This window comes from Lathyrus oleraceus, chromosome 1 (genome assembly GCF_024323335.1).
Source record: "Lathyrus oleraceus cultivar Zhongwan6 chromosome 1, CAAS_Psat_ZW6_1.0, whole genome shotgun sequence".
Classification (NCBI taxonomy): domain Eukaryota; kingdom Viridiplantae; phylum Streptophyta; class Magnoliopsida; order Fabales; family Fabaceae; genus Lathyrus; species Lathyrus oleraceus.
Window position 1 is genome coordinate 40,904,937 of NC_066579.1, and position 72,089 is coordinate 40,977,025.

General features: G+C 35.5%; 1 protein-coding gene across 2 annotated transcripts; it reads right to left on the reverse strand.

The window, feature by feature from the left end:
• Window positions 1-14,126: 14,126 nt before the first annotated feature.
• On the reverse strand, window positions 14,127-46,327 carry LOC127093078 (nuclear pore complex protein NUP205). Of its 2 annotated transcripts, none has more exons than XM_051032073.1 (45): window positions 45,993-46,327; window positions 45,799-45,894; window positions 44,286-44,360; window positions 42,916-43,020; window positions 42,711-42,821; window positions 41,951-42,110; window positions 41,720-41,805; window positions 41,186-41,308; window positions 40,862-41,089; window positions 39,016-39,105; window positions 38,047-38,208; window positions 37,646-37,762; window positions 37,347-37,553; window positions 36,134-36,235; window positions 35,862-36,002; window positions 34,450-34,580; window positions 33,555-33,674; window positions 32,880-33,003; window positions 32,398-32,595; window positions 31,987-32,105; window positions 31,402-31,564; window positions 31,196-31,308; window positions 31,036-31,117; window positions 28,746-28,832; window positions 28,537-28,614; window positions 26,698-26,901; window positions 25,862-25,954; window positions 25,518-25,631; window positions 24,871-25,017; window positions 24,708-24,763; window positions 24,514-24,586; window positions 23,195-23,385; window positions 22,981-23,107; window positions 22,809-22,886; window positions 22,160-22,324; window positions 19,880-20,044; window positions 19,664-19,801; window positions 19,046-19,189; window positions 18,000-18,128; window positions 17,816-17,911; window positions 17,550-17,687; window positions 17,335-17,435; window positions 15,578-15,697; window positions 15,232-15,364; window positions 14,127-14,472 (listed from the first exon to the last, which is right to left on the reverse strand). In XM_051032073.1, the coding sequence occupies exons 1-45, from the start codon at window positions 46,131-46,133 to the stop codon at window positions 14,392-14,394; spliced, it is 5,652 nt and encodes a 1,883-aa protein (XP_050888030.1). In that variant the 5' UTR covers window positions 46,134-46,327; the 3' UTR covers window positions 14,127-14,391. The 2 variants fall into 2 exon arrangements, with proteins under 2 accessions (XP_050888030.1, XP_050887965.1); XM_051032008.1 differs by having other exon boundaries at window positions 24,871-25,041.
• Between the last annotated feature and the right edge of the window lie 25,762 nt (window positions 46,328-72,089).

A 72,089-nucleotide genomic window follows, 5' to 3' on the forward strand; every position in this document is an offset into this window, starting at 1 on the left:
TAACGGTTTAAAAACAAGTTTCACATCACAGTCTTCTTTAATAAAACTCGTCCTCTTGATTTTAACTCTTTTAAGCTTATATCTTCACCACAATATTGAATCTCTTGATATGTCTACGCAAAAACAAATAAAGAAAATTAAATTGTAATAGATCTCGTTCATGTATACATAACATAACAATAATTACATCAACAGATTGGGGTATATGAGCATCTTGTGTACTATTAACTGTTGGTTCATCATTTTTATTCGAGAGGAGTGTGTAAAATACATATATTGTAATTAATATTTAAATAAAAAATGAAATAAATAAAAATTTAAAAGACAAAATAAAACATAAAAATCAAATATAAAATTCAGGATTAAATATACTCTGATAATTTGGACGTTGAATTTTCAATTGCTAATTAGACATGGTTAATTATTTATTTATTTATTTATTTATTTTAAATCCACATGCTTTTTTTTTGTTTTTTTATTCTATAATAGATTTTTATTTTTTTTAATAATAAAAATTGAAAAAACAGAAAAAATAGTCTCAATGGGTTTCAATTCTAGAACTATAGTTTCCTCAGCAACGCCTACCACAAGACAACTGTTTCGGCTTGTAAAACTTTCTCTCAAAACATGTATTCAACATAGAATTGGTTCACTGTATTTATTATTTCATATTTAACTATTTAATAAACTATTATTAATATACTTATTATTTAATAAATTATTAATAATTATTTAATATTTACTATACTATTAAATAATTGTTACTTATTTATTAAATGATTATTCAATAATATTAGTTTAATGTAATATTATTATAACTTATTAATTTAATTTATCAAATGTAATATTATTAAATAAATATTTAATAATATTAACTTAATGTAATATTATTATAACTTATTAATTTAATTTATCAAATGTAATATTATTGAATAATTATTTAATAATATTAATTTAATATATATTATTATACCTTATTAATTTAATTAATCAAATGTAATATCATTTAATAATTATTTAATAATATTAATTGAATGTAATATTATTTTTACTTATTAATTTAATTTATCAAATTTAATATTATTAAATGATTATATTTTAATTTATAAGTAATAATAATATTATATTAAATTAATATTATTAAATAATTATTAAATAACTTAATATTAGTAAATATAAATAATTATTTAATAGTATATTAAATGTTAAATATTTTTTAATAATTTATTAAATAATAAGTATATTTATAATAGTTTATCAAATAAATCACTAAATCTGAAATAATAAGTAATAATTATAGTGCAATAATAATATGTTAAATATATGTTTTGATGGAAGACTTGAGAAGTTGAAGTAGTTGGTCTAGTGTTAGCCGGTATTTTTGATTGGACTAAAATTTCAACACAATAAAAGAGATTTAAATGATTGAAAGGATAGAAGGTCATTTCGACATAGAAGTCTCGATATGGAAAATATAGATGGGGAGTTAGTATTTTCTGAAATGAGATAGCTCGTCCATCATTTCGATGGTGATTTGGTTCAAGGTTTTTGGCGTTAACACGACACGTCGATATATAGTATTTAGCATGAAAGAATATTTTCAAAATGAGTAACTACTTTATAATCTTATCCAAAAAGACACGTGGAAGAGACTTCAAAAGCGAAAAGCATGCAGAAATCTACGTGTCAGAGGCTGAAGAGAATAATGTTACAAAATAGTTATCTTACACTTGTATAAGTAGGAATTCTAGTTTTATGATTCTAGGTGTTTTGTTGAATTCACTACAAAACTCATAAAACTCAAAGTATCCAGCGTAGTGAGAAATGAGTTTCATTAAGCAAAATGTATGATTTCTAAAACACCATTTAAATTAAATGCACAATTCTTTGCTTCAATTTACTTGCTTTGCTCTTTTGCTTTCATCCCTTTATTAATTTCTGATCATTTTACGCTGTCTTTTTACAAACCTTTTACCTTTTTATTATTGTCGAAATTCCTTACACTTTCTAGACACTCCACTTTTTCCACACTATTTCATCTAAAGGTTTCGATCAAGTCAAAATCATTCACTTGTGCATACAAAAATCCAGAATTTTTTTAGCACATTGTCCTAGGATTAACTTGTCGATCCTGCAAGTAACTTTTAATAAAAAAACTAGCGTTTGTTTACCAAATTTTCAAGTAAATAAATTGGCACACTCAGTGGGACCCGTGATAAACTCTTAATAATACTATATATTTTAAAGTTTTTGTTTATAAAAGTGTTTTGCGTACATTAAATGTTCTGAATGTATGCATGCATTTAAGAAGTGGAAAATCTTTATAAAAAAAGATGCGTCATTCTATGGATAATTCTAATTCACATAAAAACTCTCAAAATGTAGTAGAACAATCAGTCGCATCGACGGTTGAAGAAGAAGTTATTTCAACGCCGGTAATAACAACTGCTCCTGCAGTATCAACAATGCCAATTGCACTGATACCGTCGCAAGGGGTCATACCTCCACCACAAATAGGAAGTTCCCTTTTTAATCTGCAGTTGTAAGACCTTTGTTTGGTTTTTCAATGCCAGTGAACAATAGAGAATACCTGTATGGCATGCCAACGTCGATGATGGTTGACCTTCATACTAACATGTCAACTTATAATGACAATGCAATGACCATTGGATCGTCATATAATCACCATAATTCCTCTACTGCGACCATAAACAATATGATTCAATTAAGAGGGAATGGTTATATCCCTCAAGTGACGCCATCATTAAATACTATGTCTAAAATGACTATGAGGCACTAGATGGATGAAAGCAATCTTGAAATGGTTAATACATTGATCCAACAAATGGGTACAATATTCAATCCTTTGATTATGAATACTAACCAAACATATGAATTATTAGCTAATCAAATGGGTCCAAAAGACGAATTTTTAGGCACGCCTCAAGTTCAGGCTCGACCAACCTCTAAGATATCAAATGTTTGGCAGGTCAAAACGCTTGAAAATGGGGTAGCCCGTGTAAAAGTAGGCCAAAATCTAGAATTTCGACCACTAGAACCTGCCTCAAATAGGGAAGATGAAGAATACATAGGTCATCATAACCCTAGGCCTGTAATGGTACAAAGAAATCAGGATGCTTATCAAGTGCTTTGGCATGTCCAACAAAATAACTTAATGGGGCATAATAACATAGCTAATATGGTCGAGCAAATTCTAGCCCAAAATGGCCTCAATATGGGTCTCCATAGACCCAATTTCATATCCCATTTGTCGGAATACGTTGGACAAACAGAACTCCATAGGGGCTGGAAAAGTTTCAAGTTCGTTGGTGACACTAGTGAGTTTATAGTCAAATATGTCGTCAGAAAGCAAACTAAGGCTGACGACATAACAACCAATGAGAATTTAAAAATGAAGTATTTTCCCAATTTTCTAACTAAAAATGATTTCACTTGGTTTACCACACTCCGTACAAACTTGGAGTCAATTGGAAAGATTGTTACATAAACAATTCTATACGGGTCAGTCAAAAATAAGTCTTAAGGAGTTGGCTAGTGTTAGGCGCAAATAACCTGAGTCAATTGATGACTATTTGAACATGTTTAAACTTCTTAAATCAAGGTACTTCACACAAGTCCCCGAACACTAGTTAATCAAAATGGCTACAGAAGGCCTAGATTATTCCATTGGGAAAAACTAGACATCTAATACCTTAGGGACATGACAAAATTGGCAGATAGGGTTCGCCAAGTTGAATGCTTGAAGGTCGAGAAAGCCAGAACAAATAAGTACCATAAAAAAGAAAATGTCGCATATGTCGAGACACATCGGTATCTCTCAGATTTAGGCGACAAATATGCAAAAGCAAGTGAGGTCAATGTGGAAGAACTTAAGTCATGACCTCCACATGTATGTAAATTGCTAAAACCATCGAACATAAAGAATCTTGTCAAACCTAGGAAGAATGGTAAATTCATCACAAAAACATATTTTTTCAATATAACTAAATGTGACGAAATATTTTATTTGTTAGTTACTGATAGGCATATTATAATGCCTCCAGGCTTGAAAACTCTCTTTTAGAACAAAGGAAAAAGATAGGCTTTTGTAAGTACCACAATTTTCCAAGTCATAAAACTTCTTAATGTGTGCTTTTCAGGGATTTGGTGTAGAAGGATTTTCAGGACTCTTTGAGAATGGTAGTCCCTAGTTGTCCTTAGTGGAGCGCATGGTGTCATCCGCCAGACCCTTCCCTCTTCTTCCTTCTTCATTTTCTGAAACGTTCTTTAAAAAGCCTCATTTAAGCTTTGATTGTCCCAACCATTGAAGCATCTCTTCATTGCTTTGAAGCATCAATAGAGCTCTTTATCCTCTTTTCAAGCATCTCATAACACCCAAGCTTATCCTTTTCATCAATCAATTTCATTTGGTAAGTTTTTCAAATTTTGTTTTCTTTTTATGTTTAGATTTTTAGTTAGTTTTTAAAGTTACATTACCTGTTTTAGGCAATTAGGTAGTAGTTTAAACGAAACAGTTAGACTAGAAGAACATGCATTGAGTATATTTGGGACTAGTAAGGCAGAAAAGGGGTTTCTTCCATAGGAGGAAAATTGTAGGTTTTTCCGGATTTGCTCTAAACTGTTTTCGAAGATGCATCTCTGGATTGTACTCAGTCAAAAAATTGGGTGATTTTGTGGATTTTATGAATTTCTTTGGACATCTTGTTTATATATGTCTTTATTTATAACGCAAGTACAATGGAGGAAGACAGCACTGGTTAGATTAGGATCAACCATGTATCCCATGAGGCCACGAGTTGCTGATAACTCATTTGATTTTCCATCTACTTTACGGCCCCGACCATCTGGTTCTCATATCATTGCATTGAGGTGTTACCTCTTGTTCTTGGTTAGCACATCCATGTTTATGGACAAAAGTGTAACATACATCTATGTGGTCTACCTTAAGTACTTCACATACCTGAGTGTTATTCACGAGTACAATTGGGGCATGCATGTTTGGTCTACTTGTATTCGAAGTTGGGCGAAGCTGGTCTTTGGAAGACAAAAAAGATGATGGGGTGCTACATGTTGCTTACAGTAATTTCTTGTAACTAATATTTTCATAATTAATTTGTTATACTTGTTATTAATATTGTATCCGAACCATTTTCAAGGATGGATCATCTTCACTACCCTCGCATCATCGGGTTTTAAGTTGCACCTGACTACACAAAGAATTGGCCTCGTGCAATGGTTTTTGTTTCGTACGTGGGGAATGGTGTGGTCGAACCATTTATAGTCTCTCTTGATCATATGGTACCAGATGACGCTTGCTTGTGCCCATACGAAGGTCACCGCCAAACACGTCAGTTGACGTTATTTTCTTATACTTCGAATGTCTGGGATGTGGGGCATTTATTATGTACCCATATCTTCTCGGGCAAGTGATGTGCCAGTTTGCCTACTTGCTGATTATTCTGAGATCTCCCCATGAGTATGTTCCTCCCGGCGTCCGCCACAGTGATCTACAAGCGATACTAGATAATTTTGAGAGTCGCTTGGTACTAGAGGAGTGGCGTCGGGAGCCAGCTCATGTACATTGGGCATGTATTTAGGGTTACTTGACATGGTTCTACATGGTCACACCCTATCGTGACACCAGGCGTTCCCGGAAGACCATCTAGGCCAGCTAACCAGGAGCTACTTGAGGTTAGGGATGAGCTGACAGAGAGCGTGATGGCGGTATGTCGACGTGTTACAGAGATGGATAGAGCACTCATAGAGTCAGGATTTTTTGAGGATGAAAATTCCCAGTTGTCCTTTGTGGAGCGCATGGTTTGCGAGTTACGGAATATCGTGCAGTGCAGGTGGAAGAGGAGGCGGCGGTTAGACATACCCACTAGTTTATATTTGAATGTATTTTTTTGTGTATTTTTGGACAAATACTATGTATGAATTTTATTGACTTTTTTTATTAATGTGTGAATTTTTACTTTCTATTAAACTTCATTTTACTTTGATTTTACGTTAATTTAAGTTAATATAAGTTGGTCTCATAAAAATTAAATGTTTGGACATTGGTCTTGTTCTAATATGATTCAGGGATGATTTCGAAGATGCATTTCTGAAATAGTTTCTCCTTTGTATTTTCCATGCTTTGAACAACTTTCAGGAAACATTTTGGAGATGTATTTCCGAATATATCAAATATCGTATGTATCTCCCGACAATATTTTTGTTCAAAATGAGATGGATCTCAGAATAGCGTATTTTATTTGTGATTTGAATGCACGTGAAAATACATCTTCAAATGCATAAAGAACAATTTTATATTTTCAAAAATATGATATACTTGTATTGTATAAGGATCTAATGAATAATCAACTATAAAATCAACCATTATATTTTTTTTCAAAAACAACATTTTTTTAGAAGATTAATTTTATATAATTCTGATTGGTAATATCATAAGAAAATGAACGTTATAATTTTCTCATTATTTTTAATTATGAAATCAGATATTAAATGTCGAATTTAAAGGATTCTTTTAGTTAAATCATTAACTGCTTAATTCTATTTATTGATATTCATAAGTATTTTCAGACAATTAGTTATACATTTTAAACCACTTTTAAGTAAATTAACTATTTCCAAAACAAAAAATTGATAATTTGTAATGATTAAAATCTACATAATGTATTAGTTGTATTTTAAAACTTTTTGAATTTCATCGTTTGTAGAAAAAACAATTCAGTAGATAGCCTTGTTTAGTTTGCATACCAAATCAGTATTTGAACTTTCAAACCCCTTAGGCTGGACCATGTAGACTTCCTCATCTAGTAATCCCTTCAGAAAAGAATTATTCACATCAAGTTGCTGAATGGACCACTTGTATGTAACTGCAATAGATAGAATGATCCTGATGAAGATATGTTTAACTACAAGAGAGAAGGTCTCATTGAAGTAAAACCATTCTCTATAATGGAATCCCTTGGCTACAAGCCTGGCCTTGTATCTATTGACTTATCCATCAAGATTTTCTTTCATTTTGACAACCCATTTGCTTCCAATTACATGTATTTTAGGAGGAGGAGGGACCAGGGTCCATGTATTGTTGCTCATGAGAGCATCATACTCTGCTTGCATGTCTACCTTCCACTACAAGTCAGAGAGTGTCTGCGTAACATTCTTAGGTTTAGAGAGAGTCGATAATAATTTTGGTTCCAGCCTAGGTTGAGAAAAGCCAATTTTTGCTCTATTCTTCATAGCATGACTATTGAGAGGACTAACATCAACTGGAATAGCCTTAGAAGGGATAACAACAAGGGTGTTGGAATCTGAATTAGGGGAGCTAGTAGACTCAGTATGAGACATAGAGGTGGGGCCAGAAGATTTAGACGTAGAGACTAAAGGACTATAGACATTAGTTGTATTAGTAAATATATTAGTGGAAGATGATAAAGAACTAAGAATGTCATTATTTAAACTGGAAGAGGCTTTAGCATGACTTGAGGACTCATGTGAATTGATGCACCTGCAGTCGGAGTTATAGAATTGTTCTGAGTAGAGTTGGAAGTTGAACTGGAACCTGGGACTGAAGGAAGACAAGTGAAAAACAGCAGGGGAGAAAGAGAGACAACAGGAGAGGAACTTTGTGTGACAGTTGTTGTGGGAGACTGAAATAACTCAATATAAGGAAACATTCACTCATTAAACAACACGTATTTGGAAATGTAGAGGATACCACTAGGGGATATGCATCTATAGCCTTTGTGAGAAGTAGAGTAACCAAGAAAAATACACTCTTGAGACCTAAAGTCAAGTTTATGGTTGGAAAATGGTCTAAACAAAAAGAAGCAAGTACACCTAAACACTTTGAGAAATGAGTAGTCAGACCTAATGTTAAACAATAGAGAGTAAGGAACTTGAAATATAATGGAAGTTAAGGGAAGTATATTGATGAGATAAACTGCAGTAGAGAAGGCAAAATCCAGTAAGTGAGAGGCAAGGAATCTTTGCTAAGCAGAGTGAGGATGTGTCCACTATGTGCTTATGTTTCCTTTCTACCACACCATTTTGATGGTATGTATGAGTACAAATGACCCTATGAAAAATACCTAACTCAGAGAGATACTTGTTGAAGGGTGTGAACTCCCCACCCCAATCAGATTGAAAAGCTTTAATAGGCAGACCATGTTGTAACTCAACCATGGTCTTAAATTGTTTGAAAGTAAATAAGGCACCAGACTTGTTTTTAAGGAAATAAATCCAAGTGAACTTAGTGGAAGCATCAAAAAAAGACATATAATACTTGAATCCTAAGGTAGACACATTAGGAGAATGTCCCCATAGATCACCATAAATTAATTCCAATGGCTTGTAGTTTGATGGCGAGGATGAAATTCTGTGAGATTTTCCTACACAACAATTGGACAAAATGAAGCACAATCTTTATTATCGAATGAAATTATCAGATCTCGAAAAATACAACCTCACGAGCATTCGTGCGCTCGCCGAAATGATTGAACAAAGTCGTCACCGAACTTTATTTATTCCAAAGAAGGAAAGGAAAAATATCAATAAAACCCTTAAAAGAAAAAGAAGATCGTCGTCGCAACTAAACTCGGGTTCGGGAGTCAATTACCCAGGGGGGTATTAACACCCCTCACGTCTGTTGTACTCAACGGGTAACCATTTAGTTAAATTTGTGAAATGTTAGCTTATGTTAATTGTTTTCTTCAGGTGATCAAAAGTGTAGAAAGGAAAAGAAAATGGGTCGCAAAAAAGTTTTTATTAGGGTGCTTGACGAGATTGCAGGTCTCGCTCATATGAATTCTTGGGTAGAATAAGGAATTCAAAGCTACTTAGTTCTTCGTAGAAAATAACGTATTGGTTAGTTTGTTTTATTGAACGATTGTTTAGGTCGTGCTCTAGCGGTTAAAAGTTTTGCTTGAATGCTCGTGGGGGAGGCTTAAGCGCTTGTTTGTATCGCGGTAAAATAGACTAAACAATATCCTTTTTGAAAAGGTTACCAATCTCGCGGGGGCGAGAAAATAGGTTTAATGTGTTTTGAGTATTTTTGAGTGATTGATGAATATTCAAATAGTAGGCTAGTTATGGCCATCACATGAACATTTAGGGAAAAGAGAAGAAATTACTTTTGCCACAAACTTTTTTCAATCGAATTATTTATGAAATTTCTTTGGAGAATCAAGTCATGTTTCTTTAACGAACGAAAAGTATTTGAATGGTAGACTAATTACGGTCATCACACGAACACTCAGAAAAAGTGTTTTAATGTGATTGATGAATGTTCAAAGGGTAGGCTAACTTCAACCATCACATGAACATTCGGGGAAATGAGAAGAAATTACTTCCGCCCCCAAATCCTTTTTCAATCGATTAATTATTGCAAAAAAAAAAGTATTTTCACTATTTCGGATAAGCGGAAAAGAAATTGGTGTTGACCAAGTTTGTGGTTTGAAACTGACTGATTTTATTGGATGAATGTTAAGTGAATGATTAGGGTTAATAAATGTTTTGGTTTTGAAAATTCTCTTTGATGTTGATCAAATATTTTGATTTGGAAAGATTGATTTTAGGTGATCCAGTTATTTAGTTAATTCAACTAACCTAACTAACCAAAAAATGAATCAAAACGAAAATGCTACGAGAAGTTACACTCAAGAGATGGTGGTACATTTTTATCATGCGGATATAATGAAACAAATAACAATTAAAGAAAAGGATTAATGTTTAATTGGCAAATTAATTGATTAAAATTTGATTAAGTTAATTAAAATTAATTTCTATAACTATTTGATTTAAAAGTTAATTCAATCATATAGTTAAGTTAATTAAATTTAATTAATAAAATTAACTAACCAAAGCAAATTTAATTAATTAATTTAAATAAAAAACAAATGCAAAATGATGGGGTGCAGAAAATAAAACATGTGTGTATGTCTCTACAAAAGAAATTGAAGAATGCATATGTGTCTGACACAAAGGCTCAAAGGAATTTGAAACTCAAACCAAATGTGGGTGCTCTGGAGATTGTAGGGATGGTTGCTGACTTCGAACTGGGCCCAAGGTGATGACACAATTAGTCTTTAAATTAAAAAGTGCATGGGGTTGCGTTGGCAGGAAAAGGGGTCAGTCTGCTGAAATGGGTTAGGCCCAATGTCGGAAAGAGCTTGGGGATTTTGCTCCACAATGTCGATTGCAGCCAACAGGTGTAGTCGGGATTAACAACACCAGAAGCATGAGCTTCATCATCAACAAATTGAGGTGGAATGCGTGAGCATACGACAAACTCCGTGAGGTTGTGAGCGTTAATGTATTGTTCAATCTCTTTGTGCCACAAGTGAAAGTTCTTTTCATCTAGTTTTGCACGATTCTGAGCAAAAAATGAAGGTGATTGGAATCATCTAAGAATTTCAACGTTGACGGCACAATCGTACCGAAGATCTGGACGGAAGGTGACGATGTAGGCATCAATGACATTTGTTCCGTTATCGCATAACCTACATCGATAGTTTAACGGATACCCTGTTAGAAACCAACATAGATGAAGATATATTTTATTATTTCATACTGTGAATTTTTTACTTAAATAACTCATTTTTTCAAACAAAAAAATCTCAAAATAACCCTCATTTCGGATAATTTCCCAAAATAATCCACTTTGAAGAACCGGTGTCAGATGAATTGGCGCTTGCTCTCTAAGTTAAAGAGGTGGCACCAATTGGATTGGCTTATGCATCTAGCGCTGTCAATCCAATTTGAGCCTATGTATTAGGTTTAAGAGGAGGCACCAATTGATCTGGCACTTATGTGTGTTGTGTAATTTTTTTTTAAAGAATGTACATTTTATATAAAAGTCAAAATCATATCAATTGGTATTAATATTAATATGTGTTTACATACGAATATCAAAAAGACTAATGTCGTTGATCGGGATGACCTAACCGACCTCCGGTACCACATTCCGTAGTTACCCGAATGTGTGGCCCTAACCCATGTTGGTGATTCATCCCAGGTGTTTGAGGATTTGATGGGATAGGAACATCACCACCATCTGCAGGAGATTCCCTAAGATATTCAGACAAATTCGCGTAGCTCTGTGTATGCAATGAAGCGCTACCGCCATAGCTGAGTTTGTGACCCATGACAGAGTAGTTGGGTTATGTTTGAGTTATTGGAGGACGACCGAGACGATTTAAGGGCGAAATTGGTGTGAATGATGCGTCGAGGAAAGGTTGAAATGGTTATTGTGGTGTTTGGTAGACATGTGGTTGTTGCATTTTGGTTTTGTGATATTTGGGCTTCTTGGCTATAGTAGGAGGAGGGACGACTGGTGTTAAATGATCGCTGAGTGTTTTGGCTAAGGCGGCTATGATAGGGTGATGTGTTGGGTGCATAGCGATGTTGGTGTCTTGATGATGATCTTCTTGTTGGTGGTGGTACGGGGTATGCTCTTGGTATTGTGGTTGGGTGTTTGGCATGTTAAGGTCGTAGGTTTGTCTATTTGTGGGCCGATAATTTTGATGGGTAAGGGGTTTTGAGTAATCGGTATGGAAATGTTGTGGGGGTTAGATGTTGAACTTTCTTGTGTGTAAGTTTTCTGGCATAGGTCGTATAGGTACATATCCTCGGCGAGGAACTCAAATCCAATCGATATGTACCAAGCCATATAATTACGAGTTAGTTTTTTTTCGATTGGCATCACAGTATTAGTTAAGACATGGTCTTTTTGGTGCTTCCATTTTCGACACTTAGATCTAGTGAAGCTTTGCAAAGGGTTAAAGTTCCTTAGTCATCTCAGAACACTTGTCGCTCCACAAGTCAATCTCTATTTGATTTCAGATAGACATACTCCTATTGAGAGTGCTTACAATAACTATGATAACAAATGGCATAATCCTCCTTCTATCCATGTTTATTGCATTAGACATATCGCACAAAACCTCATGCGGGCAATCAAAGACAAGAACGTTCGTAAAAAAAGTGGTGAATGCAGGTGTAGGAAGGTGGGTGGATAACATACCATTAGAGCAGTGGACAAGGGCATTTGACAGAGGATGTCGATGGGGTCACATGATAAAAAACTTTGTGGAATGCATGAACGAAGTCTTCAAATGCATTAGAAATCTACAAATAACCGCATTGGTGAGAACAACCTATTTTAGGTTGGCATCGACTTCTGCAACCAGAGGCGAAAGATGGAGTGCAGTGTTAATGTCAAGTCAATTATTCAATGAATGATGTATGAAAGTGATAAAAGATGAAACTATCAAAGTTAGCACACACGTGGTTACAATATTTGATCGTCATAGGCAAAATTTCAGTGTACAAGAAACAATGGACCACAATGAGGGGAGGCCAAATTTATCCTATGTTGTCAGACTAAACAAAAGTTGGTGCAACTGTGGCAAATTCCAGACCTTATGTATACCTTGTTCTCATGTCATTGCGGCATGCGCACATACTCGCCTGGACGCTTACAGCCATCTATCTGATGTTTACAAGACCATTACCGCCATGAATGTCTATAATGAAAGCTTCTCAGTTCTAGCAATGGAGGAATATTGACCTCCATATCAAGGGTACATAGTTTGCACAACGATGAGATGCGAAGAAAGAAAAAAGAACGGTCAAACAACACGCGTATTAGAACAGAAATAAATATAGTTGATAAAATGATAAGATTATGTAGTATATGTCGTCAACCCGGACACAATAAGAAAAAATGTCTCAATCTCGGATCAACCTCTACATCATAATTTCGTAACTCCTTTCAATTTTTATAACCTTTGATTTTGATATATTAATAACTTTTTGTTACAACAAGGTTAACAACAAACATCACTCCAACTTAAACACACTTAAAATGAATAGGTCTGAATAAACAACACAAACAACAGATATCAAAACACATAAAAATACTTAACCACAACATTTAAAAACAACATTTCTAACTGATTACAACAATTAAAGTGATATCATTTGATACAAAAATCATTTCCCTCGCATCCTTATCATTTTTGACTCGCACTCACCCACGTACGGTATCGTGTCTCTCAATACTTCTAATTTTTTCGCCTTCATATATATTTTCGTCTAACCAACTCCCTTTGTAGTTGCTCGAAATGACATATATTCCAGAAGAGCATCTTCATTGGAGGCTTTTCTTTCGAATAAATCACTTTCTAAATTCGGGGACGAAGACGAACCAAATTTGCAATATAATAAAAAGAAATGTGGAAAATAAATCACACAACATTTATATTTATACACAAAAAAAAAATACACAATACACACATGAGTCAGACTAATTCAGTTGGTATCTCCTCTTTAAATTTAAGGACATGCGCCAATTCATCTAACTCCTATGTATTGACGTTTTTTCTTTTTAAAAAGTGGAATGGTTTGGAAATTGATCTGAAATATGGATTGTGTTAAGAATTTCTTTTAAAAACTAAATTATTTGAATAAAAATTTCACTCACAGTCATTTGCAAAATGTTAGTTACAAGACTTAAAGACACCTTATTACTTATAAGAGTAATGAGGTGACCTGCTATATATCTCCTAGACTAATCTCTATTAACTACTCTAGTTTAATTTGTAATGATTAAAATCTACATAATATATTAGTGGCATTTTAAAACTTTTTGAATTACATCGTTTGTAGAAAAACCATTCAGTATATTGAGGAAAAGGTGAAACACTAGCAAAAAGACTATCACGTTAATTACAAAATCAAAGTAACAAGCCTTAATTATGGTTTGCTCCAGGAAAACAGACCAACTTAATTTTTGTCTTTGTAATTTGGTTACTTTCCTTTTATTTTCTTATGCAATTTCTATATAAAACAATTTTGGTTCCTTATTAGTTTGACATCGCAAAGACAAACAGTGCCGACACGAACTTGGTGCTACAATTAGATTAGAAAACAAGAGAAACTAATATAGACCAAAATTATTCTTTTCGGAGATGGATGGAACAAATAATCTTTTCTCAGAATTTAATATCAAAATACAATACATTTGCAGACATCAAAAACATAATTAAGGCAAGTAACAATTGTTGCTACCACTGGCATTTCTTCTGAGAAAACGCTGTACAAATATTATGAGATTTTCCATTATCTGATGGGTTTAGACAATTTGCCAGCATTTGATGAATAATGACACTTTACATTATAGGTAAATAATACAACATTTAAATACAAATTTTCACTAATACCTTACAAAAACCCCCTCGCATACGTACTGCAAGTGTTAAGTTGTAGCTTACTCGTTAAACTCAAATGTGTGAGACAACTACAACATACATGGAGTTAATCCAGGCAATTAATTGAATCTGTAAGAATACTTCAAATATACTAAATCATCTTCTGGATTGCGATCTCTTTGGCAGAAGTTGCTAAGCGGCTGAATACTTTGAGATTATGTCCTAATTTTTCCTGAGAAAACAAGCAAACGCAATGTAAGATCATGAAAATGCATTCCTTTAACGACAATTCAGGAGTATGAAAATACAGTCCTAAACCCCTTACATATAAAGCAAATAAACTGCCTTCTAAGGGAGAGCTTTAACACAATAAATAAATCACAAACTCATTTATTTGATGAATCTGATCGCACAATTTCAGTATTATGTCATTTTGCAGGTCAGACCATGGTCGTTAAAATCAAGTGTTAACTCTTAAAAATTATTTTTAAAATATAGATTTCGAGTTAAATCACTTGAAAAAACTAATTTGAGTAAAATCGAAGTTGAATCCCATTTTATGAGTCAACATGTAGTAAACTCAATGATGATTTACTATGGTGATTTAGTATATTTTTACTTTATAATTATTGAAATATTGATGCATTTATTGTATTATATAAATATATAACTCATACAATAATTTAAATAATTTTTGACAGACAAGTAAATCGAATTGAAGTAAAAACTCATGTTTGACAGACAACCTTGAATCACACACAATGGAGTCTAAGATTAAGATACAGCTTAATACAACAAGCTGAGAAAATGAGCATCATCATATCTTCTATGTAAATTTTTCAAGGATCTACATAATACTAAAACTATGTTTCTACTTTATATACATGTAAATCTTGGAGACGGGCATATTAATGATCAAAATTTCAATAACAAATATAAAACTATTAGAATGTTATCATGGATCATTCAATAGTTTCTATGAAACCCGTACCTCATTCAACAACTCGAGTCGCTCAAGGGTTGGAACTAACTGTCCACATAACAAAGCAAAATCCTGTTGTGGATCATACTTTGCACCATATGTAATTGTTTTTGTGGCCGTGGTAGATTCAAATGCATCAGAGCTGCCAAAACATACAACAAAAATTAGCCTAGAGAAAGAGAAAGTAAACAAAGGATACTTTCTATGACAACATCTAATTCTTTACATTACAACATCAGACTCTTCTATTTTTTCTTCAGTTTAGATCAAACCATAAAACAACATAAAATTGTATATGGATTTTAGATTAATTTACAAGAACACTCTTCTTATCTCCTGAAACTTAATGCCTTACCAATCCTGAAGGTGGATAAGGATGATATTTAGAACATGCTCAGAGAGCGGGAGCAATAAAACAATTAGCTGATCCGTGCAAGAGACAACTCGACACATCTCTACCATTGCAATGTATCTCCTGTAAAACATGTTTTAAGTATCAGAGTGAATGCTATCAAAAGAGAAGATGTGAGGAATTCGGGGAACTGCATAATACAGTTAATAGCTAATATGCAAAACAGAAGGTCACTCTGCTCTAAAATTGAAGCCTTTAAACAAACAAATGAAATGACCATTAATTATAATCAGCTAAGATCCTTGAGATGGATGAACTAACAACCAAATCTTCGCATCCAATTCAAACTAAAATTTAGCTATTAATTCTCCATGCAGTGAGAACTGAGAACTTCCCAAAATATTAGAAAGAGTGTAATTGCTACAGGTTTCTCTTGAGAATGGAGATTCTGAAGACTATATAGTAGATAGACCCCATCATTTGAATCAGACTACGTTATTTATGTCAATGAGCCCTTTGGGCATAAAGGCTAGATAACCTTCTGGCTCATCGAGGTTTTTAGAAAATGAGGGCAGAATCAAACTTCTAAACACGTGGGCTTCAATACTCAGCTACTATATCGAGAATCAATTCTCTGGCCTCATATTGTTTCATATTTAACAATTAACAACTCAGATGTAACAGCCAGATGAACCAATTACCTCAGCAGAATAATCGTGCGGAAAATTAGAAGGACAAGTAAACCATCAAATTCAAGTTGTGGTTGAAAAGGACGGGCGTCTCAGGTGTTTTATGTGATACAAAAGTACCGCTTAGACAGTTGAAAGACTGACGATGTTGTACGGGATAGAATGTTTGGCGGTAAGGAACCAACACGAGAATAAACTAAGTGGAGCAGAGATCAGGATGTTGCGTTAAAATGTGGTAAAACTAGAAGAGATAAGATTAGAAATGAAATATTAAAGAGAATGTTGGGGAGTGGGTGGCACCTAGTGTAAAAAAAGTGGTGGAAAATAGGCTTGGATGGTTTGGGCATGTAGAGAAAAGACATGGGGATTTTGTAGTAAAGAGAGTATATCAAATGGAGACTAATCAAACAGCTAGAGGTCGAGGAAGACTTAAAAAAACTATAAGAGAAACTATTAACAAAATCTCGAGATTAACGAGTTAGATAGAAACAGTCTATGATAGAACATTATGGCTTAATTTGGTCCATGTAGTTCACTAAGTGGGATAAGACTTAGTTGTTGTTGTAATAATCATGTGGAGAACTTTAATGTAAATAAAAACAACTATTTATAAAATGATAGCTATATATAATAACATTTTAATTAAAAGAACATATTAAAATTCTCAGGTTCAAGACCATGAGAACTGTAGGGCCGACATAAAAAGCTTAATTTAAGAGTTATGTTGGAAAAAAGAAGTACATCATAATCAACTATTCAAATGCAGACCAAGTTTGCAGGGAAAAAGAAGTACACCATAACCAAGTCTTTTTATTTTATTTAGACAAACATATTAATGTTTCCTTCTAATTTTACTTAATCACGGACAACATTTAGAAGTTCAAATTCAAGTAAGCAAACATCACTTAAACAATTCATTTAGCACGTTTGAATTTTAAAATGCTAATACTTCTTATAATCATTTTCATAAGACACTAATTAATTCTTATTGTTTTATAGGCCAACACCATTTCAATTTCAGTGCCAGTATGTTTAAGTTTATATTACTAGAAAAGCAGTTTTATGATCAACCTTCTTTGTATGTTATCGGAAGATGAAACAGATTCTTGCTGGACACACATACTGATGATTTCATCCACCTCCTGCCTTGACAGTTCATTTATGTCTCGGATCTGTAAAAACAAATGTGTTATGTTAACTTATAAATCAATATTAATATTAAATATCTGACAATATAAACCAAAGTACCACCAAGGTACAGAGACAAATTAGTTTTCAACTTTCACCTTGTTCAGTAATAAGGATTTCTCCTCAGCTGCCCTTTCAAGTGCAGTTGTAGCTGAACTGAGAATAGAATTGAGCAAGTTTAATGTAGGCTGTTGAAGTTCAACGGAAGTAGGGTAATTGGAGGCGGCATCGGAAGACTGAGACATTATGTGACAAGAAAAATATTAATTTAAAAATCGGAAAGAAAAGAAATAGATAGACAAAATGAAGAGGAAAAACTGGTCAAAATCATTATTAAACTACCTTCTTTATATGCAAAATATACCTGTAATCTCAAGGATTTCTTCGTGACGAGAAAATATAAGTAAGAACTCAGGCTGAAGCACAACTTAAATATCTGTAGTTCTGAACTTCTCTGATTCTGTACACCAGAATATTAGAATTATGATATGCATAATGCCAGAACATCTATTTTCCATAAATGTAAATTCATAAAACTGCAAACTCACCTCAGGAGACACTTTTGATCGAGCAAAACCTAGAACCTTTGAGCTTGAGTCATGAGAAAAAAGAACATGCATCAAACCAAAAAGTCCTTGAACAAAACCATGCTCATCACTCTCTTCATATGGCCAAACCTATCACATAAAAATCAAAATGTAAAGCAACAAAGTTAAAAAATAAATAAATAAATAAATAAAAATAAAAAAACAAGTTTAATTAGTAGCAAAGAGCATGCATCAAACGAAAACCCGTTGTGGAGAACCAACTCATCATTCTCTTCATATGCAATGGATGCCTCAAAAGCCTTCTTTCTGCATTGGAAGCAGCAATACAACCCCATGGTGCACAAATTGAAAAGTAATGTTCAAGTTCATGAAATGTAAATTCCCAAAACTTTTTTTTGTTGGAAACCCCATAATTAGAACATTTTCCATCCCAATGAGCTCATGAAATGTAAATTCCCAATGCATTTTTTGTAGGAAATCCCATAATTAAGACATTTTCCATCCCAATGCCTCCAAAGATTATCCACACAACCTTAGTTCTTTTGGACCTAACATGAGACTAATCTATGTTCACATGCTTGGATCGCAACTAAAGGCTCTTTGCCCCTCCTCAAGAGTGTATACGGAACAAATGAACCGCAGTCCACCTCCAAAGATTATCACTTGTCTGCAGCTAGACCTACAGAACATAGAGAAGCTAGCTTCTCAAAGCAAGTAAAAAGATGATAGGGGCTCGGAAATTATAGGATATCGAAAACCCAGGTCGAGATGTATGAGATACTTGGTGAAAATTTAAGTGGCTCGATTCTTTCCCCTTAAAGGATATCTCCCCAAGTGCTTGGATGCTAATCAATTGGGATCCAACTGGTTGTCAGTCGCTCGGAAAGGGCTGACCAAAAAGGCCAAGTAAATTTGTAGCCGCCGAGACGTCACTATCAGGAATTCAATTATATTGGGGTGCCCAACTCCCAGATTGAGAAATATATGATACTTGAAGGAGCATCTAAGTATTTTAAAAACAAAGAAATGACTGAACTAAACAATACCTTGCTTAGAATACCAACAACAAGATTGATCTGCTCCATTCTTAACTCATCTGCTTCAGCAATTTCTAAACGGAGAATTTGATCGAAGAGTGATTGATGCCCTTTGACAAAGTCAATCACTTCACGAACAATTTTATTTTTCATCTGTAGTTTAAAAAAGAAAACAGAAACATGTACACAATATTCATCAATGAAACAACTTTCAAACAGTAGCATGAGGTCAATTAAAGATTGAAACAGGCTGTTGGAACAAAAACAACCCAAACAAAGTAGACTACAACCCAAGAAACATGTATAATTATCAGCAAGAAGTAATTCTATTCGGAAATATCCTCTTTCACTTCTAATTTTAAAGGCAGGGGACATGTGAATGCAGTATAGCCAGAGTAGCAACCTCAAAAGAGTTTACTATCATACTAAAACATGTGTCGTATAATAGAATTACATCAGAATTGAAATAACCAAAAAACCAATAAGGTATCTACTCTAAATACTAATACACAGTAGAATTCCATCACAGTTTAAATAACCATAAACCAATAAAGGTCTATCAGGAGAGGAAGAAAATTTAATAGAAGATACTATAATTGAAATATTGAAAAAGGAGCACAAGCCAACCTCCATAAAATCTGATGTATCAATCAAGGAAGTTAATGAGAAGACTAATCTCAAGACCGGAGTTATAATCATCCGTTGTCTATCAACATCGACAGCCATATCTCTTCTAAGTCGTGTATCAACCCACCTTAATCTTCCCTGCAATTCTTAAGCTTCAGTAAAGGTCAGGTGAAATGAAAATCAAACGTGACAGTCTCAAGGAAAATAATTAGTCACCTGTGAATTGCTTGACCTGCCTGATGACAGATGCTCTAATATGCCCATGGTAAATAGCACCTGTGCTCCAGATTTCCCATATTTGTGACTAATTCTTAGTAGTACAGCCAGTTCAGCCTCAAAGGTACAAGCCCTCTGCAAAGAGTCCAGTGAAAGACCACCATCCTGTTATCAAACAAATAAATTAAATCTGTGTCATATACATGAGATAGAAAACTTTAATGAATAGAAACATAAACATTAACATACGAGACCCATTTCTAAAGTATGGGACCTACATTAATTTCACCCAATTAGAGAGTGAGTGTTAGGTTGTTAATCTCGAATAGCAGCGCGAAACGCCGAACCACTAAAATGATATAGCAGCAGAGCGGATAGCGGGATGACCACTATTGCGAAGACTAAAAAACAATGTATATTGTAAAACATAAATTCCAACAACATACATAAATACTTTAAAATTAAAATTGCAACAGCATATCCCATCAAAATGTTCCCATCAAAATCAAATTATAAAAGTATTTCTGCACAACATAATCATCTTCCTCGTTGATGTTAACCGCAGACAAATACACATCAGTAGCATCTTGCTTTCTATCATAACTCTCTTGCAGTATTTGTTAAATATCATCCGTTATTTTCCTGCAAGATGTTACTTCTTCCCTTATCGCCAACTGATGCTTCTTAGCTCTTGATATTCCTCAGGTTGAATGGTGCTCACAAAAATCACAAACAATCGTATTCTTGCTCTGGTCTTTATAAGAACTCCACTGGCCGCCAATATCAAGATTGTCAATAGATTTAAATTAACCTTCATTGTTGGAGGTTGGTGTTACTCTTGCAATGACAGAGGATGACGAGGCCATGGTTATCAAAAGAGAAACAAGGCAAGGCAAACATAACAGAGGTTGTAGGAGTGAAACCGAGCAAGGAGAAGAGGTGAAGCAGAACAAAGATACAAAAGAGAACGACAGAGCAGAGGCAAACAATGAAGAAGCAAAAGAGAATGGTGAAAAAACAGATGAAAACGACAAAGAATGCGAAAAACACGGTGGAAAACATCGCATGGGAGAAGGCAAGGGAGAACGATGCAGAAAAAGAAAAAAAAAACGGTGGAACTTAAGAGGCATAACACATGGTGTTAAATATTAAACCAATAAAAGGGTGGGAAAGACCAACATACCCTTAAAAAAATTAAAAATTACATTTCAAAATATTAGCACTTACTATTTTTCCCCAAATTGAGAATAGCGGCCATCAAACCGCAATGACACTGCTATTGCACCGCTACTAAAGTGCTATTAGCGGACACTGTGATTGCTATGGTCAATAGCGCTTCGCAGGCCAATAGTGTAGCGGTGAGGGAATCAATTTTACGAATGAAACACAGGTGTTGTGAGGTCTTATTCTTTTGCAAGAAAGACGAAGAACAAAGATGAGAACAATATGCAGAACACTTCTAAGATTGTGCCCAATTCCTTCCGATTGGCACTCATGGGGGGATGAAACACTTGATGAAGGGAAATATTGAAAAACTTTGAGTGGATAGGCCATATAAAGTGCTCATTAGAACGATCACATTGTACTTATGGAGCAAAAGCCTATGTTAACATTGAAAATTATGCAACCCTGAATGATTGAATGAATTTTCTAGAAGAGCTTTGAGTGTGCAGATGAAGGAAGAGGAAGCCGATGACGAGAAGATTCAACCATTCAAGAACAGTGAAGATGAAAAGTATTCTTCTGAATGAGAATTAACACTGGTGGTTGGGAGAGCAAGCTAGTAAAGATCACAAGCTGACAGGTAGGATCTATCCTTTCACTAGCTTGTAAAGATCACAAGCTGACGGGTAGGATCTATCCTTTCACTAGCTTGTGGAGGGAAACATTGTAAAAATTAACACAGTCAGACTATTTGATTTTTCCAATATAATAACTAATTTATCTCTATAATTACTGTAATCAGCATGTGATTTATACAGTTTTTATTTCAGATTTTATTTCCTTGTAACTCCTCAATCAGGACAAATTTGATAGATCTTATGTCTTGGTTATCAATATCTAAAGCTTTGAAATAAAGAGAAATGCATGTAGGCATTCCTCTTCATCTTTACTTCCCATTTCAAGTGATAGTATCATCAACCGAAAGAAACATAAATGATTATATGATATGGAAAATATATTGTATACCATTACAAACTATCCACAACTTTGAAACAAAAAAAACGACAAAGTAATTTCAAAATAGAAGGAATTGTTTGTGGTGGACAGAACAAACACCTGATTGGAAATATTGCTTATGGCAGTAAGGCAAGACCTTAAAAATCCCCTGCTTTGAAGTTGGCTCAAGAAATATCGCTCATGGTCTATACAAATCAACGCATCAAGAACATAGAGTGATATAGTTTTTCCAGGTTCACTGCCATGAGTTGCATCCTTTATAACCTACCATTCCAAATTATGTAAAATTGTAATTAATTGGCATACCGATATTCATAAATATATATAAAGAAATGTATTAAATGAATCTGATAATTAGTGAAAAACAAACCCAACAATAACATGGATAGCACCTGGAAACAACAAGACCATAACATCTCGTGGATAAGGTAGATTTAATGAAGACTTTAATTTTTTTCTAGCCTAACGTGAGAATTAGATTATTAACCCACAATTAAGCAAGCCACTTCACCACACAGAAAACCAAAGCATCTCACTTATATTTATGTCAATTAAATCAAGATCATATGCATGTAAATGCTATTCTGACCAGTAGTAAACAATTCTTACAACATGCTCCTCCCAAAATAATTAGTTGGAAACTAAAACAACCGTTAATATCCCTATTAGGCATAAGCATAAGCACATAAAAGAACCACATGCTGATAAGTAATGCACGTAAAACGCGTAGTAAGAGTTCGCAAATAACCAAATCCAATATGCTCTGAGCCTCTTTCCTCAAAGTAGAAAAATTTGCACGAGCCAGTTCTGCCTGTTCTTTGTCAATCTGGGGGATATAGAGAAAATTGCAAAAATGTAGAGTTAATATGTCACCAGATAAAATATTTGTACGTTATTTGCAAATATTTAAGTAACTATACCTTTGGGAGATCAATATATTCGTTATCTTGTTCACTGAGCAGCAAGAATTGAAGAACTGAGGTTGGAACATCCGGATCAACCACATTCAAACAATACTGGAAGTAGCTAAGAAGCAATGCATATTGGCTGTACAAAGGACATGCAAAAGTAAGATTGCCAGCAAAATAATACACAGCCTCACAGTCAGAATCAATTACAGAGCATGTAACATACCGTCTCCTAAGAGCTTCTGATGATTCGTTTCTAAGAATTGCCATGATAAGCTTAAACAATATGGTCAAGCAAGCACCATTTGATAATTGTTTAACCACAATGAGATCAAGGCATGTTATACTGTCAGAACTTAGACTTCCCGGAAACATAAACCTTTCATCTCGCAGCTTAGCCATGCATGTCAGTGCTACCTGAGGGACACTCCAAGCATGGATAATTAAATCACAACTGGAAATAGTAAATATAAAACATAATAACTTGCAAAAAAGAAAAATCTACAAATAACAAAGAATTCTAGGAATAATTCTGATATATCAATTCATAATAAATTATTAGAATATATGCAGCAGAAATGGCTCAGGCAAACCCGCTTCATTTTTTTGGCCTGCCCAGCCATCAATCCTTCTAAAGCAGGGTGGTGAGGGGCAACTTAGGTAGGTGGGTTGAAACTCCCACCTCGCCCCTAGGCGGGTTGACCCATCAATAAAAAAAATTGTCATTCTCACTCATGAAATAGCAACATAAAGTAATATTTCATTTGAGGATAGTTATAAATTAAAATTTAAAGAACACCTAAAAATGCTAAGAAAGAAACAGTCACCACTATCTTGAATGTTGGCTGGGGGTTTGATCTTTCAAGAACAAATGTTTGAGTGACACCATCATTCATGCTTAATCATCACCAATGTTAGCAAGAATAAGGTCCACATGCAGTAACAGTGTATTTACTTACATTATAAAGAAGTACAACTCATTGTGGTTAAAGACCGTAACAGGAAAGAGTATTATCTAAAAACAAATCCCTAAACCTGACCTGTTTATTGGGTTAATGGGATGTAATATAAAACAAAAGAAATAGTCCCTTATATTTAAAAAAATAAATAAACAAGAAAAATTAGCTTTTCTCATTGACCTTGTATGGGTCAATCCACACTGTTTGTTTCAGCGGGTCAAATGCAGCGAGCCAACTTGAGTGATAAAGTTCAACTCGCCCAGCCTAAAATACAGGGGTAAGCAGGTCGGACTGCCATACTCGACCCATTTCACCACCTCTGATCAAAAGGGCTAGCTCGATAGCAGAGAAATGAGAAATAAAAAAGGAATAAACACCTAATCTTTGGTTAACAATGAGATCATTACCCAAAAATAATAAAGGAAACAAACATTCTTCAAATAGTTAAAAGTTCATAACTAATATCCCTTTAATTTTGGGATTTAGCAAAACCCAGATCCTTGAGTTCTACAATGGAATAGAACAAAAGATACTTGAAGACTTCATCAATATTGCCACATGATAAATCATATATTTAAATATTTACCTGGGATAATATGAATGCCATCCTCAGTGAACAGTCTGGAGAAGCAGATGCAGTGAGAGAGGAGTCAAGGATCCTGAACATGCCATGAATTATGTAACAGTTACAACAAACACACACAAAAAAAAAAAAAACAGAAGAGACATGAGACAAGTTGTAACTCATTTTATTTTCACTAAGGCAGTACAGTAACTCACTGAAAGAGAATTTCAGATCGATCTTCAAGCATTGCTAATCTTCTAGATGCAGACACCTTTCAAAATCAACACAGTTTAGAGAATTCAAGTCATAAAACACAAGTGTTTTGTCAACAAAAAAAAAAGAGAGAGAGAATCAGTAGATTGAAAGAAAGAATTGCACCTCAACAATCTGAGACCAGGCAGACAACATATGCAGTTGTGAAGCTTGCTCCTCAAGATTTTTATTGTATTTCCATCCCCATCTCAGCAACTGTTGAATTGTCTCTCTTACATCATTTAGCTCAACTTCATTGCCAAGATTACTCCCCTGAAGATATGCAGAATTAAATTTCTGAAACAAAAGTTTAAAAATTATAAATATATTAACTCAAAAAGGAAATTAATAATGTAAAGGACTGCTAGCAACACTCTTTTATTGGTTAAAAATCATATGGGTCCCATTTAAATTGGGTGGGACTGTGAATTCTAACCAATCAAAGAGGGTGTTGAAAAGTGTGTTAGAGTGTATTAGGATTATGGACTGGATCCCTTTGTCATGAGAATTGGGCTTGGCCCAATTCTCTCCCCTTCCCCCATTAAGTAAGAATTCTGTTAGGAATTCTGTTAGGGCTTCCACTATAAATATGTGTAACAGAAAACTGAATTCAATAACAATTACACAATTCAGTTTCTAACTAACTCTCTCTCTTCTCTCTTCTTTGTGATTACCATATTCTAACAGAGTGTGTTCCTAATGTTATTCTACTGTAAAACTAGAATTCCAGTAGTAGAGAATACTGAATCATCAATACTAGTAAGTGAACTGACCTGCCAAAGTTTGTCATGGAAGGAAGCAAGGTCAATCAGTCGGTCACCTCTCTCAGAATAATAGTAGACACCACCCTTTCCAGAATTTGCTGGATTTTCCAGTATGTCTTCTGCCTAAAACACATCCAACCAAAAGCAAGAAAAAAAAATGATAAAAGTGATAGATGACTAAAATAGTGCCCAGAAATCGCTTTCCATCACTAGTAATATACCAATTTGCTTAACATAAAAGCAAAAGGTTAAAGAGAAATATGAAGAATATATATATATATATATATATATGTGTGTGTGTGTGTGTGTGTGTACACACACACACAAGACGAGTTACAAGGTTAGCATCTCACCAGCAAGTCATACTTCATACCAGCCATAGTACTTGACGGCTTATTAGTAGGATCTGGACATCTAAACTGGATGATTTCAAGCAATTCCAATACCTGAGTTTAAAGGAAATAAAATTGAAAAACTGATTAAGAGGATACAATCACTTGCATACTATAATTATGCACCTCCTACGTAACTCAAATTCAATGAACTCTGTGTTACTGGTATGAAAATTGATGCTTCCATATCTTATCTCCACTTCCTAGTTTCCCCATTTATTTTTTTCTCAGAATCTTCAACTACTATTCTGTAATCTATAATGGTGCCAACTCTTGGATGTGTTCAATAATTCCTACTATGTCGTATATAAAAAGCATACACCATGGTGCCAACCCTTGGATTTGTTCAATAAGTCCACACAAAGTTGGCTCCACCAAGATGTGCAAATTTCAATTTAAATATTATGGCAGCAAACAAATATTTCAATATAATGTAGTATATCATATAAATTGTTGTTATTTGATAATAAATAATTTTTTGTTGTTAAATATGTCAAGACTTAAGGGAAATCGGATTGATTTAAATTATTTTTGCTTTGAACTTTGATTTTTCATATTTCTGACCCTTAAATTTAGAGATAGAATATGAGAAAAAATTGAGTGAATATAAAATAAGAAAATGTTATTTCCTTTTATTTGAGTAATGAGAAAAAACTAGAAGATGAGCAAAATACAAATGTGCCTCCAATTTATCTTTACATTTAATTATTTTCTTCAATTATATATGCATGTGTAAAAACTAAGAAGACCACAATTGCAAAGGAACCAGGAAGCAATTAACGACTGTCAGTACCTACCTTACTCTTACTAACATTTCTAAAATCAGCATTTCCAGAATCATCTGGCAGTGAAAATGGATATAAGGCCTGGTCTCCATCAATTCCAGTGGTACCTTGTCCAAAAAGGTTAGAAAGGATTGTCTGACAAGCGTCTCTATGATTGGAGCTACCAATATCACCAGCATGTAGCTCAACTGCTAAAAGTTTTAATAGCCACGCTCTCTGAGAAAGGGGAAGCAAAGAAACAAAAACACCCATGTCAAACCCAACAATAATATATGAAGTTAATAATACTTTGAAATACAATATAAAATCATTCATGAGTTAAGAAAATACAATAAAATAATTCATGTGCCTTTGTCTAATAGCTTGAGTGTTTAGGCTAGTTGGTTCATGATAGGCATTAAAGTCTTCTTTGCCAATTGATCTAATGTTCAATATTGCCACTCCAATTATTCTAATAAAAGTTGAATTACAACACTTGGAATTCATTGTGGACCTATGCAATATCTACATTTCAAAAGCCCAAACGGTTCATATTCAGTGGAATAGCATGACTAAATTAATGGAGGCGGCCAAGAACGAATAAAATATATATTACACATTTTCTGTTGTATATTATAAATCATTTGTGGGTGTGGTGTTTATGTTAGCTTAAGATTTACTATGTATCGGTGTTAGAATCCTGTCTCTAACATTTTTATGAGATGTGAAACAAATTACAATAGAAATACAAAAGAAAAGGTCCCATTGGTTTCAAACCAATGAGCTAGGATTTACAAAAAATTTAAATGCCACTGCACCACTAGATAGTGTATACACTTCAAGTTTATAAGCAAAACAAATTATACACATACACATAAAACTCCCTTTGATCTCATATATTAGCAACAACAGCAAAATCCAATGGTCTCAAATATAAACAACACTCTACTACAATTATTACATTTATTGTCACTATTCCAAATTTACCCCTAAATTTAATTCATTTCTGATCTTCCAAAGCAAAAACTAAGGGTGAAACTGGAAAGAGTGTGCTTTTTACTCATGACTTAAATGCACTTAACGCACTTTCTAGAGGGGTTTTTTCTTGCTTGGATTCAAGAGCATAGAGAATATATACCTAATCAACCTATTAAAAAGAAGATTTTGGGGCGGCCATGACTACTCTCTATCCCTAAGAAGATCCCCAGCTGCTCATGTTTGAAGGTGAGAATTCAAAATATAAGTGGGAGATCTTGCCAATTCAGTATCAAATATCCCACCTCTATCTCCTCCAAGAAGTATTTATTTTAGACAAATGTTAGTGGTTAATTTGTTAAGGGAGAATGTTAGCTACAGATATCTAACTCAAATCACACAACTTGTAATTATAATGGTGTAACAATAAATTCAATTAATGCTTAATTGGTTAGCACTAATCTAGGAAAAATACTCCCTTCGTACCAATTTATAAGCAAAAATCTAATATTTCACACTTAGTAAGAAAGTTTAAATTTGTGTCTTTTTTAAAATACGTTTTATGGGAAGATGTAAAAATAATTTTGATTGATTGATTGTTGTTTATGGAAAAAATGAGAGATAAATCAAATTAAATGCATTTTGCATTTAATTTTACCTTGGAAAAGGTACATTTTTTAGAATAAAATGGTTAACTGAAATAAAGTTGATGGTTTTTGTTTATGATTTGTAACCAGAAAAATTAGTGACTTTTGCTTATAAATCGGCACAGAGGGAGTAATCTAGAAATTTATACAATCTAGGAATATTAACAGGTTTACTTAAATTTAACAGCAACTTCAAATAGGGTATTGGTTTATAGAGTGCAAGGGTATCAAAGATGTAGGAGAAAAATACCTGATGAAGGGAACTGATACGAAGCGGCTGGTTATTATTACGTTTAGGAAGCTGGGCAATGCCAATTGTGTCAAGGTGCTGCATTATGTAGCAAGGGAAAAGTTACAGACAAATATCTACAGGATAATTAACACCAACCATAAACAACATATGTAAATGGATCAGTGCACAACTCAAAATTATGCACAAAATTGTTGAAGCTTGTTTACCTTAACAAAGAATCGAAACCTTTTATTTGACAACAGATCCATTGTAGGAACAGATGTAAATGGATCAGTGCACAACTCATAAAAAAGCTGCATCAAACAAAAAGTTGTATTCGTTTTAGAAACCAGTGCAAATGCATGGAAAAATACGAAATACAAAATTCAATCATAAATTTGATTTCAGATCTGATGTGTTTATTCCTAGGGTAGTCTACCTCTCACAAAGGGTACAAGTGCCTATCACCTAATGGTTGTCTGGTTATCTCTAAAGATGTTCTTTTTAACGAGTCTAGAATTCCATACACTATTCTCTTCTCATCCTCTACAGATAAGTTAAAGTCATCCTCCAGTACGAAAGACAGCTCTCTTCCTCTCTATCTAATCCTATACCAAATGCTAATCCATCATCTTCTCCTATGGTAACTGAATCCAGCCAACTTGATCCCATTTCTCCTGCATCCACTGCTAGAAGTCAACCTGACGCCAACTCCTCTCAACCTACTAACACAAACAACCAGGTCTGCCAACACTCACCATATGAAAACTTGAGCCAGATCTTGCATTGTTCTACCTTGTGTCCACCCTATACTCTTCCTAACACATATTGAACCAAAGAATGGTAAGCAAGCTTTGCTTGACCCTAAGTGACATGTTGCAATGAAAGAAGAATTTGATGCCGTTCAAATAACCAAACATGGTCTTTGTTTTCCTGCCTCCAAATAAAAAGTCTATTGGATGCAAGTGGGTTTATAGAATCAAAGAAAACTCAGATGGCACCATTAACAAAGTTTAAAGCTTTCCTGGTTGCCCAAGGGTTTCATCAAGTCCAAGGGTTTTATTTCAATGAAACTTTCCCTCCTGTGGTCAAACCCATCATCATAAGGCTTATGTTGAATCTTGCTCTCTCCTATAAGTGGCCTCTTAAACAACTAGTTGTCAACAATGCCTTCCTCAACAGGCTCCTTGAGGAAGAAGTTTATATCGCACTGTATGGCCTCAAATAGGCACCAAAACAATGGTTTGGTTGCTTGGTCCAAACTCTTGTTAATTTAGGGTTTCAAACAAGTGTGACCCTTCCCTCTTCACCTATTATATACAAATTTGGGTAGTTTGTGTGGATGACCCTTCCCTTTCTAGGCATTGAAGTAAAGCATCTCTCTAATCACACTCTTTTACTCACACAACGGTTCTACTTGCAAACTCTCCAAAGTTGGTTCCTCCACCTTTCAGGATCCTTCCCTTCACAGATCAGTAGTACAAGCTCTACATATGCTACAATCACTGGTCTTGAGAGACATCCTATACTCTCAACAAAGCGTGTCAGTCAATGTCAAATCCCCTTGAACCTCACAGATTATCTGTCAAAAGAATCCTAAGGCACTTGAAGCGCACTATTACCTTTGGTCTCAAATCCTACCATTGCACCCACCCACAAACTTCTCTCACTACAAGTGTTTTGTGATACGGATTGGGCAGCAGACCCTGATGATAAGAGGTCCACATCAGGGTCTTCCATATTCTTTGGACCTAATATGATCTCTTGGTGGTCAAGAAAGCAGTCTGTGGTTGAAAGGTCAAAGATTGAGGCTGAATACAAAAGCCTTGCTCAAGCAACTGCTGACATTCTATGGGCTCAAACTATTCTAAAAGAGTTGTGTGTTCTATTTTCTTCCCCTGTGATTTAGTGACACAATCAGTCAGCTGTACTTCTGGCTCACAATCCCATTCTTCATGCAGTCCAGCTGAAGTAAACCTAAGAAGATTGACCTCTTCTTTGTTCGAGAAAGGTTTTGGCAAAGCAACTCACTGTGAAGCATATTCCTGACACTGACCAGTGGGATGATCTCCTCGTCAAGCCAGTTTCCACAGTCAAGATTCTTGATATGCGTCCCAAACTCAATGTGGCTGACTTTTCATCAAGTAACCCACCTTGAGTTTGAGGGGTGTATTAGAGTATATCAGCAACAATTGATTAATTGTTGCGCTGCCAGCTGTATTGTTAGACCAAACCTGTGTATAGTGCACAGGATTACAGTCAATTCTAGGAAGGTTCTAGATTCTGTTAGATCTAACTTGTGCACTGCGGCACAGGATTAGAGTTAGTTAGAGGAATGATCTAGATTCTGTTTCTCCTAACCTGTGCACTATGCCCAGGATTAGATTCCTAAATACAGTGGTGATTCCCAATGAAATCAATGAAAAACAGAATATTCCAAATAAAACTTAGTTATGAATTCTCTGAAATTTAACAACTACTTTAGATATGTTACCCAACAGATCAACTACAGCTGACCTGAAAACTAAATTCATGAAGTAATGCATTTACATCAGGCTTCAAAAGCTTCTCCAGAATATCAAGAATAACCTTCATGCAACTGCAGATAACATTTTAAGATCCCAGTTATATTTACTAGAATCAAGATATTAAAATAGAAACAGACAGTAGACAATACCTGTAATAAAATTTAGGCTGTAAAATTGTCCGCTCTACAGGTGTATCTAGATCAAATTTAAGTAGTAAGTGAGTGATATTTGGAGCTGGCCTGCTGATGTTGTCAATTAGAAGCTGCAACATGTAGAAAAGGTAGATATAAACAGCATTTTAAGATGAAAAAAAGGAAAGACAGAAAACAAACAAATGCAAGGAGTGAAGACGAACTTGCAGAATAAGAATGCCCGGATCATCATTGTTATTATTATTATTATTTTCAACATTCTGAGATTCTTCTGACCGTGCCTCAAGGCAGGCTGCATAATCTTCTATCAAGCTGTTTGAGGCATTAGATTTTAGCAATAGCTGAACAAGCCCAACCATACGAGAGCTGCACCCGCAAAGTAAAATATATTTGTTAAGAGTCCCACATCGGATAATATATGGTTTGAACATGTGTTTATAAGTAAGGACAGTCCTCACTCTATCAATCGGTTTTATAGGGTTGAGTTAGGCCCAACCACATTTCTTAACATGGTATCAGAGCCTCGTTTAAGATCCGGTGGACCACCTACTATGGTTTCCATTAACGGGCCACCCACCGTCTAGTCCTGAGCGTGAGAGGGTGTGTTAAAAGTCCCACATCGGATAATATATGATTTGAACATATGTTTATAAGTGGGGGCAGTCCTCACTCTATCAACCGGTTTTGTAGGGTTGAGTTAGGCCCAACCACATTTCTTAACAATATCAATTGCTGACTCTGAATGATATTGTTAAATTGAGAAAGGTAAATGTAAAGGTATTGAATACCTTAAAATGCCCATGATTTTGATAGAAGATTGCTGAACTTTTGGCTGAAAATCATATCTGACATACTCTAACAGAGCCACTATTTGATTGTGATCATGCGAGAGTATAATATCCAATGGCTGCAGCAAATAATCAATAAAGACATAACCACAGTTAAGTAGTGATTCAATGCTAAATAATACAATATAGTTAAACCATGATGCTGTACTATACTCAGAAGTCATAACTTTAGAGCAATACAATTAGTCTATTACTCCCACAGACCCCTGGCCCAAAAGTATGCTAAAATCATTTAAAGGCAATTGATAGCTCACTAACAGATCAATAACAAGATAACAAAATAAGCAAGTTAAAATATATATAACGAATAAAAATATGTTGACTAGTCGTTCAGGAAACTGAAACAGATACCTGGTACAACGGACGCCAATAATCAGAAAGAAGTAAATCTTTGTCAAGGACAAGTATTAAAATTTCCAAAGAAAGCTGCACAGCATTCTCTAAATACTGCCCATGTATTTGACTACTGCGTTCAGCAATGATGGAATTCACCCCTGGCAAAAGAATACTCATGATGTTCCGGAAGACAGTCTTTCCACTCATGAAATCCTGAAGCGGGTAAACAATAACAATCAGATCCTATAATACAATTCATCAAAATAATTTAACCAGCAATTCTAGGAAACATGATATTGTAAGCAATAAAACTCATAATAACATGATGAATTTGTTTCACTTATAGTGGCTATTAAGCCTTAAACATAATTGCATAAGGACTGATCCATAAAGCTTACAATGCCATAAGATCTATTATAACATGCAGCTTAGAAATACCAAATCAACAAACACAAGCTAACATATTTATATAACAAGAATATTAAACACAAACATACCTTCAGCAACTCTAAAACAGGAAGTTGACTCTGAAGTGGTGATGATTCTTTTGTTGTAGAAATTCGAGACTGGTCAACTACACCCTCATAGTCTTCTTCCTTAACATCATACATAGCTAGTATCCTGCACATTTAAGTTACGTGCAATAACATTCTATTCATATAATCTGATCAACAGCTCGTATAAAAACTTGTTAACTGATACAAACCTGAACGCATCACATAAAAATAACAATGCGAGAACTTAACAATAGAAAAAGGAAATAATGATGTATTATATTTGAAATGGAGAAACTACAGTAAAATGATACTCGTACAGCCACATAGCTAGGCTCCTATATTGAACTATTGTTCTCCATCCACAACAACCATAACTGACTTCTTAAGATTCCCCCTCTATTGCCTTCACATCCCAATATAATATAAAACAAGACCAACGATAAATCCCTCTCAATCTAGCTGCCACATCAACATTCTTTCCTGCCTCCTTCTTACTTTTCCGAACACAACATTGCATACAAAAGACATGCGCCAATCAATTTATTAAATAGAAAATCATGTTAGCCCTCTCATTGCAAAAATATAACAATCTATCATTCTAAAAAAAAACATCATCATACACAACAGAGTTGTAAAATTGGTTATTTCTTAAATCACAGAAACAGAACCACTCACATGCGAAAATGTTTAAGGCAAGCACCAACCAACTGCCATTTTTCGCATGGATCTGCATATGCTCTTTGAGGATATGGCCCAAAAACATGATCATAGATGAACCTGAAGATACCAATAAATCTGGAAAATAATAAACAATTATATTAGATATTAGGCTGCATATAACAAAAAATAAAGACCTCAATATCTAGGTGAGTATTTGTTTAGTCCCTATCAATTTTTTTCATTGTACTGGACTCATTATCTTAAAGGGACTACATTCAATCCTAGACTTAAATAAGCTCTATTAGCGTTAGTTTTAAATGGGCTTGGTCCAATGACATAAATCTGATCTAAAATAATAATTATTAAATTCTTAACTGAAACTGTTTTTCTTAATATATATATATATATACATATATATATACATATATATATATATATATATATATATTCATACTTTTGCTGTGTTACTCAATTGAATTTTTTAATGTGACCGGGTAAGTTTTCATGTTTTAGCTGTGTTACTCACTTAAATTTTTTAATGTGTCATGTGCATGTTTTGCCTCTTTCTGTTTCCATCTCCTCTGTGCAACCTTGTCATAGGCCTGGGCACCAATGGCAAGGAGTAGAAAATGACATGCTTCAGGTGCAATATGACATGCCATTAAATGCTACATGACAATATTCTGACAGCAGCCTGTTTATATCAAATAGAAGCCATGGTGTGGCTCACCATTAGCATGCTGTCGCTTACCTATGCTCAATTGACATAGAGCACTAAAAGCTTCCATTTTGATAGATGAATAAAAACAATGATAAAAAAATCTGATAGGGATTAAAAACAAAAACCCACGGAACTACATATTTAAGTCAAAAATAAATGAAATTCCAACAAAGACAAGAGATACAGAACCTTTGCCCTCTATCAGTCAAATCTCTTTCTTCCGCAATAAGAGCATTTATCAAATTAAGGAAAGATATAGTTGAAGGATATTGCTCTCTTCTTGCCTCAATTTCATTTAATTCAAACTGCATATCATAAACCTGTCATATTTACAAGTTCACTTAGAATTGAGAGAAAGGGAATGTACATGATTGCAAAGACGGGAAGCAGAAGAAAGAAAAGAGTAAATGTGTGTGTATAAAAGAGTAAGTGATTTAACTTTCTTTTACGCTATCATTTAAACACTTTTACATCCTCCTTTTTCTTTCATAGAAACTGTTTCCTTTCTTAAAAGTTTTGACCAGTTACCCATATCAGTACAAGTTTAATTTCTATACGTTGTTGTTGTTGTGTGTGTGTGTGTATATATATATATATATATATATATATATATATATATATATATATTTATTTTGTTATAATATCTGAACTTGATAATTCTGTTACAGTCATTGCGGTATATAGTTGGTTTAAATAATAATCAACTCATTACAGAAATATAACTGAGGGAAGGTAAGAGAATTTAATCTCACCTACAAGGGGTTTTACGAGCATTTAACTTGTCACACCCTCAATTAAATTTGACACCCCCGCATTGTGACTGCTATTATTTTACGCCCTTACTAAATTTTTTTCTAATCTTCTATTGCATTTACCAGAATTTTTGGAAAAACACAAGAAATTTCCGGTAAAAAATCAATGATTTCTGGAAAAAAATTGAAATACCAGAAAAAAAAAATTTTAATTGGAAATTTTGAAAGAAAAAAAAATTCGAAACCTGAGGGGAAAAAAATTTACACTACCGGAAATTTCCGGAAGTACCACACTTTTTGAAATTTCCAGTAAACTACAGCACTTTTCAAAAAACCCGATAAAAAATTTGTACCGGAAATTTTGTTCGCACTTTTGACTCAAGTTTATTCATGGACAATTTGGGAATTATGAAAATATATGGGGGTGCCAGATTTAATTGTGAGGGTGGCAAGTTAAATGCTTGGGTTTTACCCATACTCCTAATAAATATATACATTTTATACAAATTAGCATATCTAAACAAACTCTAAGCTATCTATTTGTTGGAACCCAACAACCTAAACTTAAAGGAGAGCCTATTCTTGACTTGCAAGTACTCAAGAGGAGTTCAATTACATGATAAAAGTATGATTCACCAAAATTTATGTTTTGTAGTATGTATTTAGCTAGTCAATAATTCAAGTCCAAGCCTTTCATATGAGGGGTAGCAATAGACATATGAAGTATAAATCATTCCTGGGCTTGCATCTTAACAGCTCAAGACTCCTGAAGAGTTGATTCTTGACAGTTTTGATGGAAATAATTTATATGAAAAGACATGACTTATTTATAATGACAAATAAAATAACCTGGGTACCCATTGACGGACTGCTCTGAGCTTCGGGCCCAACCACTACTGGCAGATCATATTGCTCAAGAAAGGTCCAAATGCTATCCTTCAACTCTGGAGAGACTTGAATAAATGTGGATATTGCATTCCTTAGTGCACCCTGCATTAACATAACACGCCATGTTTAAAAAGAACATTAACATTTCAATTGGAATTCCAGCTCTCAACAAAATCAAGAATCATATTATAATTCTTCTTCTCAATAAGAGCATGTTGATACAGCCATCATACCTTAAGATAAGGGGGTACATTTTCATAACTAAGGAGTTTAAACAGTGGTTCAATGTCCGGAAACCAGTTTTTCCTTTCTATAGGGTTCCCATTTTCCACAACCTGTATAAACAAGAAACACACAGTAAAATGCATTGTTCCCTTCAATCTGATCAAAACAAAAATGCTGAGTCTCAAAACAACCATGTAAAATTAGACTCTGCATAAAATAGGTTAAACTAAAAATTTCTAGCCAGTAATATACTACAACAAGCAAACAAACTATTTTAACCGAAAAAATTTCTTATACTTCAATTCATCTTAGTCAAACTAAACACTAGGATTAAAAATCCAATAATGAGCCAATTTTTAGAATGAGTGATGTAAAAGAGAACTATTACAGTTTAGGCCACAATAAGTTTGGGGTTAAATAACTAGTTACACTCAGAAGACTATTCCTCTAGGCAATTCATAATTAGCCCAACATTTGGGATCTGTCTGACAACTTAACCTGGTAAATCAGGCAGAGAATAACACAGCCTGGCATGTAATTTCAAAGGAATACAAATCTCATGATTATACATTAGAAAGATTGACCAATTAGGTCCAAGATCAAAACTCAGCATGAATATCAAGACAATGCTACCAGGATTAAATACTCAATCTCCCAAATGGAATACTTCATATTAAGTTAGATTACTGCAAACTATTAAGTTAGATTACTGCAAACCAGCCTATCACATACACTTCTCATTATACACTATTTTAACATTGAGAAATGATGTCCATTAATCATTGCTTTAATTTCCTTTTTGTTTTGCTATAACCCTGGTTGTAAAACAAAGAGCGACTCCAGAGTGGCAGAGACAGCACCAGACCCAAAAAAAAAATTGAGTTAAATTTCATTTAGGACCTTCAAAATGTACCTATTTCACAACTCAAATTAGTACCCAATTCAAACTATGGATTTGTACCTTGAATTAATCAAACTTGCTTCATGGCATTGCCAATCAGATATGACAAAGGAATGACATCAAACAAGATTGAATAATTAAAGCATGACTCAACTTAAATCAAGAACTAAATTGTGAGTTTGGTAGACCAAAATTCTTTATTTAACGCCTTTACAGATTATGAATCACATTTTATTTTAGCAAAGACCAGTGTAAGCATAGTTGTGATATAACAGCAATCTATTAAAAAGCAGAAATGATAAAATATGTCAAGGTAAAACCTTCTTCAGAACATTTAAATATGCCACAAGTGCTTTTGCATCCCCCTCTTGAATTTCAGGCAACATTGCTCCAGCAGTTTGAAGGGAGTGTTTGAATTTCTCATCATAAATTGTTAAGCATTCAAACAAAGTGCTCCAGCCAATCGAGCGGAATGCTTTACCTTGCAGCAACTCGTGAACCTTTGAAGCACCTTCTTGACTAGAAGCCTGAAAGGGAGTGTCCCAAAAATCCAAGATCTAAAAATGACTACAGAGCAATATTTCGGTATCAAATTTAAGATGATTGGAGACTTCCTTACCAATGTGCTCAGCATATTCAAGAAAGCCACGAGCGTTTGAAAATTTGTATGGTCCTCTCCAGCAAAAGTTACAAATGTCCACAGCACATCATTTCCCAACAAAAGCTCTGGTTCTTTCTGATAACTTATGACATAAGTAAAGGTCATGATTGCAAACAAAAGCCTTGAAAGCTAAGCAAATTGTTTCAATGCAATTTAAATAATTGAAAATATAAGGCACAGGAAAAATCATCAACCATATAGCTTTTGACATAGTTTTTCATAAAATGGCAAATATATAGAATAAGAGTTAATATTTGACACAAGGATCCAACCATTTGAATGTTAATATAGTCTATATTCATTGCTCAAATAAGACTATAAAGATTGCATGTATTCTTTTTGCATTTTGTCGAACTGACCAGATAAATTTCGCTCACAAAGTCCAAGATTGAATTAAATTGTAAAGGGCCTGTTTCAGTGCCTTGTTGAGAAATTGAGCTACTGCCCTGTGCAAAATCATGTGATCCGGCAACTCGGTACGGACTAAGCACACTCATAACCTTCTCTTTGGATTCTTTTATCTGCAAAAAGTACATACATAAACAGAGGTAGAGGACAAAACATTTTGATATCTAATGATATATTCCATGTTAGAAATGATAAAACCTCTGCAATAATTAACAGCCAAAATGATTTTGGAATAAATATTTGTAATTTTTGAAATAGAACCAGCATAACTGAGAAAACTGAATTTTACAATAGTAAAAGAAATGAACATTTTACAAATTACAATAATTCGCATTGAAGATATCAAGTGCCTTAAGAGAAAAATAACGCATGTCTTTTTAAAAATTAAAAACCAGAATCAAACATTTGGTGGCCAATGCATCGAAGACAGACAAAAAAGAGCTAACAGTAGCATTAGATATCCAGCAACCATATAATTTCCAAGAAAAGTTACGAAATATCACCCTTATCAGCTTATCCTAAAATCCTAATCCTAACTAAAAACAAAACAATATAAAGTACAAAAAGTGTTACCATTGCGTTCTAAACCTAAAAAGAAGTTTAGAAAAATAGACCCTATTTGCCATTCCATTGTATGTATATTCAGCAAAACAAAAAAACAACTGAATTTCAGCCAACATATAAAGATACAGAGAACCAAGCAACAAAAATATGGAATTAAGAAATAGAACATAAACCTCCCATCATATAATCTCATTCAGTAACTTGGAGAAATGCCAGCTATATAATAAAAGAGAAAAGAAGCTAAATGCAGTAATTTAAAATATTAATTTAGCAACCTAAACCAAATGCTAACTAAAGGCATGCATTAAAACCAAATCAGCTTGTTCAATATTTAGGTGATGAAAAAATTAACCGACCTTGTCTCTAGCTAGAGGGTTAGACAAGAAGCACACAATCAACCTGTGCAAATAAGCATTGTACATATAGATCATATCTTCATCTTCAGTCTGTAAGGTAAGCAACAATACAGCTATGAAGTATAATCATGAAAAGCTACACTAAAAATAATAGAACAAAATTACAATAAATCTCCTAGAACTGATATTGCACATGTAAATCTAGATGACAAAAATAAAAAACTATTTTGAAAATATTACTCTAAAATATCAATTGTTTTATCGAGTAAAAGTGAAAGCAATGAAAAACTTAAAATCATCCCATCAAATACAACTTTTCAAAGTGGGGATTTGAATATACATTAGTCTCACATGTTGTTAGGATCATGATCTTGACTAAAGCTGGGGGGGGGTAGCATGACTCTAGCGTCATCTAGAAATATAGACGGATTAGTGCTTACAAGTTTATAAGATTGGGCAGTTCTCACTTTCACAAGTTGGTTTTGTGGGTTGCTTTAGGCTCTAAGCCCAATATCTAAATTGATATCAGAGTTCATCCTAATTGCAGAGCGGGGCCACACGGATCGTCCGTGCTCCATGTGCATAGGCCTGAGCATGTAAGGGGATGTTGGTAATTCACCTTGATTATGGTCCTCACCACTAGGTGCGCCTTTAATGCGGCAACTTTGGGCTACCTTCATTGCAGCCTAACCTACAGCACTTTCATTGTGTTTGGTGTGAGGGGGTGTGTTAGTCCTGCACCACCTAAATATATGGCCTAAGTAGTTTTTAAACTGCTTGGACAATCATTGGCTTCATTGCAGCCTAGCCTACAGCACTTCCATTGTGTTTGGTGTGAGGGGGGGTGTTAGTCCTGCACCACCTAAATATATGGCCTAAGTAGTGTTTAAACTGCTTGGACAATCATCGGCTTATAAGCATTTACGTGGTATTGAGTTATGCCCTAATCCCAAAATTAATATTGTATCAAAATCTATCCTTGCTCTGTTTTGGGGGCACCCGCTCAGTACAAGCTCCAAGTGACTTGTGCATTAGGGGATGTTGGAAAGCTGCTTTAATTGCAAATTTGCAATCTGCCTCTAACCACCTTAATTGCGGAAACTTTGAGCTGCCTCTCCATCACATCCTCCAGCACCTTCATTGTGACAGGTGTAAGTTGGCATGTTTAGTCCCACGATGCCTAGAGATATGGCCTATATAGTACTTAAAAGGCTTGGGCAATCCACATCTTACAGAGTTGAGTTAGGCTAAAGCCCAAATTCTAAAAAATATCAGTATCAAAGTTTTACATAAAAAAATTATAAAAATTTGATACTAGGTATAATCAGAAAGTAAAGGAGCATCTAATTTCCAAAGCATAAATTAATTAGTGAAGCATGAAAGCGGTACAAGAATGATCTAAAAAACTATGTACCTACTTCAGGGTTAAAACAAATACATTGACGAAATTACAAGAAAAAAAAATAACAAATGATTACAATAAAATAATTTAAATTGGTTTATATTAAGAACATATTAAGTGCTAACTTGAGTAAATGAGACAGAAAGACTTGACATTTTTTCTTAAATTATATGTAGTTCACCCAATACACATGTTACTGAAGAAAATGCCTTTTGTGTTCTATTTTCTAATTATCAATGATAGTGCAAGTCTTTCGGAAGTTAGAGCAAACCGACACTCAAGCATGTTTCATACTCAATGAACAGATATTCAAAGGGAATACACAGCTCCATTTGCTGATTTGTTTTTCCTTTTACTTCAGGGAGGATCTCAATAAAATCCGCTTTTCGAATGAATTGCTTTTGTTAAAAAGAAACAGAGAAAAATGTAACTTGGCAAATGAACCTGAAAGGCAGCAGTGCGAAGAACTTTCTCCAGTAAAAACTGAAAGACATTATTTGAAAAAATGACTTCTAAGCATTGACTAAGGTAACCCATTTCATTTGAAGAAGCACTTGAAATAGTTTCCCTTGTTGCAACACCATCTTGTATTAACATCAAATGTACCACCCAAGCAAGCTTTATGCCACCAGTAAATCCCTCAACAATTGGATCATTTCCAGTAGCCATTACCTGAAGCATGAAAGGAAGTCAACAATATTCCAAATTGATACCATATATTTGATAAACTACGAGTACACAGAAAACAGTAATTATCTTTCATCTTACAAGTTCATGAAATTCATGTCTGAAGGATGTATTAGAAGAAAGGACAGATGCTTTGTCAGGCACTGTACCCAAACCATCTGAAACAAATGCAATCACAAGAGCAAATAGAAGGCTAAAGGTAATCTGCAAAAGCATGTGAGTGTGAAAATTGTGAGCAAGCAACACAAATTTTACGAGCAGAATACATAAGCCAATAAATCTAGTTCGGATTGAATGGATTCCAAGAGTTGGGATAACAGTCACAGAGCGGGTTCATGTTTAAGTTTAACTGCAAGAGTGTATGCCTCTACTTAAATATTTCTCCTAAGGTAATGCTTTGATGAAATGACATGACATGTTAACACCAAAGACCAATACTAAGTCCATCATAATGATTCCAACGTGTAAAAAAGTTCACTTCATTAGGCATAAAAGGTACACATGAAAATGTTTGATTGTTTTAATGCTTATGAAGTTTTGAAAAACAAATCTGTAATGCTTGACTGAAAACAAAACAAGTACTGAAAAATCCAGCAAAAGAGTATGCATAAGAACCTGATGTTTTATGGCAGTATTGCTCTGACTAACTTCAGAAGCACTATCCTTCAAAACAGAGAATAAATCTTTTACATCCTTAGGATCTGAAAACAACATATTTCACTTATGAGATCAATCAAAATATTCAGAAAGCATAATAGATGACAGATTACAACAGTAGACCAAGTAGTACATCAGCAATCACATAGCTATCAGAAAACAATCGACATGAAAGACTGTTATGCATACTTATTCGAACAATCAGAACAGAAAGGACGAGGCAATGTCCCAAAATAAGTCTTTCTCTAGAGACCACTGCCTGCCGCTCCACAAGAGAACCTCTTGAATCAATAACATAGCGCTCACACTGAGGACCTCCCACACCAGAAGGCTCTTCTCTATTGAGTTCCTACATCCAGAAAAGAAATTTCTCAGAAAAAAGTTAGTTACAAAGTGAAAGTGCAATATGATAAGTCCTTCCGCTAAATAATATACGGGGAAGGAAGAGAGAACCCTACCCACATGCTACACTGACGTCAATTGTGAAGATCAAATAGCAATAAACCATGTATTTCAGTAGCAACACTAAATTAGTACTTCCAGGATCTAAGATTGTGATGATTTAAACATATTACTCAGAAAGAAATATAATATGTTCATATTGTATTAGGGCAAACCAACCAAAGATTGTGAATCAGGTGCATTAATTTGTATAAGCGACCAAATGCAACAAAAGAAAAACAACTATACTGATAATACTGGCAGGATAATTGATTGAGATTGAAAAAAATTAGGGATTGACTTGATTTGTTATTTCTAAACAAATGACATATTTACATTAATTGCACACAAATATTGAGACGTCAATAAATTGTTGGTCAAAAATACCCGGAATTCCCAAAATCAAAATTCTATAAATGACAAATAATTCTAGTTGAATTGAAACTACATCCTAATTTAGAATTTAATCAGGAAGGTTAAAAAAAATCATCTATATCACAATGCAGACCTTGATAAGAGATATTAACCGCTGTCTAAGTCCAGAATTGATAACATCCTCTAGATATTTTTGTATGTCAACCAAAATATCATCTTCAAGTCCCTGATCAAGCACCACAGCCTATATGGAAAACAACATATAGATATTAACCAAAAACTAGAGAACCAAATCATTGCCTAAATGAACTTAACAGCTGAGATAGCAAAAAATATACCCTCAACAAAAGATGGAGAGATGTTATCAGATATCTTCTTTCTGTATACCAGAGTCCTGCTGCAAGCCGTAGAATTTCCAGCGGTTCCCTACTCATTAAACCCCACTACAAACAAAGCATCAATAAATAACTTAATAGATAAATATTTGTGTGTTGACAATACCCTTCTTGGTATAATCTGTTAATGGATTATATTATACAATTGTATGCTGCTTAAGTTATAAATATCACTTAGGCTTTGTTTGGGAGTTTGGAAGGGAGGGGAAGGCTTCCGAAAACATTTTTTTAAAAAAATATAGGAAAATATTTGACAGTTTTTGGAAGAACGGTTTTGTATAGAATGATAAAAGAGTGTTTATCATTACTATATTTTTAATTTTCAGAATACTATAATAACAAAATATATTTGGAAAATTTATGCAAGCCCTCCAAAACCCTTCTTCAATACAAATTTTGAGTTCCCCCAATTTAGGGTTTTTTTTTATATGAATAAAAACAAACCCTCCAAAACCCTCCCGAACAAAATCCTTCAATTCTTTCCACTCAATCATTCCCTTTTTTCAAAGTCCTCCCCTCCGTTCCCCTCCAAACTCCCAAACAAACCCTTAGGAAAAGTAATTTTATGTTGGTTGTGTGTCTCCAAAAAAACATGGCTCAAAGTAGAAGTTGTTGACATTTGAAAAAGAGATCACAGATTCAAATTACGGAATCAGCCTCAAGCAGAGGTAAGATATGGGTGCCTACAGAAGAACGGCAATAGGTCATACCCTTACCACCTTACCTTGGCAAGAGCTTTATAGCACCGTGTTGTGTGTATTTCTGTGTGTTTAAATCAAGACATGCTTACACCACTTAATAGCTTTTAATTTATATTGATTCCCCCATTCTGAATTTGAGGGGGGAATTTAGACTAGGCTGGGTTTCTATTAAGTATTGTTGTGTTTGGACTCTCTGTTGAGCATGTATTTTTGTTAGATCTTCAGATTGTTACCTAGAGATATGTTCTAACCATACAAATATTAAACATATTGTAGCAGAATTAGATCTACTTAGAATACAGTCAGAGATTTAGTTCAGAATATTTTCTCTTTCTAAAAACTTCACCTCAACCTCACTTGCATTCCCTATCATTTTCATGTCAGTTAGTAAAATCTGACACTTCTTACTTTTAAGAAAACCCTTTTAAAACTATTTTCTTTACAAATTACACGTTAATTATATAAATAAATAAAAATTTAGTATATGAAATATCATGCAATCAAGTATCAACATAAAATATAGAAGTTAATGTTTGCAACCATACGATCAGGGATTCGTCCCTAGTGAGTATGTGTGCATACATGTTTACATAAAGAGCAACATAAATCTACCTCCTGATTAGCCGATACTAGCAACCGAACACAGTCTACTTCATTTAGATGCAGATCATCGCTCAATTTGAGTGCCTATGCTTCATAAAAGCAGATATTAGAAAAAGGAAGGGGAATGAAAGTGAAACAGCACTTTACAATCCACACCACAATGAGCATACACATGTCTAATACGTAAACTAAAATAAATAAATTAGTAGTAAGATAATATTCATAAAAGTGCAAATATTTGCCAATGAATCCTAAAGACAAAAGATGCTAGGACACAATAAAAGAAAAACAAATTAACAATTCAGCAGAGAAAGAAATATCAAAACACAAAGCACAAGAAAATATTAAAATGATTGTCATATAACTATAACATGTAGAGTGTAGTTAGCTTTGGGCATTTATGAAGTATTCAGCACTTACTGCTGATTGAGGTGGTATCTGCTCTATTAGAGTAGTGCACGCTTGGTGTGCTTTGATAGAGATTTTGCCTCGTAGCAACAGCACTCTAGTCGAGCACATGGTTTAGAAGTGAATTTGGCAAAGCCAGACAGTAAAAAATCTCTAATTTGAATTTAAAAATCTCTAATTTGAACTAACGGGCCCTTTTTTCTTCTGTCCATATTTATGTGTCTCAGCATATTCTCTTATAGTTTACCACTTTCTCGTTTGATTTGAAATCTCGGTTCACTTTTGGGATGATCTGTTTTTTAGTTCTTTCCCTGTTTCTCCAGGCACTTATAGCCCATGGGACCTTAAGAGCACTTTTTTTCCGTTTTGCTTGAGTCCTTGAACAATCATTTCCTAGTGTCAACATGCTAGACGAGACATTTGAAATGAACTATGCCCTTGTAGAAAAAATGATGCATTTGATAACCTAGCTTTGCCTTAATAATTTATATCGATTCCACCATTATATACATGTAAGATTCGGAAAAAGGTTAAAGAAATTACTTTTAAAAATAATGAGAAGTTCAATTACACAAACATTAAGACTATGTTTGGAGGTTGGGTTTGGGAGGAAAATGATGGGGAAGGCTTATTTTTCATTCCATCAAATTTTTTAAATCTCTGAATATGTCAACACATAGACTTAACCCTCAAAACCACCTCACAAACATACCCTAACAGATGTCAGATCCAACCTTGTTTCAATTCATATTATCATATGCTAAATTTAAATCCATTTCCAAAAAGTTACTGTTTGCATTAGCTTGGTCTTAGCCTTTCCTACTATAGTAAATTCATTTTTTTGCGAGGGTTAATTTCATGACGGAAAAATACACAAGACATAAAACACAGCTAGAAATAGCACTCAGTGCCCTAGTCTCACTACCATTTTCTTCTTGTTCTCAATCCTAACTTCATAATTAAGACTAATTTTTTCAGTCTGAATTTCTTAAGATCAAAACAATGTCTCTCAATCTCATAAATTAAAACAAAGCATACATTATTTAAGCTTATACTACTACACAAAAAATAGTGTAAAATGCAACAACAAAAAATGTGCAACCGTAAAACTCACAATTTGCACATCCTGGTCATCAAGAGTGATAAGTGTAGAATCTTGAAGTCTAACTGACTTTGACTGAACTTGACTTCGATCAGAGGGCTTTGGAGGCTGAACAACAACAACAACAACAAATAAATAAATAAAAGCATGAGATTGGAAATAGAGCTTCGATTAGGTGAAATTGTAAAGAAAAATGAAAGTGATACCGGATAGGATAGAAGGGATTGGAAGGAGTGAAGAGAAGAGCGAATGGCGTGCAAGACTTCGACTCGTTGCGATGCTGTTGGTGGCGAGGAACCGAGAAGCGCTGATTCCAACGAGGCTAGAAGCTGCTTCGGAGACACCATTTGTGCCAGTGATGAGATGAAACCCTACGAGTTACAACAGAGGAAAACAGTGAAATATAGTCTCTCTGCGTTGGGTATGAGGTATTATTTCGATTTTGGGGCGGGAATGAAATGAAAATTTAGGCGACTAACAACAAATTTGCAGCTCAGTAGTGGAGGTATGCGAGCTTAAACCCTATCGAGCAAACGTACAAAACCCCTCCTTTGTTATTATTCTTTTTTATTTTAATAGATAAATTAAATTAAATAAATGAAATTTTGGAGAAAAAATTTAAATAATCATATTTTTCAAATTAATTTCTAAAATAATTAATATTTTAAAAAAATTATCGGAATAACCATATTTCCAAACAGATGCGTCAGATCAATTCGCGCATCCATTTAAAAGGAAGGGGAGGCGTCGGCACCATTTGTGCATATTTTATAAGTAATGCATGGAGGCGTCGACGTTGATGGCGCATGCATCAAATATGTGGCGTCTAGCCCTTTGGCGCATGTATTTTAAAAGTTCTTCTATAAATATCTCGCTCTTCACCCATATTTTTCACACAATTTTTATCCTACAACCACATTTTCTTTCATTCTACTTCAATCTCCTTTAAGTTTTTTTATTTTTAATCATGTCTGAATACATTCGCAAGAGAAATATCGATTTAATTTTTTCCGTCGTCGCATCTCCGATATAGATTCGACTTTGGAATATAGATTCATTTGAACGTCTTAATCGGACGTTGAATCGTTGGTTAGATGGAGAAATTGGAGATGGTGAAAGGATTAGAAGAATCTAATGGCTTGTATCCACGTTCAACCTAAATGGAGAAGTGCGTGAATGAGTGGATATTAAGACTGATAGAGACGTTCATAGGATGATGCATAATATGTTCAAAATTATTTTGATGGTTGTAATCGCTTAGTTATTGTAATGGTATTTTAATTGTTTTAGTTGTTTGTGTTGTTGTTTATGTGTTACTTGTGTGTTGAATGTCTTGTGTTTGTTTGTGATGGTATTTCCTCACAAACTTATCATAAATTTTGTTTTTTATATATTGCAAAAGAGGTACATGTAAATTTATCTTGTTGTGCTCGTTCCAACACTAGGACAGTTAGTACGATTGTGACCTGGCTGACGGCATGAACTACATAATCTAACCATTTTGTTCGCCGTATCCATTTCGGTTCGAATACGGGTGTTGTTTGGGCGATCATTTTTCTTTCTTCGCGTAACTTCGTTATGTCAGACAATGTCCCCTTAATATTCTGGCCAGTAATCCTCTTTTGCCACTACTGAAAAACTAATTTTGTAAACATTTGATAGGCTTATAACTTTGTAAACCTCGGATAATAAGTATGATGGATCCCTTCGAACCTTTGAACATGTCACAATGACATGGGAGCAGGGCGTACGAAAGGCTTGGAACTTTCCGCAGTCGTACCAACCTCTATCTAGTTCCACTCTGTATTGTCCCATCGACATGTCTTCATTGTGATCCATGGACTCAGCAACATTGTACCAACCTTTAGTACGGTCAAACACTGTAACCACGTGTGTGTTTGCTTTGGCAGCTTTGTGTCTAATGAATTTCATTGAAGCATCACTGAACAACTGCCCAGATTGCAACACTGAACTCCATTTGGAACGTTTGGTCTCAAACAGCGCCCCTAGCCTGAAATATGTTGTCTGCACCAAAGCGGTTATAGGGATGTTTCGGATGCCTTTGAAGACAGAGTTTATTGATTCCACAAGATTTATTGTCATGTGGCCTCAACATTGACCGTTGTCGTATGCCCTAGTCCACTTCTCCAATGGAATATTGTCGATCCACCATACTGCATTTGCGTTTGACAATCTTTTTTCTTCGCGGTAGTGTTTGAAAAACGGTTTTGATAATGTGTAACCTGCATTGAGAACCTTCTTCTCCAATGTTTTGTGTTTGATCTCCCACATAAAATTCTGAGCGATATGTCTAATGCAGAAGACATGCGTCGAAAGAGGATCCTGCCAGCCATTGTAATGTTTTTATATGCACTGACGATTGAAGGGTGTCGGTCCGAGATCAAACATAAGTTAGGTTGAGGTGCAACGTGCAAACGGAGATTTCTTAGGAAAAAACTTCATCCCTCGACAATCTCCCCTTCAACAAGGGCAAAGGCGATTGGAAAAATGTTTTTGTTGACATTTCGTGCCACTGCCATCAGTAATGTTCCTTTATATTTCCAGTACAACCATGTACCATCAATTTGAATAATATGTTTACAAAGAGAAAAACCTTTGATGCATGGTTGATATGCCCAAAAGAGGCGGTGGGATATTCTATTTCCAATAGCACAAGTCTCGTTTGGTGTATACGTCAGTAACGTTTCAAATTTAACAATAGTCCCTGGAGCATACTGTTTAAGAATCAACAAGTATTTTGATAGTTGTTTGAAAGACTCATCCCAATTGCCATAGAATTTTTCAACCGCATTTGTCATAGCTATCCAAGTCTTCCTATATGATGGAGTGTAGTGGTATTGTGTTACAATATGCGAGATTATTGTACTCGCTTTAACGATGGATTGTCGCTAATGATAGACAAAATTTCATCGCATATTAAGTGAGAGCTAAGTTTCTGATGGTCTTGCATTGGGTTTGTGAGCATGCATGTGTGAATTCGACCCATGGATCCAATCTCCCAAGAATCACTCCTCTTCCAGTACGAAACTGACAACCTGAAAAGGCAGTGCTCATTTGGACAATAAATTTTGTACCTCGATGCATTGGTTATATCAACTTTGTAATCAGCTGATAGTTCCATGTGAAAGTTTTTAATGGCTTTTACACAATCTTCTTTATGAAAAATGTGTCTCATTCTTTCAAAGATCCTTGCATTTGCACATAAGGATTGTACCATATATTTGATGAAGGTTCATCGAAATCCAAATTCAAGTTTGTCATGTGTTGAGGTGGACAGTATACATGACTAGCTGGTAATGGCTCCTCTTCTTCATCGTCGTTCACCATTGAATCAACCAAAATCTCAGCTTCTTCTTCTTCCTCATCTACAACATTCACCACAACTTGTTCGTCGTCATCAGTTTCACAAAAGACTTGTGACTAATCAATGAACTGAGACACTTGTTGTTATTGTGGTAATATATACAACTCTATATCGTTGTACCCATATTGTTCGTGATTGACAAACATATGATGAACATCATCATCATCTCGAATCTTCTTCGGATAAAACTTTACTTGGTTGTCTGCAAACCACACCAAATTTTTATAGATGATTTGACCCACGGGACTGCACTGTAATTTCTTCTATTCTTTATTTCATATGTGAAAATTTTGATCGTAGATTTATTGTAAACTGATTTACTTCTGTGTTGCGAAAACAAAAACCGAATAATTGATGCTCAAATATTTCACCTTCGATATGAGCATTGATTATGTAATATGGTGAGGAAGATATTTTTTTAAATGTAACTTTAGTGCTTATACTAAATGTAACTTTTTAAATATGGTGAGGAATGCATTGATCTGTTATTCACATACAATAAAATAAGGTAAACGTTGTCTGCACTGATCATGCAATTCATTTGCAAAGACAAGACAATGCAATGCAAAGAATCCATGCAGAGACAAGATAATATAATGCATGTGTCTGGTATAATCTCTGCATACAAAACATGCGCCTGCACACAATGAATCTCACAAGGAATCTGTGCCCTAATAATCTAAGGCAGGTACTCATTCAAATGGCACATAAAGCAACCTATGCGCTCATGCCTTTGGCGCCTCTTCATTGCATGCCAAAAAAGACATGCATGCGCCACTAGCCTTGGTGCATGTGACCATGTATGTCATAAAGCAAACATGCTTCATAGCCTTAGGCGCCTACTCTCTTGCCACATGCATGCATCCAATCCAATGCTTCACATGTTGCGTGCCTATTCAGCACTTACTCATCTATAAATAGGGCATCAACTCATAACATCACATCATCTGTAACACTAACAATCAATCTCTACAACACTACATCTTTACCACACTCAACCTCTACAACACTCAACCTCTGCAGCATTATGTCTCTATTGACTATGGGTGATGAACACCGAGGAACAATCGACAATATCTCGACATTTGTATGTTATTATTCTCTTTTTATTTGTTTCATATTTATTTCTTATTTATGTTTTTATTGTATATTACTTCTTCTTATTTTATTTCTTAATTATGTTTTATTAGGATCCAAAACGATTTTGATGTCATGTACATGAATATGTACCCCACGATCCTTTGATAGAACCATATATTAGAGGATGTGGTTGGTTTTGGAAATCTCCTCAACATAGTCTCGTACTCGGTTGACTACAAATTTATTCTTGCTTTGTCTAAGAGATGGAGACCCGAGACCCACACATTTCACCTTCCTTTCGGTGAGTGTACTGTCACACTTGAGGACGTCTACATGTTGTTGGGTCTATGTATAGATGGTAAGGTTGTGAATGATAGAGTTAACCAAGATAATTCTATCTGCAATGAATTACTGGGTGCCCCTTTGTGTGACGACCAAGTTGATGGAGAGTCAACTGGTCAAGTTAGGGGGCAAGGTATAAATTTAAAATATCTCAAACAATATTATGCAAGTATAATATTGACTGAAGAATCAACCGAGTACGACAAAATAATTAAAGCTCAGTGTTATATTATGATTTTATTTGGTAATTTTTTATTTCCAAAAAGTACTGGTAATACGGTAAATATTGTGTATTTATCGTTGTTACGCAACATTAATAAGGTAAGCACATATAGTTGGGGTTCAGCTGTTTTGGCTCATCTATATAATGTGATGTGTAAAAATGCCAAAAAAAAAATACTTGTACTTTTTATTCATATGCGTATTTGCTACAAGCATGGGGTTGGTCAAGAATGTCGTCACTCGTCCAGGTAAACGAGAAGTCATTCATAATCTCGTTTGCAACAAAGTAAGATTAAAATTTTACCATATAATTAATTAGACTTTATATTACAATTAATTGTAAATAATATTTTTTAATTTTGTATGATCTAGGTGGTCAGTTAGAGAGATGAACTACAATAGGTGTCTGGAACACGTTATAGTACTTTATCGAAATCTATTGGATCACATTGGACCAGACGAAGTAATACTTCTACATAACTCTATTAAAATTTAAAAATACTTATCAAATTATATATCATCTAATCATGTCGTATTGTTGTATAGTTTATATAGAGGCCATATTTGGGTCTTAATCATCAGGTTAACCATGATGATGATGCAGTTTGGACAGCAAAGACATTAATTATCCGGTTCACTACTGTGGAGATGCACTAGAGTAACTGGGTAAAACTGTAGTTTGGCATACAACAACAAATTCCAGAAGCTCCGACGTGTTTGGGAGATTGGCAGAAAAAAGAGTAGATGCCCAATGGGATTATTCTGACTGGAGAGACTTCGCAAAAGAGATGTGTCATCATTTGAGAAATCGACGATAACATATAACGAACCAGTCATACATGGTGCTCGATCAACTCAACAATATATGGCATGGTTTAGGTCGGTTACAACGCAATAATTTGTGTTTAAGCCAAGGTATTTGATTGATCTACACCAACTAACTTCGTCATCATACGCCCAACAATAAGTCCTCGTCCAACACCAATGTCAAATCACCCAGACCCAACAACCAACCTCACACCATCACCATACCACATACACCTAACAACCAAACACCCAACTCCGCAACCCATTCATGTCAAACATTAAACCTCGCAATCCATTCATGCCACCCACCCAACCTCAAAACCAATAATCAAACCCTACCCACCAACAACCATACGCATCCACCACAATAGTCTATAGCCCAAATGATTCATATGATTCACTTCAACGTAGCCCCCCACCAATGACCACCCAAACATCCCATCACCACAACACTCAACCATTGTTTAACTATAGTACACCCCATGAACCATTGCTTCATTTCCAAAACGATTCATTGTCCCAATTCGGGCAACTATACCATCCATAATTCACCCAACCACATTGACCTAACTACGACAACATGGGCACCAAACTACATTACAGAAGCGTCGTTGGCCAGAGCCACCCCCCCCCCCCCCGACTATTGGGAATAAATGATGACACATCTATCAAATACCACTAGAACTTCCACCGGACCTTCACACCAGCCATCATTGGATCAGGTTAACACACAAAGACCCCAAACACCTCAGGAAAATCGTTGGAGACCTCGAAGATAAACTAACACACCTGGATGTGGAACAGGGGGACGTTTCGATTGGGTCGTTCATTAAATTTTTATCAATCCCATGTAATTTTTATTATACCATGAATAAATTTTTTTAGAGTATTTTATTTAATTATTTATTAAATAAACCAATAAAAAAAATCTCAAGGTGTATGCGCCAGATGAATTGGCGCATACACTAAGGCACATGCATATGCGCCATGGTTGTTGGCGCCTCCATGCAATGCTTTGAAAGCATGCGCCAACACCAGTGGCGCCTCCTCTTCCTTTTAAATGGATACGCCAATTGATCTAGCGCATTTGTTTGGAAATGTGGTTATTCCGGTAAAAAAAATTGAAATATTGGTTATTTTAGAAATTAATTTGAAAAATATGGTTATTTTAAAAAAAATCAAACTTTTGAATTGGAATACAGAAAATAAAATATATAGTTTGACAAAGGAAATAAATAGATATGAGATAATATGAGAGGAGAGAAAAATGAAAAACAAAATAAGTTTGAGATATTGATTAGGTAAAATATTCTTTTTGGTCCTTTAATTTTACATCGAGATCCATTTTGGTCTCTTAAATTAAAAACAAAAACCAAATTAATCCTTTAATTGTTGAAATAGTGTCACAGTAGTCTTTTCCATCCATTTGACTGAAACAGTCGTTTGTTTTGGTATGTGTGACAACTAACGTTGATTTCATATTTCATCTTCTTTATTCCATCCTTTTCCTCCCTCTCTTGTTAGTTTTTTTCCAATTCAATTTAGGGCTCTTCAATTTGGAGAGGTCTACACGAAAATTAGTTGTGGAAAATGAAATTATCATCATCAATGAATTTTGAGCGCCTTTCAAATGAATCTAATTTGAAGAGCTCTGGTAGTTTGTTATACTGGCTTTCTGATGGTTCGTTAGCATTATACTAGAATGAACTTATTTTGTGTGCAAGGTTAGAAATTGTTTGAATGCTTAAAGGTTGAAGGAGTGGGAGGAAAAATTGGAAGGTGAAGGTTTCATTAAGTGTACTTCTATTAGTCTTTCTCTTTTTTTTGTTAAAAAGATTTTTTTTATTCAATTGCAAATTCTTATCCATTGCTGCTGCTATATTTTTATTAAGATTATTAAGGTTTAGTTTTTTTCTATATTGAAAAATAATCACAGGCAAAGCCTGAAGCTGAAAAGTTGCTCATTGCTACAGTAGCTCTGTTAATTGCAGCTACATCAAGTACCTTAGTTGTATGCATCATTTACTCGTTTTCTCTCACACATACATATAGCTTTTATGAAGTTAAATAAAAGTGTTTTATTATGAACATGGAAATATATGTTGTTGTTGCAACCAAAATTTTGTGGGAAGATAATTGATATTTAGTCAATCCATAATTGCAAAACGTCGTGGTAGAGCATCTCTGTGTTGCAGTTATAGCACTGCGGGTCGCGGAGAAATTATGAGCACGACATGGAAGATAAGTGGAAAAGCCAAAAGTGCCCTCTTTTTTTATCATGATTAGACAAAAATGTCCTTGGTTTTATTAGCCGTTTTGGATTACTTTTTGGACCTTATATTCCACATGGCAGAAAAATCCCACACGTGTGCGTCACTTGTACACTAATATTGACTTTGACTATAGGGGCAAACAAAAAAGATTAATGTGGCACTATTTGAATAATTAAAGGATCAACTTGGAACTTTTTAAATTTAAGGGACCAAAATGGACCCTGAGGTGAAGTTAAATGACTAAAAAGAGTATTTTGCCTATTGATTAACTTAAAAGAAATAAGAAATAGAGAAGAGAGGAATATTTGATATTTTTTATTAGAGAGGATGTACGCTAAGAATGGAACTACATACACACCCATCTAGGGTGACTAAAACCTATGGAATCAGCCTCTAACATCTCTTTTAAATGATTAGGAGTAATATCAGAGTATAAACTATTATCCTTAAGATAGCATATGCACACTTGTTTGTTTTCCTATAGGGGAGGATCACCAACACCTCATCATGCATCTCTATTAATCTCTTAATTTTCCTTAATAACGCACATGATCATTCATGCTATTAGAAACACCTTTATTTATAACCTTCACTACCCACATCAAGTCCATATTAAGCTCAACTTTATGAAGGTCTAATTTATAAGTGTGTGCTTGAAACCTTCAAAAGTCCCCCACAGTTCACTAACAAACGCGCTACATCGACCAAGATGTCTAAAGAAACCACCTATTTACACACCTATGTTGTTCCCGATGAGCCCGCCACAACCAACTGTCGTGAAGTCTTTACATGTCTTATCTGTGTTAAGTTTTAAAACATTACTCGAGGGAGGTTTCCATCATATCATCTCCATAGCTTTATCTTTCACAAACACGCGCTCATTTTGAGATTTTGCATTGAAATAATCCTTCACCTCTTGTACGACATAACAACTAGGATCAAATAGGTGGCAAAAAATCTCTTTATGCTCTTCTTTGTTTCTCCAAGTCCATAAACAATGACAGGCTACTGCCCAGTAATCACACCAAGGCTTATCACTGTTTTGCTTGGTATTGATCCAATTTGTGAGGTCAACCTGCAAAAACTTATTCTAAATGTTAGGTTGAATTTTGTTTGCCCAGAGTTGTATGGCATTCATGCAATCTTGAATGGCGTGCAAAATGGTTTCTACACTTCTCCCACAGATATTACACATGGTTTAGCTTATCCCAATTTTTCTCTTATTATAATTAGTGAGAAGTATATCATGTGCCATTATCCATACAAAATGTCAGACTCTATCTGGTACATTCATCTTCCATATTTCCTTCCAATTAAAATCTCCATTGTCACCACATGAGATGGTGCTAGATTCATACTTAGATTTGATTGATAAGCTGCCTGATGGAGTGTCCGAGGATACAATGACATCATTGCCATGGTCTGCACTTATAGGCAAACAAGCAGCAATTTTTAGCATCAAATCCTTAGGCAGCCGACCTTCAAACATATTCCATTCTAATTTTCATCATTGTCCACCAGATCACACAATTTGGCCTCAACAAGATGACTAAGAATTTAAATAACACTATTTATAATATGTAAATCAGTATCCACCCAACTATCCATCCAAGCATCAATTGTTTTCCCATCCCTGATACTCCAACAACCTGATTCTAAGAAATGAGGTTTTGTCTTATTTATTTCTCTCCATGAGCTAGAATTTGTTCCTTTGTAATTAACATGCTCTTGAGGACCAGTATAGTTATATTTCTTCCTTAACACTTTGCACCATAACCCATCCTAATTTATTAATCTTCCATCCCATTTTCATGATGCATGCTTTGTTCATGTTGTTATGTTTACTCAGGCCAAGAACATCCTCCTCCTTGAGGCTCGTTACCTTATCCTAGTTAACTGCATGATATCTTATTTTGTTCTCTATAAGTCCCCAAATGAATTTCCTCTATGCACGACTTAGGAATCATGTTGGACATCATTGTATATGTCGGAATTGCTTCCAATACACTTGATCGGTCACCATTTCCATTGAATTCCCACCGTTAATCCGACATATTTTCATCACTTTGGTAAGATTTATGTTTGTTTATAGTTGCTTCAGAGTCATTTATCATGTTTTGTTGGTTTGGTATCGCATGGCATTCGATTACAAGTTTATGTCAAAAAGATCTCTTTTACGCTTTGTTCGGTAGTGTCATTGTTACAGGGCATTGCACAGGTTTAAAAGCATTAATGGTGAAGTTATGGATACTCAGAAAGGCAAAAATATAAAGAGACAACAGGTCAACACGGGCACCCGTGTGCTACAACACCGCCCGTGTTGTTGATCAGGCAGAGCAAAATGGGAGAAGAAAAATAGAGATCAACACGGGCACCCGTGTGGTGACACACGGTCGTGTTGTTTAAAACAGTGAATTAACACGGGCACCCGTGTGGAGGAACACGGGCCGTGTTGTTGCCTCTGTAGCTTGTTTTGAAGATAATTATCATGGAGAGCAACACGGGCACCCGTGTGTACACACGCGGCCCGTGTTGTTGGGCGCGGCTTGGAAACCCCAACTTTTGCTTTGTGAACCTATTATGCTCATTAAGGGTAGTTTGGACCTTTTGCTTGGAAGAGATTCATCTGAAGCTATAAGAAGGCTTGGAAGAGAAAGGAGAAAACACTTTTTGACGTACAAAAGAAAACACGACATTGAGAAGATAGCAAAAACGGAGGATTTGAAGACGGCGAGATTCAAGGGTTCCAACCATTGAAGATCCAAATCTCCTAGTTCTTTGTAATGTCTAATTTTCATACTATGATTTTGTTTACTACTATGAGAGGCTAAACCCCCTATGTTAGGGGGGTGGTCCTGATTTGATCGTATGTTATGAATTTGAACGAATGATTTCCTTCTTACTAAGTTACTTATTTCAATTCAATTGTGTGATGTTATTATGCTTTTGTATCGGACAAATACAAATTGATCTATGACTATCAATAACAAGATTGTGATTGTTAGGGTTTTCACACAATTAGGTTTATGATTGCATCATCTAAGACTAGTCACTTTTGTAAACCACCGAAAACCTTGATATTGTTTATGATTAAAACCAATGATTAATTGAATGGACATTTGAGTAAGAATTGGTAGTTTAATAGTTTCTTCCTTAAGGACTTAAGGAAGAACATTCTGAGGTTAGGTAATTGAATGTTTCATAGGTATTAAGGAAATCTTGACTGAATTCGTAACTTGTTAAATCAACCACTTCCCCTAGCATATTTTATATTAATCAATTATATTTTACTGTCTTTTGTGTTTATTGCTGAAATTCCTAAAACAACCAAACCATTATATTTTTGTTCTGATAGAATCAAAGTTAAATAAGTATTTCCTACGCAATCCCTGAGATCGATACTTGGAAATAAAACTCCTTATTACTACATCGGTAAAAATAGTACACTTGCTATATTTTTCCGATCAAGTTTTTGGCGCCATTGTCGGGGATTGCCAAAATACATATTTTAATTTCTATTCTATCGAAATTTTGTTGCTCGCCAACCAAATTTTTATCTGTGACAATTTTGTTATTCAATTCTAATCTTTGTCTAACTTGTTTATGCGAGGTAAGGCCTCAACGGATTTTCCTTTTGACGCAAATCCAGAAAGAACTCTTCGCGCTAGACTAAGACAAGCTAAGAGAGAAAAACTGGAATTAGCAGAGAAAGCGGAGGGGGAAGTTGTTTCAGTGCACTCAGAGAATTCAGATTCAGACGCGGAAACAGTTCCTGAAATCATGGCTGCTAATCCACCACCACCAGAGAGACTCCTCGGTGACTATGGTGGAACCAACACCCCGGGTGGTCATATGACAATTGTCAACCAACCGGTTAATGTGGAACAATTTCAGCTGCATCCCAGCACCATTAATCAACTCGAAAGACGGTTCTTCTCTGAAAGAGTGAATGAAGATGCCAACAAGCATCTGCAAAGATTTTTAACCATGAGCACAACACTGAAAATGCCTGGACATAGCGAAGAAGCAATCCGACTTCGTATGTTCCCATTCACTTTAGTAGATGAGGCCGAAGAGTGGTTCTATTCCTTACCTGCTGGTAGTATCACTACATGGGAGCAAATGGAAACAACATTCTTGCAGGAGTATTTTCCCGCATCTGTGTCATTGCGGAAAAGATATGAGATCCTAAACTTCAAGCAGAAGGAGGGTGAGTCACTAGGAGATGCCTACAAACGATTCAAGAGAATCCTAGTGGCTTGTCCTACTCACAACATGGATGAAACTGAACAAATGCAAATGTTTGTCAATGATCTTCGAATTCAAACGAGACAGATCCTTGATTTAGCAGCTGGTGGCTCAGCCAACTTTGCAACAGCCACCGGTATGAAGAAGATAATTGAAGCTATTGCCTCGAACGAGCATTTAGAGTTATATGACAGGGTATCAAGCAAATCTGCAGTTATTGACTTGAAGCTTGAAACAAACAAACAGGTAAAAATTGAAGAAGTTGTTGCTGCGGAGGTAGAGAAAAGGTTGAAAGCACTAAACATAGGTGCTCAGAAAGTGGCTCAAGTGCAACAGGCACCGAGTGAAGTGTGTGGCATTTGCAATGGACCACACAATACTGTTCATTGCTTTGCAACACCGCAACAGATCGAAGATATAAATTTTTTAAAGCAAAACAATCCCTACTCTAACACATACAATCCGGGGTGGAAGAATCATCCCAACTTTGCATGGAAAGATCAAAGAGGGAACGTGCAACAGCAAGCACAAGGTCAATATCAAAATCAATATCAGCAGCAGCAATAACAAGTACCTAAGAAGGCAGATTGGGAGATCGCAATTGAAAAGATGGCAGCTCACAACATCCAATTCCAAGAGGAGACTCGAAATAATCAGAAGAACACTACAACATCCATAAAAAATCTTGAAATTCAGATGGGTCAAATTGCCCAACAGTTAGCCTCAAACTCCCATGCACCTGGCACACTTCCTAGTGGGACAGTCGTTAATCCCCGTGATCAAAGTCACATTAAAGTTGTGGTCACCAGAAAAGGAAAAGCTAAGGAACCACAAGTTGACGAATAGGTTGAAGAAGATGGATTGTTGGAAGTTGAATTGGAGATTAGAGAAGAGCCAAAACAAACTGAAGAAGTGGTGGTCAAGCCGACAAGCCAGCAAGAGAAACAAAAACCAAAGATCATTCTTCCTTTTCCGACAAGAACAAAGAAGAAAGATCTCCATGATTTTTTTTTGAGAAATTCTTAGAATTATTCAAGAAGCTCGAGATCAACATACCTTTTGCTAAAGCTCTGGAACAGATGTCGATCTACGCCAAATTCATGAAAGACATCATATCGAAGAAAAGGTCGATCGACAGCGAGCCAGTCATGCTAACTGAAACTTGTAGTGCTATTTTGCAGGGCCTAAAAATTCCGATGAAGAAAAAAGATAGAGGTGCAGTCACTATTCCTTGTACCATTGGAGACAGATCATTCAAAAAGGCACTGATCGATTTGGGAGCAAGTGTTAGTCTAATGCCCCTCTCGATTTACAAAAAACTTGAGTTAGGGGAGGTGCAGGATACTCGCATGACACTGCAGTTTGCAGATCATTATATGAAGAGACCCTATGGTATAGCAACAGATGTTCTGGTGAAGATTGATAAATTTGTATTCTCGGTGGATTTTGTGATACTCGAGATGCCGGAAGATGAGGAGATTCCTCTCATATTGAGAAGACCTTTCCTAGAAACTGGAAGATGCATGATAGATATTGAGGAAGGAACCATGACCCTCAAAGTTTATGATGAAAAGCTCAAAATTGATGTGAGGGATACTATGAAATTCAAGGATGACGAAGGGGCGAGTAAAAGTATTGAAGTGTTAGATACAGTTTTTGCTCAATCTATGCAGATTACAACACCCAAGCTTCCTTTGGAGAGAGTTTTGAGTTTATCTATCGTTGAGGATACTGAAGGAATTGATGAGAAAGAATCTGAAGTGGTAGCGATGTTAAAGGAACAACCGCCTTGGGTTCGTTCCCGACCGCAACGGTGGGAGGAGCTTCGACCTAAAACATCTTCAGAATCGAAACAGGATATAAAAAAAGGGATAGAGTTGAAACAATTACCAGAACATCTCAAATATGTCTTTCTTGACAATGAGGAAAAATGTCCAACAATCATCAATTCAGGTTCGAGAGAGACCCAAGAAGGAGAGCTAATCAAAGTCCTAAAGAAATACAAGGGTGCTATTGGGTGGGCGATGGACGATTTGAAAGGAATCAGCCCGATAATGTGTATGCACAAGATTTTGATGGAGGATAATCAGAAACCGGTCGTCCAACCTCAAAGAAGACTGAATCCAGCTATGAAAGAAGTTGTTCGCAAGGAGGTTGTGAAACTTTTAGATGCGGGGTTAATTTACCCAATATCTGACAGTTCGTGGGTGAGCCCAGTTCATGTGGTACCAAAGAAGGGAGGGACAACTGTGATAAAAAATGAGAAAAATGAGTTGATCCCCGCCCGTACTATTATAGGTTGGAGAGTTTGCATAGACTATAGAAGACTGAACACTGCTACAAGGAAGGACCATTTTCCTTTACCTTTTATCGATCAGATGTTGGAAAGATTGGCAGGTCATAATTTCTACTATTTTCTGAATGGGTACTCAGGGTACAACCAAATTGCTGTGGCACCTGAGGATCAAGAAAAAGCAGCGTTCACATGCCCGTATGGAATCTTTGCTTATAGAAGAATGCCATTTGGTTTATGCAACGCACCTGCGACATTTCAGAGGTGCATGACATCCATATTTTCCGATATGCTTGAGAAGCATATGGAGGTGTTTATGGATTATTTTTCGGTTTTTGGATCTTCTTTCGAAAATTATTTATATAATCTGTCACTTGTGCTGGAAAGATGTCAACAAACCAATCTAATCCTGAATTGGGAAAAGTGTCACTTCATGGTGAGAGAAGGGATAGTACTAGGTCATAAAATTTCCCATCAAGGAATAGAAGTTGACAAGGCAAAAGTGGAAGTGATCACCAATCTCCCTCATCCTGTGAATGAGAAAGGTATACGGAGTTTCTTGGGACATACAGGATTCTATCGTAGGTTCATCAAAGATTTCTCTAAGATCGCAAAACCTTTGACTAGCCTGCTTGTGAAGGATACTCCGTTTCTGTTTGACAAAAAGTGCAACGAAGCCTTCGAGACTCTGAAAAATAAATTGGTGTCTGCTCCTATAGTGATCTCGCCTGACTGGTCTCTACCCTTTGAGATAATGTGCGATGCGAGCGATATAGCAGTAGGGGCAGTCTTGGGGCAAAGAAAAGACAAACGCCTCCACGTCATCTATTATGCTAGCCATGTGTTGAATCCAGCCCAGATGAATTATGCAACCACAGAGAAGGAGTTACTGGTTGTGGTTTATGCCTTTGACAAATTTCGGCAATACTTGTTGGGAACAAAGGTAATTGTTTATACTGACCATGCTGCGTTGAAATATCTTTTTTCTAAACAGGACTCGAAGCCAAAGCTGCTCAGATGGATCTTGCTGTTGCAAGAATTTGACCTTGAAATTCGAGACAAAAAGGGGTGTGAAAACACCGTTGCTGACCACCTATCTCGAATGTCTCCGATTGAAGAGACGAAAGAGGAACATCCCATAAAGGACGAGTTTATAGATGAAAGAATCCTCGCGGTGGTGGGTGTTCCTTGGTTTGCTGGCTACGCAAACTACCTGGTGGGTGGTATAATTCCTGACGACTTTGATTATAACAAAAAGAAAAAGTTTCTTCATGATTGCAGGTTTTATTTGTGGGACGAACCATTCTGTATAAGAAAGGGGTAGACGGACTAATTCGTCGATGTGTCCCTGAGGAAGAACAAAATGAAGTCTTAAAGGCATGTCATGACTCAGATTATGGGGGACACTTTAATGGAGACAGGACAGCCGCAAAAGTCCTCCAATCAGGGTTGTACTGGCCCACGTTGTTTAAGGATGCCCAAGTCGTTGTGAAGGAATGTGACAGATGCCAACGGACAGGAAATATTTCTAGGAGGAATCAGATGCCTCAAAAGGGCATGCTTGAAGTGGAATTATTTGATGTTTGGGGGATAGACTTTATGGGGCCATTTCCACCCTCATTTGGAAAAAAATTATATTCTGGTGGCTGTGGACTATGTCTCCAAATGGGTGGAAGCCGTAGCCCTCCCTTCTAATGATGCGAGAGTAGTGGTAAACTTTCTCAAACAAAACATCTTCTCAAGGTTTGGTGTGCCTAGAGCACTTATCAGTGATGAAGGAACACATTTCTTGAATAAGCTCATGGAGAACTTATTGAAGAAATATAATGTGAAGCACAAGATTGCCACACCATATCATCCCCAAACGAGTGGGCAAGTTGAAGTGTCTAATTGGCAAATTAAACAGATTTTAGAAAAGACAGTGAGTGCTTCAAGAAAAGATTGGGCAATCAAATTAGATGACGCGTTATGGGCGTACTGAACCACTTTCAAAACCTCAATTGGCATGTCTCTGTATCAACTGATTTATGGTAAGGAGTGTCATCTTCCTCTGGAATTAGAGCACAAAGCCTTTTGGGCATCCAAGTTCTTAAATTGTGATCTTGCAAAAGCCGGTGAATCCCGAATTCTTCAACTTCACGAGTTAGAAGAATTTCGTAATCAGGCATATGAGAATGCAAAGATGTACAAGGAGAAAACACGGAAGTGGCATGATCAGAGAATCATCAGGAAATATTTCTGGGAAGGACAACTGGTATTGTTGTTCAATTCGAGGCTCAAGTTGTTTCCTGGGAAATTGAAGTCAAGATGGTCCGGGCCATTTGTCGTGCATAAGGTTTTTCCCCACGGAGCAATAGAGATTAAGAACCAAAACAATGGAGATATATTCAAGGTGAATGGCCAGAGGCTGAAGCCCTATTACAGAGGCCAACAGCCTGGATTGATTGACCATATGCGCCTCGCCTAATGAGGTGGACAACCGTCGAGCCATGCGACGTTAAACGAAGCGCTTCGTGGGAGGCAACCCACGTGTTCGATTGTTAACTTATTTTATTTTTTTCTTTTCTGTGTGGGTGTGAAACGTTATTGCAGGTAAGGAGTGGAACTTGGAGAGTACAGTCATAATCACCTCTCAGCGAAAGGATGCCATACCTATGAAGCATAGCAGAATTCAGAAATTGAGGAAAACAGGTCATCCACACGGCTACCCGTGTGGTGACACACGACCCGTGTCGTGCTGCAAGAGGAATACAGGTCATCCACACGGCCACCCGTGTGGTGACACACGACCGTGTTAATTAAAATAGTGGATTAACACGGGCGCCCGTGTGCAGGAACACGGCCGTGTTGTTCGTAACGGGTTAATTTTTGAAATTTTGTGATTTTGGGTACTTTTAATGTTGGGACCCACTTGCTATTACATCTCTTCCCCACCACTTATTCTCACTTTTTCTGATTTTTGAAACCTTCTCTCTCCCTCTTCCTCCATTGTTAACCTAACCTCCATCAAATTAAGCTTCACTTTTCTCATAGCTCCACTCACTTTAACCTCATCTCACCTTCACAAAAATCGTTCCTCTCGCCGTCCTCTACACAGTGACGGTGGCAGTTTTCACTAATCTGTTCTTTGGATTTTGAGAAATTTTTGCAGGTACCATTATGCCCCAAAAGCGTATAAGCAAGGAGAAGGATGTAGCCACGTCTTCTCGACCGAAGCAACGGGCTAGACGCTCTACGAATCCCCATGGCATTTTGTTTGAACAACCGAATCATCAAGAGAGGTATGTGATTCTCGCTAAACTTAAGCTTATTCCGACACGATATATGTGTGATGCTACACTGGATTAGTTAGGGTTAAAGGAAGAGGTGCACCGCATGTTTCACAACATCGGTATGTTAGAATTCATGCAATTCGAAGCACCGACCTTCGCTCGTATCACACTTGAATTCTTAAGTACGGTTGAGTTTAAGATGAGGAGAAGGTGGACAGGTTCGGAGATGGAATTTTATGGTCAAATTACTTTCCTCTTGTTTGATGAAGATCACGAGTTATCTGTTGAGGAACTTGGGAGTATTCTGAGACTCCCGGTATCTGGACCCGGAACCCCTCCAGACACTTTTTCTACAATTGATTTCTGGAGGGCTATTACAGGTAAAACTGGCTATAACCCTAGCTCGGGAAAAGCTTCTGGGATTCATAACCCGTGCTTCAGATATGCACAAAAAAGGTTAGCCTACACCTTGTTCGGACGGGGTGATAGTACCGGGGTCGCTGCTAAGAGAGAGTTATTTTTTCTTCATTGCATGGCCCACAATGAGCGAATCAATGCAGCGGCTTTCGCCGCCAATCATTTGAAGCAAGTTGGCCACGCAACTACCGGTGATATTTCTGTGGGTGGTATGATCACGCAGATTGCGGGCCACTTTGGGTATGATCAACTCTTGCTGGAAGAAACTGCAGTGATGGGAAAGACTAAGATCGACATGCACACTCTAGTCAATCAACAAATGATTACCATCAGGCCGACTCATTACTCTCTGGTGATTCACAATGTGGAAGTGCTCGCACTACCAGCACCTGGTTCCATTAGCATTGCCAATGTTGCTAACTGGTTGTATGTAGGTTCAGCCCAATCTGTAGGGGAAGATGCTCAGTTTGACCATGACCTTTCAGGTGAGGAAATGGAAGAAGATGAGAGGCCAGCTACCCATGGTATGCCACCCCCACATGATTCAAGCCTACATGGTGAAGGATCCTCTTTTATGTCTCAGGACCAGTGGGGTTGGCTCCAGACTGAGATGGGAACTCTCCGCACCGAGCAAACCAGACAAGGTGCGGAATTAGATAGACAGAGTGTGGAACTGTTTCGCCAAGGGACAATCATGGATGACATGCAAGCCATGATGCAACGTCTGATGTTGCATTTCCCGCACGATCCTCCGCCTCCTCCACAATAGTGATCACTGTAAGTCCCCTTCGTTTTTGAATTTAAACATTGAGGTCAATGTTTAGTTCAAGTGTGTGTGGGGGGGGGGGGGTTTCTCCTTTCATGTTTTAATTCTCTTTCAATTTGTTTTGTTTTTGTTATGTTATCGTTATATTAGTATGTTTGTTTGTTTTGTTTGTTTTCTTTTCTTTTGGACCTACTGTGTGTACAGAGTGATGAGAAACGGTTGGACGAGCCCGGGATCAATGGTAGTGGATGAATCACACCCCTCAAACTTAGGCTGATAAGGCACCCCGGAAGTTGATGCAACCTTGAGAAAATAAAGTCGGACACAATTTGGGGACACCAGACCAAGAGAGCGGTATGGGAAAACCAAGTCAGAAAAGAACCACATAACACGAGGAGGCATCAGAGCTTGCAAGCTAACCAACATGGTGAGATCACAAAAAGCCAAACACTAAATATCAGCATGAGAGTTCATCCAGGTATGACTTTATCACTCTGATTTTGCGTATGTCCTGTTGACACGTCACAACATGACAACACACACTGAGGCAAGTTGTTTGTTTAGCCAGGGCCTTTCTAACCATCCCTATCTGTATGTTTCCCTTCGTGAACCCCGTTGAGCCTTAGCCATTTTATTCATCATAAACCCCCTGTTAACTATTAAGCATTTATTCATCATAAACCCCCTGTTAACTTTTAATCATTCATTTTTTTCCATTACTCGGTATGATTGTGTGAATTGCAAGATGTGCAATAAAACTAAGTTTGGGGTGGAAATCTTGAAAGAGAGGGCAAGTGCATAATAAGAGATCATACAAAAAGAAAAATAGTATGTATGTTCCTTAAAAGAAAAAAAAAGAAAAAATGCACTTGCCGAGACTTAAGACTCTAACACCTATAAAATGCTCGAAAAATTTGAGTAGAAAAAGAGTCAAAAGAGTGAAATTAACCCCCAGAGTATACGTGATACACGAGAAAAAGAGAATGAAAAATCACACAACATGACTGCCGAGTTCAAAACCCTTTGTTATCCATTTTTTTGTTTATCCCACCGTACCCAAGCCCCGTTACAACCCAAAAAGACCTCGAAAAGTGTGTGGAATCTGCTGTGGTAGTGACATTAGAATGTATTCAAATTTAAGAGTTTGGTATTGCATACTGTGCTGTGAGTGTACACACCTAACCCTGAGAGATGTGTGAGTGTGTGAAAAGCTTACAGGTGAAGAGGTTTCTGATGTAGAAATGTGGTAAACTGCCTGAATCGGAGAGACCTGAAACTCGATTGGAAAGGAAGAACACAAATTGTGAAAGACTAGGTTGCATTATGGAAAATGAATTCGAGGGTGACCTTTGTTTGGACTCAATACATCACTTGAGGACAAGCAATGAGACAAGTTTGGGGTTGTGATCGGTCACCATTTCCATTGAATTCCCACCGTTAATCCGACATATTTTCATCACTTTGGTAAGATTTATGTTTGTTTATAGTTGCTTCAGAGTCATTTATCATGTTTTGTTGGTTTGGTATCGCATGGCATTCGATTACAAGTTTATGTCAAAAAGATCTCTTTTACGCTTCGTTTGGTAGTGTCATTGTTACAGGCCATTGCACAGGTTTAAAAGCATTAATGGTGAAGTTATGGATACTCAGAAAGGCAAAAATATGAAGAGACAGCAGGTCAACACGGACACCCGTGTGCTACAACACTGCCTGTGTTATTGATCAGGCAGAGCAAAATGGGAGAAGAAAAACAGAGATCAACACGGGCACCCGTGTGGTGACACACGGCCGTGTTGTTTAAAACAGTGCATTAACATGGGCACCCGTGTGGAGGAACACGGCCCGTGTTGTTGCCTCTGTAGCTTGTTTTGAAGATAATTATCATGGAGAGCAACGCGGGCACCCGTGTGTACACACGCGGCCCGTGTTGTTGGGCGCGGCTTGGAAACCCCAACTTTTGCTTTGTGAACCTATTCTGCTCATTAAGGGTAGTTTGGACCTTTTGCTTGGAAGAGATTCATCTGAAGCTATAAGAAGGCTTGGAAGAGAAAGGAGAAAACACTTTTTGACGTACAAAAGAAAACACGGCATTGAGAAGATAGCAAAAACGGAGGATTTGAAGACAGCGAGATTCAAGGGTTCCGACCATTGAAGATCCAAATCTCCTAGTTCTTTGTAATGTCTAATTTTCATACTATTATTTCGTTTACTACTATGAGAGGCTAAACCCCCTATGTTAGGGGGGTGGTCCTGATTTGATCGTATGTTATGAATTTGAACGAATGATTTCCTTCTTACTAAGTTACTTATTTCAATTCAATTGTGTGATGTTATTATGCTTTTGTATCGGACAAATACAAATTGATCTATGACTATCAATAACAGGATTGTGATTGTTTGGGTTTTCACACAATTAGGTTTATGATTGCATCATCTAAGACTAGTCACTTTTGTAAACCACCGAAAACCTTGATATTGTTTATGATTAAAATCAATGATTAATTGAATGGACATTTGAGTAAGAATTGGTAGTTTAATAGTTTCTTCCTTAAGGACTTAAGGAAGAACATTTTGAGGTTAGGTAATTGAATGTTTCATAGGTATTAAGGAAATCTTGACTGAATTCGTAACTTGTTAAATCAACCATTTCCCCTAGCATATTTTATATTAATCAATTATATTTTACTGTCTTTTGTGTTTATTGCTGAAATTCCTAAAACAACCAAACCATTATATTTTTGTTCTGATAGAATCAAAGTTAAATAAGTATTTCCTACGCAATCCCTGAGAACGATACTTGGAAATAAAACTCCTTATTACTACATCGGTAAAAATAGTACACTTGCTATATTTTTCCGATCAACACTCTTAGCCAATGTTATTTTGTCTGCAAAAGAGAGGTGATTCGATTTCCTAGCCATAAGTTCGGGACATATTTTCTCTAAGACATATTGGAAATCCCCACTCTTAAGAGTTTTTCAACTTAGTGGAACTCCCAGCTACTCTTCTAGCTGATTTCACACCTTAAATTATGATATTTGAATCAATTTACTTCTTATTGCACTAGAAACATTATTGAAGAACAAAATGCTTATTTTCTCATGGTTGGCCTCTTGGCCCAACATGTTACAAAAGGTTTGAAATGTATTCATCACATGATTCATTTGTTTTTTTGTTGCCTCTCCAAACAATAATAAATCATTGTGAACATCAAGTGGGAAATCTCAATACCATGTTTTCCCAAACGTTTCACTTTCCATCGACCATCAGTAATGTCATGCCCTAATTTTTAACCATAAGATCCCACATATCATTTGCATCTTTGCATACAAACAAGGTCACATCTTTGTCCTCTCCCTCTCATCTTTGGGTTTGCCTTTTATAGGGATCATCAAGCACCTATTGTTGGTGTTTTACCTTTGTGTTTATATGTTCATTGCTTATCTAACCACTGATCAAAATAGAAAAAATATGTCTTGTTTTCTTTAAGTTTATTGTGCAAGGTAGGGATTTTCATCAAGAGAATCAAACATGGTTCCTCGGCTAGGGTTTTTTTTATTTCTCAAGTCAAAATGTGTTCAACCATTGATTCTCAAGGAGCTTATCTCTCAAAACACAGCCTCCAAGATTCTCAAGCATCTTTCATTATCATTTTGATCAAGAGTATCTTAAAGTTTTGCTGCTTATTTCTTAAGAAAACTCAAAGGTTCATGTGTTTATTTTCATGCCTTCTTCACCAAGTTCCCTCAAACTTTGAGCAATTTAATCAAAAGACATTTAAGGACACCTTATTTTGAATTCATATGATCATCCGTGTACCTTAAAATGCAAGAAAATTTCAAATACACAAGTTTATTCCAAAAGGTTTGACCAAAAAGTCAACATTTAAAGTCAAAATTCAAAGGATCACAACTCCTTCAACCATTAACATTTTTGAATGCTTCTTTTTGCATATGACTCTTCTCAATATCCTTTACAAATCCTCTTTACATGACAAGAGCCAATTGTGTTTGGAGGATCATCAAAATTTTGAAGATATTATAGGTCATTTGTGGACTTAGTGAAATTTTACATATTTTCAAGTGACTTTTTATCAACTTTAAAGGTTCATAACTTCTTCAATTTTCAACATTTAAGGCTGATTATTTTTGCATAATATCATTCGTGGTGCCCTCTGCAAGTTTGATTCGAGGATCAAAATAAAATTATACTTTGAAGGCCATGGAATTTTTTGAGACATTATAGGTCATTTTCAGCCATTTGGGACTTATAATTTTCCAAGTTGCATTACCAAATATTTGTGCCAACTTCAACATGCCATAACTTTGTGCTCAGGCATCCAAATGCAACATTCCTTGGCATATTGTGATCTTTGATATGATGTCAATAAATTGCAAGAAGAATGAGAACAAAAAGCCTCCTGAGCAAGATGCCACATTGAGTTAAACATGTTGACTTGGAACTGAAGAAATCATCATGGTCTGAATTTTGAACTTCACTAATTCTAAACTACAAGTCAATTTACCATGCGTTTTGGACCTAACCATGATTAATCAAGTCTCCAGAAGTTAAATGACTCATTAAACACATGATTTTATTGAGTTTTGATGGTTTTGTAAGTCACATTTTTCTCACATCATGAACAAATTCATTTTACACGAATTGAACATCATTTGGCACGTATGAGATCACAAATCACTTCCCTATAAATAAACCGACATATTTGCTTCATGACTAAGCTACCTCTTCTCCAACTCCAAACTTTTCCAAAAATTTGAGCTATCATGTTTTGATTTTTAGCCTGTTTCAACTCAATTTCTTGATCAAGCTCTAACTCCTCTAAAGCTTTTGCAACAATTTCCAAGCTCTAAGACCTTCTAAAGTGCCCTTCTAGATCAAGCTTCTTCAACCTCTGATCATCATTTGGACAAGGTAGTTCTGAGCATCATTTAAACTCAAACAAGTTACCATGATATAGTCCTTCACTTTCTGATGTTTTCCCGTAACTTATCTGGTGTTGATTGATAGTGTTCATCATTTAGTTTTACTTTTCGTGACTTGCTTGTTTCTGAAACTTCTCTGAAATTCTCCCTGCTTAGTTTAGATAAATGAATTTTAAGTATGAGGTTTAATTCGCGATGAGGAGACAATCATATTGGTGGCAGTCTCATGTTCTTACTTTGCCAAATGATGAAGCTCCGACGAGGGATCATTGGAGAAGATGATCGGGTTTGTGTTCAGGCCATCTGAGTTGGCTATCCACGTTGGCATTTTGAAATGTTTTGATTGGTCCATTTTGAATGTGATTTCATGTTTTATTCTAGTTATTTTCCACCATGCGCCCTATTCTAATATTTGTTGGATCTGCCACGTCAACTAATGAGGCCAGATCCAACGCCTTTGTTTTTTTCTGTCTTTTATTTCTTTTTATTTTTTATTTTAAATTGCATCTTCTTTAAAAAATAATAGAAAATTCATTTTTATCCAAAATAATTTTTAAAATTTTCTTTTATTTTTCTTCATCTGATATTTATTTTTCCATGTTTTATTTTCTTGATTTTCTAATTTTCTTGGATTTCCTCTTTTTTTTTCTTTGTTTTAATTGGTTTAAAAATATTTTTATGCATTTTAAAACTCTGAAAATTTTATTTTATGTTTCTTATTTTATCTCCAACCTTCCATAATTTTCTTGGTCATTTATTTGGTGTTTTGAAGGGCTTTATGGTTTTCTCTTTTATTTTCCTTTTAAAATTCATTTTAAAAATATTTTTGATGTATTTTATTTTATTTTATTGCATTTTATGCTTGTTTGACCTTTTTTTACTTCTGATGACCTTGGGTTTTGGCTACTTTGATCATAGGTCTCATCAAACTCAATGGATCTTGGGTGTTGATGGGGTGAAAACCCTAATTCACCAAGATGGATGATTGATTTTGATGATGACTTGATCAATCCTTTGATCCAATTTGGGTTTGGTTTCTATTGCCTTCTTCTTCATCATCTCTTTCTCTTCCTTTTTCTCTCTTAATCAATTGAATGGTTTGTGTCCATCTTGTTCATGATGTGCGGTTTGGTACTTGATAAACTTCCATCATTTCAAACATACCTCTTAATTAATCATGGATCATTTAAGGTACTTTGGATAGATGCATAAGTTTGTCCTAAGTACCATACGGTATTGATTGGTGTAATAGACCATTCTTCTAGCCTTTGTGATTGATACATCCTCTTTTACTTTTTTTGTGGTATAACTTTAGGAGAATGATTTACATATCATTTATCTAGCATGTATTAATAGAAATATTATTATTAACCGGCCTCAGATAGTTGTGACTTCTACATAAGTCCAATTACGATTGCTTAATATATTGCTCGAGGCTTAATCCAAATGAGGGAATTCTTGCTTGACTCATGTCATAAAGTTTGTTATCTCTTGGTTAGATCTTTCCTCCCCAGCTTTTATTTTATGTTCTAAGATAATCTCTTCATCTACCCCCTTCTTTAATTTTCAAAATCTTCTTTTTTTTTTCAAAAAACATTATTGTTATCAAACTTGAACCACTTTCTCAATAAACCTTGACTTTTGTCAAGTGATTTTCAAAACCTTTCCTTAATAAAAATGATAATACATATTAAGCATATTCAAACCAATTTCAAAAGACTTAAAAAAATACATAACTCATTCAAACTATTTTGTGCCCTTTGTGCATTTTTTCTTTTAAAACTTTTTTCTCAAAGTTTAGACATGAGTCATTTCCATAGTTAAGATGTAATTCTCTTATCCTCATAATATTGATGATAATTCTTTTCCACCTAAGAGAGCTAGTGGCATACTTGTTAATCTTTATCCAAGTTGGAGCCCTTCTTTGTGGTGATGCAAAGTTCTCATACTCGTGGTTGGGTAGTTGAGTGTTCTCCTCAAAATGACAAAATATATTTTTCACTAAAAATGAATCAAAATAAACATCTTTGTTATCTTTACCACAAACTACGAGGTTTTTTGATCATCCATTTCACTTTGTGGGTACATAGGCACGAGGCTCAGGAAGTCTTGGCAAACAGAAAAGTTATTTTAAAAAAAATATTTCTCTTCTCTTATCCCCAACCTTTGGCAAACAACACCAATTTTAAGCCAAAATACACAGGTTTTCAAAGCGGTTCTTATAGAGTACTATAGATGTTTAGGGTGCTACTACC

Excerpts from the sequence above, each read along its gene's own strand:
- LOC127093078 (XM_051032008.1), bottom strand. The coding sequence starts at position 46,133 with ATGGTGTCTCCGAAGCAGCTTCTAGCCTCGTTGGAATCAGCGCTTCTC. Across the intron at positions 26,902-28,536 it reads GTATCAGTTCCCTTCATCAG|AGAGCGTGGCTATTAAAACT; the intron begins GTATTTTTCTCC and ends CCCCTTTCTCAG. Across the intron at positions 20,045-22,159 it reads TAAGCAATATTTCCAATCAG|GATGGTGGTCTTTCACTGGA; the intron begins GTGTTTGTTCTG and ends GTTTGATAACAG.